General features: G+C 39.6%; 1 long non-coding RNA gene across 1 annotated transcript; it reads left to right on the plus strand.

Moving 5' to 3' along the window:
* Positions 1–29,905: 29,905 nt before the first annotated feature.
* Positions 29,906–41,074, plus strand: LOC116964779. The gene is made up of 3 exons (XR_004408949.2): positions 29,906–30,143; positions 38,002–38,365; positions 40,741–41,074. It is a non-coding gene; the product is annotated as an uncharacterized LOC116964779 (long non-coding RNA).
* The last annotated feature ends 25,481 nt before the right edge of the window (positions 41,075–66,555 follow it).

Consider the following 66,555-nt stretch of genomic DNA (forward strand, 5'->3'; position numbering starts at 1 on the left):
ATAATCAATAGATTCAGTTCCTGTAGCAAAGATATAGGAAAACTTTTTTACCTGTGTGTATCTTTTAGATTTTAATTTTCAGAAAAAGAGATCAATAACAATTATTCTCTCTTGCACAAATGACACATCTTAAAGCCTAGGCTGGCTCCTGCAGAAAATCTGGAATATGAATGATTTGATGAAGTTGAGATTTCCTGTTCATTTTTTAACAAAATTTTGACATTCTTATAGGCACAATACCTTATTTGACTTCGTGTTGTTTATAGATACAAGAAAATGTCATACACTTTCTTTAGTTCTTGGGAAATAGAAACATTCTTTTTAAAATGTTCTTTCCAGTGGTTACATCTCTCACCAAACAGTACTTTTTGCACAAGCCAAATGCACGATATAATCATTTGACAAAATCATTTGACAAAAAGCATGATGATTTGAAATGCCATTAGTTACTGAAGCTGCTGTAGCAGGCTGGTAACTGCAATACTTGTTCTTAGGCAACTGTTGGGAGACAGAATGTTCTTCCAAAAGCACCTTCTTGGTCATACAGGGCTGTGAGTGTGGGACATGAAGGATGGGTGGAACAAAGTCTATGTTGGGAAAGCAGAAGCCTCTACTACAGGCTACAGCTGCACTAATCACTGCACTTGGAGTGCTAAATTATTCCAGGAGACATGCTGAACCCACTTAACACTCATGTCAGAACACTGTGTTACACCAGCCACTGTCTCACTTGTGACAGTCTCCGGTCACATTTTTGGCTTGTATGGTCAGAACAGGAGTTTCTGAGAAAAGGCTCTCTATACATAGAACGTACAAGGAGTTAATCTGAAAGAGCTCTATTAAAACAGTGCAATGGGCATTGATGGTAATTTCACCTGATCCAGCCCCCATGTGATGTGACATAACGCTGGTTTAAATAATTACATGGGTTTCCACACAAAAAAACAATTTAACTAAACACACAGCATTGCACCTTCTGTTACCCTGGCACAGTTCTGCGTAGAGGTGATTCTATCCCGCCCAACCTGAAACAATAACCATGGCCTGCTGTTTGGTATATGGGAGGAACGTATTTACAAAGCAAAGCTCACGACTGGCAGGCCTGGATCTGCAGCTTTCAAGATCCCACTAGCCATGCAAGTCCTTCATCCAGAAAAAATCTTGTATTTTCTCTCTAGGCACAGGTAAATGACCTTGGAAGTGCTGTAGCGGTAGGTCATATTAAGTCAGTACTAGGTCTTTTTCCTTGTTTGCTCTTGAAACATTTTGTGTGATGATTCTGAGCATGTATGATACTACTGTTCCCCTACACTGTCAGAGACAGCAGGAGAGAAACTGGGTACGGATAACATGCAAGGGAAAAGAAAACATGGCAAAATCTGCCTAGGTTCAACACTAGCTCTGATTTTCCAGCACCCAAATCTGAAATTCATTGGTGGGAAATCGAGCAAAGCAAACTAGCCTACTGACAACATTTTCCAAAGGATAGGTAAATTAAAGCTATAAGCTTCACACAGCTCTAGGTCCAGCTTATCTAATTCTAGCAAATGCAGCTTCATGCTGCATTTTTTCCTCTGAAAGTCAATGTTACTATTTCCTGGTGGTTTATTTCTTTCTTGTGTACTACAGAGACATGACAGTGAAAGCTCAGTTTCAGCGTGCATGCATAACATTTGAGTTATCTCATTCCAACAGCGGGCCTCGTTCTGCATCATGTTGTTCATAGGAGGCAACAGGAAGAACATTACAATGTTAAATTGTGAAGACTTACAGCAATGGTTTTCCATGATAACCTTACATTTACGCTAATCAGAAGCTACTTGAAATATCGTGCTGATGTTATAGTACCACCACACATAATCCAGAAACTATTCACCATATTTCTCCCCATGTTCATCTTACAACTTGGTAGGCACGTTGGCTGGAGTTGACTGAACAGATTTTGCACAGGTGGCAAAGACTTTTCCCTCTAGACTCACCACAGTTGCTTCCCTTCCTTGATGAACCTTTTCCTTTAAGTGACCCTGGGAAGCAGCAGGAATCCTCCTGCAAAAGATGAAGATCCATGTCAGCATGACACTGCTGGGGATTCACAGTACATCTACACAGATAACTCGGTCCTGCTGGTTCCTTGTGATCCCTTTGGATCAGGCTTTAGAGCTGCCCACCGACTAACTTACCTCTAGGTGCCCTGACTCAAGCTGAAGCTCCTGAGTGGCTGGAATTGGCTCCTCACTACTTTACCTCTCTGCCATTTTCCGTGCCCTAGACATTCTCCACTCCTCTCTGGAACAAATACTTGAATCACAGTTTCCCAGACATCAGGGAGTGCCTTAGCCACTACCAAATAGGTTGGCAATGCTTCGTTATCTGCTTCAGTGACTCTTTTGCTATGTAGAGCAGGTTGAAATGCTGTAGCAGGAAGAGAGCCTGTCTCTCAGTCCAGGACAGCCAGTTACCAGGTGCTTGGGGCATTGAGCTGGTAAGAGGTTCCTGATCTGGCTGAGAAGAATCTGCTGATTATTCTGAAATCCTCTCACAGCACATCAGATGTGCAACTCCATGAGAAAGTGCACATCTGAGAAGCCCCTGGGGGAAGAAATACAGAAGTGCCTCAGCCCTGCTCCATCCATTGGCATCCCATTTCTTAGCTATTCCCTCGTACACTTTTCTAGAAATCTAATTCTCTGCACAGGTTCTTGAGGAAACTTGTCTTTAGCAAAGACATGTAACAAGCCAGATTCTATGATGATGACCCCAAATATGTTTTTGCAAATGTTGCTGATAAGCTGTCTTATCTTCTTTCTGTGCTGCTCATTGCAAAAGGGAGGGGAGTTCCCTTTGGTTTTAAGAAAATGCCTCTCTGATTTGCAAGTTAAGCTATTAAAAAATAAAACTAAAATAAAGCTTGACACATTGTGTCTGGCAAAAATCCTTAACTACGTCATGAGTTTGCAGTAATTTGATCAGAAGCAGGTTATAAATTCTTGCAGTAAAACTGCTATTATATGGACAGAATATTGCCTAAAAATGACACTGTTTACTTGTTATTACTGGGAAATGACAAATCCTGTGGTCTGGTCTTAGTCCTTTGAACATTTCTTAGGGAAAATCTGTAAAATTTATTAACTTATTAAGTATAATAACAACAATAATATTATAATGCAGTGAAGGTTATTTTGTGTAACTTCAAAATTCCTGCAGAAGGCTTAACATTTGGTGTCTTAATAAGGATATATTTTCACAGAAACAATTAGCAGTTTTGTGGTGTCTGATGCAGTAACTGCTACAGCAGTAAGGGTCTTTTTGCCATGTTTTTTCAATGCAGAAGGTAGCATGTAGAGCCACCACCTTGGTTGGGGTCAATCTCGGGGTGTTGGCTGAATAGCTTAGAGCAGCTCAGCTGTGACAAGTGGGCAAGCAGTGTGACAGTCTCCATGCTAATGTGTCTGCAGGAATTTGCACAGGGGAAACAGGGCACTGGTGAGAGTAGCAAAATAAATCAAAGTGTGAAAGCAACTGCAGTCAAATGTCACACCCAAGCAGTCAGTGACTTGGCATGCTGTTTGGAAATAGGTTGGGTTACCTGTCAACGTGGCATTTTCTTTCTGGTGCTAGAGAATGATGTTATCTGAGGATAAAACCTAAGGAGCACAGATGGTTGTTATACAGACTTGATCCTTTAAACCCTTATCGTAGCAAATTATTCCATTGACGTAAATGGGACCACTTCTATGAAAAAGATCTGTTATGTTCTCAAATTCTTTTATTATCGAAGTGATCTATTAAGCACGGTTTTGTTGCTCTGTGTGTGTGTATCCATGCATCTTTAGACAAAATAACATTATTGGGGCAGCAAACTCTGTCATAGCCTAACAGTCACCGGGATCAAACTAATTTTTTAAGACTGTAGGATATAAACTTTCACTTGGAAACATTATCTCTGCACTTTCTAAATGAAGAGATATAAATTCTGATTTGGCTTTGGTATTTCCTTTGCTTGGGAACCACCAGCCTGGAGTCCTATGCCTGTTTAAGGACTAATGCTTTCCCTTGGTTTTTACGTAGGCATTGAAGACTTGTGGTTGTGGAGCAAGAAGAGTTTAAATTGTAAACAGGAGTAAAACAAGGAAAATTGATAAAAATTTAGAATGGAGCCTTATTTATTTTTACCTATTCCAAATTATTTTATGTATTATGATGCAAATCTGTTAGCATTTCCTGAAATATTGTTTCAGGGTAAATCATTTTTACAGCTGCTATTTCTATTGTCAGGCAAGCCTCTATGCTCTGTGAAACTCTGTTGAGCAGAGGGCTGCACAGTTCATGTCGCTTCCCTTACCCCATGCACTCTCTTAGGAAATGGTCCCACTGGCTTCAGGAACATAGAAATCAAAATAAGAGTAAGTTGACTTCAGATAGAAATCTTGCAGACAATAAGTTGACTCAATCACTTTATAATGTACCTTGCTATGTCACTGCACAGTTTTGGCAAGGCAGCTTTATGCAACTTTGTTAGAAAACACTTCCCTTCTCACTTCTGTTTGTCTGATTCACTGCTACTTTAGAACTGAAGCCGAACTCTTGGAAGTCCATTTAATCTAAGATAGGATTAAGAAAAAATATTGAATCCCTGCCCTTCTTCAGTTTTGAGCAAAAGTAGTACAATTCTTACAGTTTAGCTCCGAGTCGGAACTTTCCTCAAATTTCAGTGTTTGTATTATTTTGGACCATCATTTAGACCTTCTCATTTATAGTCTACTGAATTATTTTTATTTTAATGATACATTTTCCTCAGAAAAACCTGCAATGTTGGAGTTGGAGCTATCCCCTGCTTGGGGGTTTGAAGCCCTGGAATACAGGCTCACCTTTAATGCCTAACTCCTGCTGATGTATTACACAGACACATCCTATGATTTTTGAAAATTGGATTCCCTCTAATTAGAAACACATTATGAATTCTCTGAAAGAAAAAAAAAAATAATCGTAGCATTGCTAACTTTTATTATAGCTGTCACTGTCACACCATGGATTCAGCTAGCTGAAATACGTTATGAATAACATTTTGTTTGAATTCTAGCATTTGTAATTGAGTAACTATGAGTGTTTTGTCATTATTTTACCAGAGATGGATTGCAGTAAATCTGCCTGCAATGCTTCTGGCTCATATTTTCCTTAAAAACAGAACTAGTATGATGACCTGTAAATATTTTGCTTACTGTGGTGCTACTTACTCCAGCATTCTCCATTAGTGGAAACATATTTCTTCATTAAATGCTGAAAAGAATATTGGTATTAGTCCTAGGTTCTCAAATACAAAGGCTGTAAGGAAAAAAGATGGAACCATTTTCACAAATAACAGACCAGCCCAGAGCTCTTCTTGAAAAACAATGTAAGGAGACTTTATACATCTGTCCATGTAAGAAAACAGGCTATTCATTTGTTTTTATATTTTTCTTCACAAAAACATCTTTGCCTCTGCTATAATGGGGCATTCATCACTGCCCTTTATCTAAAGAAGCCTAATCCACAGAAATTGTTTGGAGCCAATTTTCTGGAGTTCCATCTGAATCCCAGTATGTGTCCATGTAACTCAGTAACTTGTCTGCTGATGGAGAGGGGTGTATGTCTAAATGGATGGGCCTAACACCATAAATTCTAATACAAGTGACAATGAACCACAGTGCAAGCTAATTCTGATACTCTTTTCTGAAGCTGCAATTTAATTCACTCATAAATGAGCTTGGTACAAGTATTAATTTGAAGTTGTTTTTATTTCTCATCTGCTGGCTAAAGCTTGCAAACAATAGGGTAAAGGTCTTGCTATACTGCTACAAATGAGTAAACAATCTTTTCTGCCAAGGAGACTACAGTGTAAACACAAAGACAGGGAATAATTTTTGACTAATTCATTCTGCATATGGATACTTGGAAACTACAGATGCTACACAACAATCTCTATCTACAAATATTTCCCAAAGGAAAAGAGAACTTCATTTGCACCTAATTCATAACAAATCATTGGCATGGGCTGCTGTTAGCCTACATTAGAGAAACATTGTGGACAGGGTGAGGGGTAGGCAGCCTGGCTCAGCATTAAGAGCACAATCCCCATGTTGAGGGCAAAGCGAGGCAAGTTCAGAAGCTGGGAAGAGGACATGAAGAGGATACAGGAGAGAATGAAAGCCTTGATCTGTCAGAAAGCAGCTGCGAGAGCTTCCCTAAGTGCACCTGCTGTTCTCTGATGAGGTTGCAAGCTTATCTGCACCATGGCCACCTAAGCCAGTTATTTGTTCATTTAGAGCTAAGAAGGAGCTAAAGGAGAACTGAATTGAAGCTTGGATTGAAGCCTGACATGTAGACTTAAAAGCCAAGTTGTTTCCTTCCCTTCTTTTCCCTTACTGTGCCTCACATAGTGGCACTGCAATAGGAGCAGCGTGGCACACAGGTCCCAGTTCTGGCTCTCTAACAGCGAGTGATCATATCTCTGATGCTCATGATTGCCTGACTCTTTTTCTTTAGCTCCGGATCTCCCTCCTGCACTGTTATCATTACCCATGTGTCTCCTGCAGCCTGGGGGTGGCAGGAATGCAGGGAAAACAAGGCTGTAAAATGAACTCTCTCTCTTTCTCTGTATTTATACTGGTTTACAGCTCATGCTATGAGCAGGCATATGGTGTTAATCTGAACTATCCAACGCATTAGTGGGAGGGAAGCAGCACCCAGACGGATTATTACTACATTTTACCTGGTAGATACCACCATATTTATTGATGTGAAAACTTCTTCCCTTCATGTCAGCCACTGAAATGTCCCTCTGTGAAGTTCTCTTGAATTTAGGCATAAGTCTATTAAAATATTTTGTTAAACTCAGTAAATTTCACTGTGGCTAGAGTTGACATTCTTTATTCAGGGAAAGTTATCACTAAGGTCAATAGAATTTTAAAGTAATGAATGATGTGTTTATTGTATTTGGCTAGTTGAACATACACTACATTTTTATGATTAAGTTCTGTGGGCTATATCTAAATATGTATACATATGTATGTGTATGCATACATGTGTATATATATGTATGCATATGTGTACATATGCATATATATGTATATTTGATTTTGATCTCCAAAATCTCTATTTTATATCAAATATTTCTAAAGAGAACACTCAAAATCAATTAATACTGACACATCAAAATATTAAAAAGCAGGGCCAAAGTAAAGAAAAGTATTACTTGAATTAACTTTCAGATAATCCTGAAATGTGTAAGAATGTCGAGCCAAATCTGGAAAGCATTTATAAAAAAAGGAGATATTTGAAAAAAAAAAAAAAATCAAGGTTTCCTTATTTGTCTTTTAAAAATATTCTTTTGAATTAGATTTTCTACAATTTTAATCAAATAACTAGAGCCAATATAAATATGAATAAAAAGGGTCAAAGACAATTTAAAAACCATCCCTTGGAAGGGCAAAAGCTTTCTGTTTGGTTTTACTTTCACAGAGAAAAACTACATTCAGTTCAGTCAAGCACTGCATTTTCAAAAATTTTGTGGTTCTGGCTTAATTCCACAAAAGAGAAAAACTTCAAAGTTAGGGATCAAGCCTCCAATAGCTGGTCACAATGTGACACAGTTGGGTAGAATTAAGGATGGTAACCCGTTGTGATAGACAGTGGGGAGGAGGTGATCTCTGACCCTGGATTTCCTTTCTTTTGCTGATTGAATCATAACAAATCCCAAACATAGTTAGGTTAATTTCTTTTACTACAATGATAATGTCTTCGCATTTTAGTTTGGAATCAAATAAATTTTAGAATCTTTGCACATGTGTATTGGTAATAAAATATTTTATACCTCTAAGATACTACAAAAGCTGACTCCCCTTTTCTGGTGACCTGTTCTGTGCTCTTTGTGTCTACAGGTCCTTGCAAGCAGCCTTTTTTTTTTTACATTGACCAAGACGGGAACATGATCATAATATCCAGTGACATGCAATACATTAGTATGTTGTTCTACCTCTAATGGGATCGGTATACGAGAAAAAGCAAAGTCCACACATGGAAACATCTTTCATAAATCCATTGATAGAGCTTGGAAAAGTGGGCAATGTTTTGGGCTCAGAGCCAGTGACATTTAGTGCAATTTTCTGTAGCAAGGCAAGTCAATGGATATGCAGAAAAGACTGTGTGGGAAAAAGAAAAAATCACACATGTTGCTACATCTTATAGGTTAAAAATTTTCCATCTCCATCTGTTCCTTAAAGGGAAAATTGGATTTTGTGAGAATATTTTTTCCACAAAAAAGTATCTGCTTTCTGTAGAAAATTAGAGCTATTCATCAGAAAGCCAAACACCTGCAAGCCAAATATTTCTGGCTGAAAGTATTGATTTGGAGTGCTGCTGCCACACCTCTTGGGAGGATGGCAGTTTGGTGCTTCATTCCCACGCTCTTTGTGAGGGGGCTCCCAACCGCCACGTCGCTACTGTCTGGCGCGGCTGAGCTCAAGTAGGGACAGGAGCTCACGTAGCCAAATGGCTGCAGCACGCGACAGCAACGCTGCCTGTGAAGCAGAATTTGGATGTGAGCTGATTTCTCCCTCCACTCCTGCGGCAAGGCTAGGGCCTGAGTGAGAGCAAGCCGGGCTGCTCAGGGAGCTTGGGCTGAAAAGGAGCTCCAGGATCAGACTGAGCAGGACACTGGTTCTGATAGCTTCAGGCACCTAACGCTACCATTTGCAGGGCTAGAGAAGTGTTTGTGATTGGGAGGTTTCAGGTGGAACCTTTGTTATTTAACCATTATAAAAAGAAATCTCTTCAGTTTTTCCATTTAAAAATAAATCAATAAGCTCAAATAGTTTTGGGAAAGTAATGGGCCTGGCCCGACTCTGCTCTGTTAAACTCAGAGGTATTAATTGGGCAGATTACCTAGAACCAAAGCTTGGTAATGCATGAGTTTTCAGTGAAGTGTTCTATCTAACAACTATTATTCTTTCAGAATTTTATTTTAGTTTTGGTCAAATTTTTAAAATAAAAAATGTTGGCAAAATACAAAATAATCAGGAAAAGTATCATTTTTATTCAACCCAAAATATTTAGTTAAGCTTCAAAGGAATGGCTTCATTTTCAGTCTTGGGCTGCTTCACACATTTTAAAGCTTTTCTCTTTTTAAATTTAGGCCAATTCTAAAATGGACAGCAAAAAAGCTTTGTTTTGAAAGTTTTTGGAAGTGTTTTGGCACTTCTAGAATGAAACACTCCATTTTGAAAATATTAAAATGAAGTGTTTTGACATTTTAATTTTTTCCTCTGCATTGTTTCATCTGGGACTATTTGCTAAATTCCATTCAAATTCAAGAAGAGTCACACTCCTCTTGAAATTCATTTGTGTGGTATTTGTCAGAAAGCAGTGATTCATTAAGCTCTGCATCGGTTCAACCTTAAATAATGGGAGAGAATGCTTAATAGGGAATTGATCGTATGGAGCTACATTTCTCATGCACCTTATAATTACTACCCTAACGGAGAGCACCCAGCTGCATGGAGCTGCTGCAGGAAGGAGGCAGCCTTCACCCATCTGGGAGATGGCAGACAGACCCCACCACCCTGAGCTGGTGCTGCTTCCTCCTCTCCATCAAACAGGACAGTCTTCCTCCTCCTTGAGCGCCTAGTTAAATCTTGTGGCTTGCATCAGTATTTCTGTAGCCTTTTGCTAAGCTCTGCCTTTCTGCCACTGCCTATATCACTGCTCCTGCCATTGAAGGAAGAATCTTTGCTGTTCATGTTAGTATATGTGGCTATTGCCCTTCTTATGTTTTATTGCCCTTCTTTCTTTCCTTTTTCCCATTAAGAAAGATTGGATTGAGTATACTCCAACTAGTTAAAGTATTTCTAAAAGCCACTCACCTGCATTAGAAGTAAACAGCTGGCATACCATTTTTTTTTTTTTTTTCTTTTCTGGCTGCTCAGCTTCAGCAGGGCTATTCACAGCTTGCACTTTACTAAGGTCGTTGGTATCACCATTACACATTTCCTGTATTACATGAGGATCAGGTTCCAGCAGTTAACAAGTCAAAAAATATTCCTGGGCCTGGGAGATAAACTAAGTAGGTAAGTGCATTCCACATGTCCGCTTTATTTCTGGAATTGCTGCCTTTATACATGTGAAAAATAATTGTGATCAAAGATAGGTCTGAAACTTGGTACCCTAAATCACACAGAAACACTTTTGCAGTCTGTTCCAGTCCACCTAGGCTGAAGTATGATGGGACCTCAGCTGCTGGCCATTGCTCAGTGCCTGGACTCTAAATAGTCTCTGGACTAAAATTTTCACTACTGTAATTGGGAACAGCTCCAATAAAATCAGTATCTCCACATTTACTCTCTTGAAATTCAAAGCCAGATTTGGCCCACTGTGTGGACAGAGTCCAGCTGAAAGCTAGGGGCCAGAATCTGCTCTGACTTATGGGAGAGTAGATGAGATTTAACTCTATTGAGGTTAATCAGGCTCAATCCTCATGTGTCTCACACTGATATAACTGTTCTGACCTCAGTGGAATTTATCCTAATTTATGCCACTGTAACTGAGATTGCAGTGTGCATTGTTTAAATTCTGTTGGGTGCGCCTTCTTCCAAGATGGAAACTATGTGCAAACTGTAACAGCCACTTTCCTAACATTGAAGCTTGCAATATCTGAAATTTTTGGTGGGGCAGGGGTGTGGAGAAAATTATATAAAGCCAACTTTGTGTTTAGTGCTACCTTGTATACTTTAAGTCCTGCAGTGTACTGTTAAATTATCAGTGCCTAATTAGGGGACTAGAAAATTCCTATTCTCTCATCCTAATACAGAGAATCTGTTCCACGACCACACAAAAGGAGGGAGGAGGTCACTTTAGGAAATTCAAAATGGCAATGGGGTGACTCTGTGCATGCCGTTTTTCATTTTTGGGCTTTCCTGCTAATTGATTTTTCTTGCCTCTGCAGCTTCTGTTTTTTCCAGCTTTATATATTACATTTCTGAAGCATATGATGAATGGGATGCTGTGCAGCTGAAAGATCACACGTCTCAAATGGCTCACTTGGCGTTCTCATACTGAACTGACTGGCTGAGTTGCAGCTCTCTGACAAGGGGAATGGTTGCTTTCTCTCTCAGAAGAACACTGTAAGTCTTAAATGCAATATAAAGAAGCCTTCACCTAGGAAGATATTACACACATATATATATATGAGTGTGACTATATATATATACACACACATATATATGTTTGTATATATATATTTTTGGAGTAAAAAGCAACTCTGTCTTCATTTGCTTGCACTGGAAATGTTCAGTTTGTCAGGCTGACTTTTTCCCAGTGAAATTTCGCAGTGAAATTTGGCCAGGAGTCCCAGCACACCGTAAGAAATCAAGCTGTGATCACATTAGGCATGAATGGGTAGGGCAAGGTTATAGCATGTAACACTATGCCGCAGTGACCTGCTACAGAGTTAGAGGCTGGGAGGTGTGAGCCTGGGTCAGATAACTATTGCAAGTGAAGCACGGAGCAAAACTCAAAGCTGCTTTGGCTGTTTACTCTTTCAAGAGGCATTTAGTGAGAATTTTTTATTTTGAAAAGTTTAGCTGCAGGGCTTATAGCCAACCTTCCAGAATCACACCAGAACATTTCTTAGTTTTACTTACAAGTACACTCATGGTATATTCCTATTTATTCTACGGTGATTCAAGAGCTTTTCTAAAATGTCATGTACAAAGTGACTGCTGAAAACAGGCTGTCAAAGACAGAGATGTTCAGCTGCAGTGAAATAAAGCACTGTATCACCCAACCATTAAGAGGAGTAGGTTGGTGGATCTCTCCTGTGATCAGGTCTTGAGTTGTTCTACTCACCAAGTTAGGAATTCTCTTAAAGAAGAAAAAAGAGAGATGCCAGGGAATTGTTTACACCATCTGTGAACTTTGTTCCCCAAATCTTTGTTTCTTGAAATACTGAATTAAATGCAGATAGAAAAAACAAAGATATTTTTGATTTTAAGGCTTATTCATTTGTCTTTGCTTTTTTTTTATAATTTTTAATTTCACTTACTAGAGCCAGTAACCCAAGAGGGTAGCACCATTTCACTGTAGCGCTGAAGGGAATTTGGCTCAGTGTTGTAAGGCAGGCTAGGGAAGAGTCTGGTCTTAAAATAGACACAAGGCGCAGTACGTGAATCAGCTTCCAGGATCACACTGAAGCACAGTGTGAACTTTGCTTTGTGGAGTGGCATACTTGAAGAGCACAATGAAAACTTTCAAAACTACCAGAACCAGGGCTGCAAAAGATCTGCAGCGTCCCACCTTTTTACAGTGACAAATACGTTCTAATGAAGATCATGTGCCTGCACCAGCTTTGCCTCAGTCTAAGACTACACAGCTTTGTGTGGAATCACTTGTGAGTTAGCTTTCTGGGAGGAGAGGGCAACCCAGCTTTCTCACACCTCAGTTGAGAAATATTTTGATTTTTGTTGAAGATACCACTGAAGGCAGTAGAAAAATAACTTTTGGTATTTCTAAGTTCTGGCTCACACATCATAGGTAAGGTCTTAGTATAATTAGGATTTAGGTGTTTAAAAGGTCAGTGCTGCAGCCTTTGCTTAATAATATAATCCAGAGCTGTACGCTGGGCATAGGTATCAGGTCAGTGGCAGCAGCACACTGACCATGAAAGTGCCTCAGTTCAGCATACTCGGTAGGGAGCTGTGCATTTTCCCAACAGAAATACCACCTCTTCGTAGGATGCAGAGCAGCAAGGAATCACTGAATGCCAGTTCTTGCAAGAACTTCTAGATTAGCAGGAGTTTGGAGCACTTCCTGCATCCTAGAAAGCTTACGATGCTGAGGACCTAAGAGGTCATTTAAGGACTGCCCCAACATAGGCCCAGCCACATCAGCTTCATTTCCGAGTGACATTAGTCCATCCTGTTCTTAAAACCTCTGAGACAGAGCACCTCCATAGCTTCCCAGAAAGCAAGCTGTGTCTGAACTGGTTCTTACCACTAGAAAACTTTTCCTAATGTCCAGTTGAGCCTTTCTTGCTGACAATTTCCTTCTTTTCTACTAAGAACATTTCTTCATTTTTATAGCAGCCTTTTCTGTGTGTGCAGATTGTTATCCCAGTCATCTCTTCTGCACTCTAATTGTCTCTATTTATTCAATTTTACCTTTCAAGTTTTATTTTACAGATTTTTGGTTATTCTCAGAGCTCTTATCTAATAGCACTCTGTCCTGTCACTTAACTTTCTTGGAAGTCACATGCTCATCACTGGACCCAATACTTAAGCTAAAGCCTTATCAATGCCCAGTACCTTGACATATGGCTGATTTATGGTTCTTTCAGTCCCTCTGGAAGGGCTGCTTTCACCAGGGATGCCAGTGTCTGCTTTCATCATTTAATTAAAAGCAAAGAGGATGAACTGATGCTAAGAGAAGCCAGACATTCACCTGGAATAAATTGATGCAATGTCTTAACGTCTATTAACTATACTGATTTACCTTATCTAAGCATGGTGAGCCTACCAGGTTTACAAATGCCCTGGCATTAAAACATCCAAACCACCAGATCTGTTTCACTACAAGCGCTGCTTCTGCCAACTGTATCTGTGTCTATATCTAAACCTGCTTCACTGTTGTGATGGACATAAAGCCCTGGTGTATGAATTATTCATGCTTGCATAACTAATACCAATTGTTTAACCAGAAGTTATTGCTTCATGAAGTATTAAAATCATATTACATCCAAATACTGCTGTACTTTTTGGTTTATGGATACTAGTGTTTAAAACTCAGTAATCAAAATATTATAATTAGGTATTCCAAGTCTATGAAAATGTACCAGCAGTGCATTATATTCAAGGTGTCATCCACTCTGATCAACTCTAAAAGAGTAAACCATGTTTCACTGATTTGAGTCATCACAAAATGATCATAAAGTTATCCCAATTAACAATGCAATTAAGATTTAGAGGTTGCATAATTTATTTCACATGTATAACAACTGAAATTTATCTAATGAAACCTGAGTAAATAGTGCTAACTAGCGGTATTTTCAGAAGCAAAAATATTTCAACAATCAAATTCGGATAGCATCTTATCTTTTTTCTTTCTTACCATTCTTTGCTGGATTGTTATTCTGCTCCCACATTTTCAGATTTCCTCATCTTCTTTTTGGTTGTACCTGAATGTAGGAGAAAAGAATGAGATTTTTATAGCTGAAAATCTTTAGTTGATAAATCATATTATTCCATTCCAAAACTGTTCTTATTTTATCCAGCATGCCCCTCAGACTTGCTGCTGCATGTTTTTATCTACACCTTGGTCATATATTAATTTAATTCATTGTACAGCAGCAATAGCATAGTGTATTCATGGAATTGAAAGATTTAAGTTTTTGAGACTGATTCCTATAGTCACATTTACAAGAGAGTACCTTAGTTGCAGGCTCAGCTGAAGTCTTTCAAACTGGAATGGATCAAGGAATAATTATTCTTATTACAATATGATTTACTAAAATCAGGCAACACCCTTTTCTGTTACTATTATGTAACATTTATATAGCAGTAGCATCAAGAAGTACAGCTCTACTGTTTTAACGATTATACTGTATTGTTTAGGCATATAGTAAATCCCGTATCTTGGTATAGTGATGAGAAAAGACAGCCTGGATAGATGATTATTCACAAAGGGGTTTAAAATAATAAATATAACAATAAAGGGTTTAAAATTTGGTCCCTATCTGAAAGATGACAAGCTAGAGCATTCCATGTTATCAACACAAACTGATATGAAATTGCATTGATTACTATACATACTACATAGTCTCTCCTACTGCTATACCCAAAGTCCTTCAGTAGAATCAATCTTCTGGACACTGTTACTACACCTGCTGTTTGCACTGGCTTTGTTAATAACATACAATGCAAGAAAACAATACTGCAGGTGTCTTTCAGTGTTATCATTTATTCATCTGCGTGTAACTTCTGAAGCTCACACCTCACTGTGGTGAGTGGTCATCTGAGGAAAGACTGGCAAAACAGATTTATATTTTTGTTGTTGAAAGGGACCTTTATGTTTAAATAGAGACAGCTTACAGGACTGGGCTATCATAGCAGCAGCTCATGACCTGCATTATGTTACATTGACAATGTCTTGGCGAATGAGAGACTGACAAATTGTTTTGCAATAAAAGCATAAACTATACAGAATATTGTGGAATGCAGAGATATAAGGAGACACCCCTTCAGTCTCCAAGGACATGCATTTTTTTATTGCTTACAATATTTTTTTTCTAATTTCAGTGCTGATGCAGTGTTTCATTTGGGGAAGTGCTTTCTCTTCCTTCTGCGCCATACAAAGCACCCAGCAATACCCTGAGACCAACGCCACTTGTGCTTGTAAAGTGAAGTAGAGAAAATGAAGACTGCTGTCTTACAGAGGTTAGAAGCTTTCTTAGGGACTAACTTCAAAGACTGAAAGATTCATCCAGAAAAAAGAACTGCATGATAGGTATTGAAAGAGATAATGACAAGGAAGATTCGGATTAGATTTCAGGTAAAGGTCTCCAGAAGTGAAGATGGATATATTTTATCAGGGAAGTTGTGGAATGCCCATCATGGTCTTAACAAAGAAAATAAAATTAAAAATAATACAGTGTTCCACAAAACACAATCATCATTAAGCTAAAAGCAAAGACAACATGTTAGATGTGACTCTTTGCTGAGGATGCACCAGACCCTTCCAATTCTGCTTTCGGGGTCAGATTTTGAACTGGTGCTGAATTCCTTGCATTTGGGTGGACTGTCCGTTGGTACTGATTAGCATTTCCTTCCCTTTGGTCGGAATGAGGCTTTAACTACTTGACAGTCCTGATACTCAGCAATACACCGTCAATCTTGTGTTTATTAAAATTTCAAAGTAAAGTCTTTCATATACACTTAGAGATAGATTACAAAAGAAAAAATTTATTAGATGGTGCCAAGTTTCAAAGTTCAGCTGTTCTGGAATGATGTGTTTAAAAAAAGTGAGTGTGTGGCACCAGTCTACTGTGCAGAGAAAGATGATTTTCAACTTCAGTCTTCCAAAAACAAGTAGGGAACAGGAAAAATGGCTTTTCTTTAGCTTGTTACAAGCAGTAATTAAATAAGCTTTCCACTGAGATAGAATGTGAAAAACTCTGATTCCAAAGAGAAAAAAAAAATCTAGATTTGTATAAATTAGTGAAAAGGGAAATAAAGATGAAAGTAGTCTTATAAGTTTACTAGTCTTATAAGTTACAATATAAACCACAGTAACACACTACTATTCTTTTTGTCTTATTTTTATACACTAGTAAAGCCTTATTACCTATTTCTGTGGCCCACTCTTTCATGGGTTCTTTGGTATTCCCTGCTGCAATAAGCAGTCATCTGAAATACCTGTGGGACTGGCCTCTCCCAAGACATCCACAGTGGGTTATTCCCTAACTACTGATTTCTACTATTTTAATGGCACAAAGAATTCTGTGTTTTGACATGGAAACCCTTATTACTCTAAAAATGAATTACAGTATTCATCCAATCATAAATTGACATTATGAAAGCAGGTCTTTGCTGATCTGGTGACTATAGACTTGCTCGATATTATTCTGGTAACACAATTTGACTAGATACATGTTTTGACATCTGGGAAACAGGGACATCGATGAACCCAATGTCAAAATAAGAAAAACTGGCTGCAGGAGGACATCCAGAGAATTAATAGGTGGATTGTAAAAATACCCTTTCCCAAAGGGCAAAGTCAATAAACAAGACGACTGAAAAAATGGAAAGAAAAGACAAACCGATTCTTATATTTCTTTCTTATAAAAATAACAAAGAGATACTGAGGGGAATTTCAGAGCTCAGTAGATACAGGCTGAGGATTAGTTAGTTTAAACCTGAATTGTTAACATTCAATATTCATATTTCTGTTTCTGCCACAACTTTCAAGAATAACTATGTTGCTAATGTGTAATACCTCATTATTGAGCATCCTTTACCTTGTTCACACTTTTGGTTGTCTTCTTAATTTCCACCATAAACTTTTTCCAAAATGCCATCCTCAGGAGGACTAGCATTTGTAGACATTTTTTGTTGTGGACATTTCAATTGCAGAAGCCAAGACCTTTTCTTACCTCCCTCACGAGCCTTTGTAAACACTTCTGCTTTCACATTTATAAAGTGTATCTATATATAATCTCCCAAATCTCCAAGATAAAAAAAAAAAATCTGGTTGTGGAATCAGCCCAAAACATACCCATTCGTGTATTTTATCCATTCCAAACTGAGCATTTGTGCGTATGATAGATCGGCCACTTTCCTTTGTCACTGAATGATAATAGGTCATAGGTAAAGGACTTACGACAGAGATTAAGGCAGAACTGTGTTAAATAATGCAGTGCCAACAGTTCAGTATTAGCACAGTCAACAAACTCTTCCAAGTAAATGATAACATTTACATATTTTGCCACCTACTGACATCACGTGTCCCTTTGCACTGACTATTTCTAAAGCCAGTCAGAAAGACTTTATTATTCTGATGGTTTTGAGCAATCTGTGAAGTCCCCGAGCAGCAGATTTTGGAAGTTGGGAGACTTGTGAACCTAGTATCATTAAATACTTGCTGTTCTCTTATATCCTTCTGTAGGCATCTACTGTTGGATGTAGGATACATACTGGCAAAACAGACCTTTGGCTTGCTCCAGAATGGCCATTCCTATTGTTCTATGAAAAAAACTCTACAAACAAAACGCAATCAAACAGTCATCCAGAACACTAAATAACAAGAAATAAGTTTGTTAGCAAGAAACAATACTGAAATCAAAATACTGAAAATCAACAAAAAGGGAAAAAGAAGTTTTTGTCAAAGTGACTTGGCTCCATTTTCCTTATTTCTTGGCTAGAACATTTCCATTGATAGAGTTGCTAAGTGCATTCTATTTACAAATATAAACACTTGATTTTGATCAGCAAAAATGCATCAGCACACTTGAACAGTGTCAATGATGACATAATTACACTCACAATTTCCTCTCTGTAATGATTTTTAAATGTCAGCAGTCATTTTTTGTCTAATTGTAGCCTGCATGTCAGCACTTCCTCTTAAAACAGCATGTTCCTCTCTGCTGGAATTTCACACCTCTCCACTCACTCACTCACTTCACTAGTGAAGATAATGAAGATGATCTAGGGCTCCGGGATATTTTCACTCCTGTGCTGTTTTACCATTTAACATCAAGCAGGCAGAATGAGGACTTTTTTTTTTTTTTTTTTTTTAAGTACAGAGTTTGATCAGTTAGGCTTTAAATAATTATTTGATTTTAATGAACCAATCAAAGCAGTCTTCGTTTTTCTGGTCCCCTGCTGGTTCTTTGCTAATACTGTTTAAAAGCATGGGCTCATGATAAAAATATTCTCACGCTATACTGTATATATATGCTGTCTATACTGTAAGCTTACGCACTAGAGGAGAAAGGTTACCCTGCAATGCCAGACAGTTTCTTGATCAGTTCAGTGTTTAACATGGTGCAAAACCAGGTGACCCTTTTTCTGCAAAGGCAAGTTGTTTAGAGATGTTATCACTACCATCTCATGCTATGACCTAGAAAGTGACTTTTGAAATGTTATTTTGTATGGTTCCAAGCCTCCAGAGCCCACAGCATAACAAATAGGTGCATCTGGAGTTCATCTCAGTGCTCTCTTCCTCTTTCCATAGATCACAGCCCACATCATCAAGTGTATCACTTGTGCAGTGAACTGGAAGCTCTGCATCGAGGTTAGCAGCAAACATTTTCCACTCATCTGAACATACACTGGAATTGGAGGCAGGGGCCAAAGAGGCCTCCTTCAATCCAATTTGCTTACAACTCATCTTCAGCTCTATGATGATGCTTAACTCTAGGGTTTAGGAGATAAAGCTTGTAATTTACTGGCCCATTTACTATCAAAATAGGTGAAGAGCCATAAAGAATGCACACTGTGAAATCAAATAATGAACTAATGTTGAGATGTCTAATAAAAAAAGAATATGATTGAGTATCTATGATTACAAATACACACACCCAGACAGAGATGTACATGCCTGAAGGAGTTCTCAAAAGATAGATGAATGAATTGAATAAATAATGTGTATGTGGGAGTATGTTTTCTAAGGCCCATGGCAACACTTATGTGTCTCTGTGACACTACTAACACATGTGACACACACACAACATATATGTACACATAGCCACACAGGTGATCGTGCATATATTCATACAACACAAATGCTGACCTGGTTCTCTTTGAGGTTTATGCTGCATTTTGTGCCCTACACTTTGAATTTTCCTTTTTGACTTAGTGCTTCAGAAATCTTCTGGAGCTGATGGAAAGTGCAAGACATTTTTTAAGTTGCATCCTACATATCTGTGAGATGTATATGAGTGAGTAGAGACAATCTGAAAAGAGATGCTTCCAGGTCACCCCACTGCAGCAGGATGTCTCCAAGGACCATTTAATTAAGGAAACAAAGCAAACCAAAGAAACCAACTGCCTAGCAATCAGAGAAAAACAAAAAATCTTTGAATACTTCTAGAATAGCAGTGCTGAAGCCAGAGGAAGACCTGCCATGGGGAACACAGTGGGTGCAGCTAGCTTGCCTGTGTCCACCCGTGAGAGTACAGGAGTCAAGAACCAGAAATACTAAAAGCTGAAAGACTGTGCAAGGCAAGAACCTAGAATACAAAGAGACACTGATCTAGAACTTTCCTTCTCCCCTACCCTTTCCTTTCCCATTTTTATACCAAAGAGAAAAGTAGGAGATATTAAAATGAAATCTAAACTGGAATAGGGAAGTTGGCTATATGGAAACCTTACCACAAAACTTCCTTTTCCTATGAGCAGGCTCCACTTCTATTCGCTGCACTACAAAACAGATCAACACCTCCTTGCCACACTGCTCAGCTAAAGCTAAATTGAGAAAAGGGAAGGCAAGGAAAGAGCCATTCCTGGAGTCTTCTGCAGTTCCAGGTGGCTCACTGGAGGCAGTGAAAAGGATCTTTTTAAGGTTAATAAGGTAAAGTGGCCACTTTGAAAAGCAGGTCCATCTGGTTCCATAGAAAAAAACAAAAAATGATGTTTACATATCAGTTAGACTCTGGGTATATCTTCAGAGGATAATGTAAACTCCACATGAAGATACCTGAGCTAATTCTCAATTACCCTGGATAGGAGTTTTTGAGATTATTGCTGAGTTTTGGTATTTTGGTTTGAACCTCAAAGTTTTTAATGAACTACAAAAGGCAAAATGCCTTTCATTCCCACCTCCTCCCCCTCAACACACACACGTTTGAACATGAGGCAATTTGCAAAAGGCAAGGGGAAATGGAGTTTTCCATTTCAATGAACCAAAAGTATTGGATTATTGATGTTACACATAGGAATTGTTTATGTTTTACAACATTACAGTCAAGCATTCCTATAGCTTCAGCCAAATAAATAAATGCTGCTGAGAGAATAACATGCTCATTTCGTGTCTAATGGTGGTAGTTTCAGCCTGTAGGGGTACAGAAACGTTCCCCGTACCCACTGAAACAGGTTTAAATAAAACTGTTATGGACTGTGTCATTTGGTAGATTATTCATGACTCAGTTACTGCATACAGGACATTGACTTCTGCTGCATCTGAAGGTGCCTGACATCTCTTAAAATCATGCCAAAAGTATTTCAAGTTGGCCTCTCAGAAAACGATGCACATTAAATTATAGACCACATCTGAAAACTTCAGTTGATTTGCTTCATATGAACTTGAATTGAACCTCAACCTTACAAAACAGGGCAGATTAAAACGTAAAGACAGCTGAATGGTAACCATGACAACAGTATTTCCCCAAAAACATAAGTATAGCCAACAGTTATAGATATCATGAGGGATAACACATTATTTTGTATACTTATTAGTATCAGTTCACGCTATGTACATTACTTCTCATCAGCAAAACTGTACATTATACAGGTCTTTCCAGATACCCTATTAATTTATCTTTGATGGTTTTTTTTCTCCTCTTACAATATTCATGCAAAATGAAGTTGTTCAAAATGTTCCAAGTTTTAGATTTGGGTACAATAGGGTCTCAAAGTATTGTCTCAGTTTTAAAAGTCTTTCTTCTGGTAAAATTTGGTGCTGTAACTATAGGTTGTGTTCCACTGAGCCATAATATTACTTATAAGATTTTCACATTTTTTTAAAAATTGTGACAAAAGGAGTGACATTTTTCATTGCTTTATTTTAGCAAGAGGGCTACAATTTTTTTGAATAGTTTGCTATATTAAATGAGACTTTATTCTATCTAGATGCCTGTTCTTTTTCAGTCCTTAGACTAAGGGACCATTCTTTAGTTTGGGCCCCTGTCGGCACTGAACTAAAATGCTTTATATCTCATTTTTATAATGCACTGTACCCCAACCAGGGTGCATTTTTAATCCCCTTTTCTCTAAGTTGAGAAATACAGACCTTTCGATCACTTTGGACAGAAATATGTTTAGTTTATTTTGAAATACCCTGCCAAGGGGCATTTTCTTAAATTAAGATTTTTCTAATCTTTAATTAGTATCACAAGTACTTTTGCTGCCTGCACATTCCTACAGTGAAATGTTGTATAGAGCAGCTCACTGAATTCTGCATGTCCTGTGGGACTATGTGAGCTATACACTCCCCTTTCACGCAGTGAACAAAAGCCAAATTCTTGCTTGCCTTTTTATTTTTTTTTTTGAGGTCTGAAATGCTAAAGCTATAGGTGCAATACTGAGGGCTGAATACTGATGATCAGGCCTTCTTGGGTGGTATCACAGTAAGGCTTGATGTAGCTCTAGAATTCATCTGCCATCTTTTCTTTTGGTATTGCATTGCTTTTCCAGCCTCTTCTATATTTACTTAATAGCACAGATACAGTGTTTACTATTTCTTTGGAGATCAAATGAATTGCAAATACTATGTCCTTTCCCCTAGCAAGACTATAGCATAAATAATTCAGGTACTACCAATCGGAAGCACTACATGCACATATATATAATTCTTATGTATTATTATGTGTGTGTATATATATATTTATATGTAGAAAAAATACAGTCCGCTGACAGTGCACCTTAGTCCATTAACTAGTCTGATGTATGTATTTTGGGATCAGCCTGCTAGTATATACCACATTTAAGTGATGACTAAGGCAGCCGTAGAGCTCAAAAATCTCTACTTTTGTCCTAGTAATGCCTATTATTCTTAGCGCATCTGTTACAACGTATGTTAAAGTTTCTCTGACTTGATCTGCTGTCATACCTTTTAACCCACTGTACACTTTGGGAACTAGACCTGGCTTGCATCTGGCCTGTCCTCAACAGCTGTGCTTGCAGTCTCAGAATAGTGATTTAAGTAAGGCTTACCCATCCTGCAGGGAGAAACCTTAAATGTGGTCTGCTGCATAATTTGTCTTGACTTTCCCTGCCTAGAGAACCTGGCTGGCTTCTCCCAGGCTAAAGCCAGAGCGCAAACTAACACATAAGTAGTGTGGGTAAAAAGGGTATCAGGATTTGACTGTAAACTGCTGCCCAAATTAGCAAAATTGTATAGATGCTATTATAACCAATTGCCTAAGGTTGTTAAGAGACCTCCAAAACTTGAATTTGTGCAACATTCCTGGTCTTAAAAACAGGGCTCTATTTCTTGCCTTTTCAAAATAAACAGCTTGATGAAGGAAACTTTCCTTGCCCATTCCATTTGCCTATTCCAGGGTACATGTAGTTTAGGTTGGATTAATTCTTAGATAAAGGACTGCCATATAGGCAGCAGTTGTTAGGTGTATGAGTGACAGATGAAGTGATGGCAGCATCTGCCTTCTATTGATTTTTCTTTCAGTCTAAATTATCCTTTCCTTAGTGTGTGGAACCCTGTTCTATTTTGGGGACAGCAGGAATATATAACCCAGTAAATCCTATCTCCATCTGGGTTACCCCCTCCTTTCTTGATCTGGCACTTATTGCATGAATGTTACTATAACGTTACCACGAGACAGTGCTAAGGGCACAAATGCACCTCATTAATTGTTCTAGCAATGAGAAATTCAAAAGCAGCGACACACCGGAGGTTTTAACGGACAGAAGAATCACAGCACGAGCAATAAAAACCTGCCAAGCTGTCCTCTTGGTGTGATCCTCCCTCTGGCTTTTCATTCAGCCTGGGCACTGGCCTGGGGCTCTCTCTGGACATGTACTACTGCAATGGCAACAGTTTGTGCCTGCTGCTGGCACCACGGACCCTGCAATCAGCTTCTGTAACAAAAGCCCACTCAAGCCACTGGGCAGAAGTCCAGCCTGAGCATCACTACATCTTTGGGTGTCACCAACACTAATTGAAATGGCAAGCAAGGCTCTTTCATAGCTATCTAGTGCCATCATACTCCTTCCATCTTAAATGCAATTGGCCCAAGAAAGCGTGACGTTAAAACCAATGTTAGATGGGATTTGTGTTGCTATGATGCTGTAAAATGTTTAGAGAAATGGGATGTGTAGAAACAGGAGCACATGCTAAGGCACCCTCTCTCCTCCCAAGCAAGACAACAGTGCCACATGGCACAGAAAAAAAACTAAGAGTCATCATCCCAATTGTGGAAGGTATCGCCATGTCTGGCTCTGTGCCTGTGCTGGTCTGGGCATGGTGCCACACTGATGTGTCTAGGATCCACACTAGCCGGGTTAGTGCAAAATCCAAGCTCTGTGCAGTAAGGTTTAAATTCTGGTTTGTAGAGAATAGGGAGAAGAGAGGCTCCATATTTTACAGTCCTATGTGAAAAGTTACTGCTTCCCCAAATACTTAGGGTCCTTACGAGACAAGCAACAAACTGACTTATTTCTCCAATAAATTGGGAAAACACATCCTTTACTGCTGCAGAGGTTCCTAAATGAAGCACAGCTGGATGGCTGCCAGCAAAGCCTTAGTATAGTAGTTGGCTAGGGAACAAGGATGCCCTGGCAACCACGCGTTAGCAAGGATGCTGCATAATCTTTAACAAACTGTTGTGAGCTAAGGCTGAGTGTGAAGGGGGGCAGGGAGGGCTTGCTTCCTAGAGATTTACATAGGAGCTGCTGCAGAGGAAATGGTGAGCACGCTCCATTGATGGAGAGCAACGCTGGAGCGATGGAGCCTTAGATGTTTAAGGCTCTTTAGCCTTAAACAATTTTGCAGGTGTACTTACTGTCTTGTATCTGCTTGAAGCTACCAAATGCAACAAGGTGCCTCACCATCACAGGATGGAAGATCTAAGGGAATGTCATGCAGGCTCGTTTTGAAAATAACAAAAATTATGTCTTACAGAGAGAAAGGAGGAAAAAGTAGGTTATGAACCGTAATTGCTTTAGACTGCACCAACATCTGTTTGATCCCCGATTTAGTTTTGTAACTTCAGTCTCTTCCTTTGTGTAAGTAAGTGTGCATCAGTGCACTGGTAGTTAAGGAATCATTATAGGTTTATCACAGGTACTGATGCTTTCTCTTGCTCTCCTAAAAAACTAGATCAGGTTATTTCTTGTATGTTGATGAAGCAAGATAAGTTCTCTTCCGAAAACCGCTACACATCATTTGATGACCCCACCCTAGAGTAAAGGTTATAATGCTTTCATAAACCTAAACTTCTGAGGAAGACAATAGGAGACAGACCAGTGTCTTAAATAAACCTGAAGAATACCATTGGTGTTGCAGCTATTGACTGAGCTCTTCTGAGCATGTTCATTAATTCTGCATACTGATGGGAGCCCAAAACCTACACCAGCTCTTTGTGAGGTCCAGGAAAGGTCTGGTGACTTCCACTACCCTGCACAGTCATTCAGCTGGAGGTTCCTCCGCCAAACTTTTGTGCAATAGGAACAACCACTGCTGAAGAGCAGATGTGCTTCATGTCACAAGAAACTCCAGTTCATTAGGCAGTGGAATAAAATCATCAGCAGATCTCATGTATTTCACAAAGATGGTGTAAATCTTATATCATAGTATTAGTTAATATTTATGAAGTATTTTAAATTCCCAGAGGAATCATTATAAAGTTGCTATAGACAGTATTATAACTGACAGGAACAATATGGTCTTCTATAATCTCCACAAATGCTAATACTGTTTCATTTTTTTGCTAGCACTTATGTGCTGTATAGATTTTTTTGTGTATTGTTCTGTGTCCTCTGATCTACAGGAACTTTATAATGATATGGAACACAGACGTTTTGGGATTGGTTTTTACTCTTTTTTTTCAAGCGGACTTCTATGGTGGGTTTGATAACAGTGTGTATGTGTGTTTGAATTAAACACTTTAACGCTAGGGGTTGGTTTGACATGGAACTCAACTGCTGTTGTTTTCGTAAGGAGAAAAGGCCTGCTGGATTTAAGAGTGTTTGAATATATCCGGTTAACTGAACCATTTCCTCAAGGAAGTATTCATTCAGTCAGTGTCCTGAAGGGTTAAGAAAACAAAACCCCATAGTTTTACTGAGTTGTTATGTATGTTGCCAAGGGAACTGTAGCTGGAATGTTTAAATGTGTTGTTTCTCCCCAAACCCACAGGAGTGGAGCTTGAGTGTCTTGGTGTGCCCTAATCCTTGCAATTAGCTTCTATGTGGCGGGGGGCTTATAGGGCTGAATCAATCAGACTACATACTCATTAGAGACAGTAGGTAACATTCCCACCATGATGGGTGGAGTGAGTTTATCATCACACTCATTACTTGTGAATCACAACCAAAAGCAGAAAAGGAAGTGTATTAAAAGCCTCACATTGCTTCTCCCTGAACCCCATGGACTTTTAGTAATACACATTATAGAAATGAATGATGTCCAAGGAGCTCTCCTCAAGTAAGACAAATCATGAGGTTGATTGATCTTGACTCAAATCTTTAGTATCTGTATTTTCTTGCCTCACATGTTATTTAACTTAGCCTCACTGGTATAAAACTGAAGGAAGTTCCATTGAAACTGATTGTTTCAACAGAGGAGGCAAATATTGTAGCCTTGTTTCCATTTTAATTGTTCAGCTCTTGCACTGAGAACAGATCAGTCTGCAGAAAGTCTAATCGGCACTCCTCCTTGCCAGATCAATTGCTGTAAGAAAAATATGTATCTATATGTATGTATCTGTAGAGGCCAGCTGTGACATAGATCTTTCAAGAAGCTGCAAAAAACAGTAAGGTCCAAACCCTCCCAAAGCCTTCTAGGGTGCCATCACTCTCAAATGTTGTGCCTATCCTATCACTATGCTTTTTTCATGAGCAGCTGGCAGCACCCCAGTTGAGTCAAAACTAGCTGAGCAGCACCCAGGCCCTAGTTGAGTCAAACTTTTTTCCAAGCATAAACAGGCACACACTGTGACTGATTTATGTATTTCTTCTGGCATGTGGGAGGATCTACATTCAGGGAAATGCTTTCAGTTTCGTGCTTGTACCTCCTCCTATCACTCAACATAAGGTTTTTAATACAGTCCAAGACAATTCTGTCTTAATGTAATTTGAGCCAATTCTTGTTCCAAATGACATCCAAAACACAGATTACCTACTTTGCAGCTGCCCTTCAAGCACTTGAAAGCACCATGCTTTCCCAAGACATAGTTTCGAAACACCTGATGATTCCTGTTGCCTTCTATGGCTCCTAGGCAGGACCCACATCTTGAGCTACAGCTCCTGAGACAGTCAGTGCTGGGTTAGATTACACACATTCTATCCGTGAAAGTCCTGTGTATACATCCTACTGTGAAGTTTCCTTTTTGTTCCTACCTTAGTATGAAACTACTGACCTTTCTTTCTGCATCTGGATAAAACAGTAAGCTTACTCTTCAGCATGTCCTGGGGTCCTCATCCTCCAGTTGTCCAAACTGGGAGTCATCTGAACTGCAAAACAAGGAGGGAGACTGATTCACACTCAGGCCTTCTACAGGCAACGATCTCAAAACTTCTTTCAAGCTCTTAGATTCATAAAAGGTATGAAACCAGACTCGTATGATCAATGATAGTAAAATCCTGGGGATTCGACACATCCTTCAGTGGTCAGAAACCAAGTGTCCTATTTCCACGATGGTCTGAAAAAGAGGATGGTGCTGAAGCTAGGCTGGGCATGCTGTGATAAATCTGATGAATAAAATAAAAGAAGAAAGAAATACAGGCCAGATCTCGATCAATGATTTATGTGGCTCTTTTACTCCATGTCTTTTCATACTGTGGCACATTGAAGGGCAACTCAAAAAGCATTAATTTTTTTGTTTATTCTATTATCTATTTTTGTGTTTCATAAAACTCCTGCACAGGTTAGTTTGACCAGGCACTTCTGCACACTTCTGAAAGCGTAATGTAGGGCTGGACTGAGGTGCATGTGCACAAGCTAAGCATGCCTTGCCTTCAATCTCCTCGGCTCAGGTTTGTACTCAGCTTTATCTCAGTTTATATTTAAAACGGTCTCTTAGAAGTCTCTTTAGATATCTAAAGTCTTCTAAACTGAACACAAAACAAAAGCTCTGGTATGTGCTAAGTCTGCTGTGTAAAAGACAACCTATAGAAAGCAGGAGGAAAATATAACCAAAGCCCTGCACTCCTCAGAAGAGTTAATTCTGCAATGGGTGCTAAACTCTAGAGCCATAACAATACATGGAGCACTCCTTACATCTTTCTTTTTCTGGCTATTTGCAGCCACAAGGTAAGGATGCGCAAAACTCTGCCTTTTTCCTTTTATTAGGTGCAGGAAACTCCCTTCTTTTGGCAGTGCTTCTTTTTGTCATTCACAAAGTTTGTTTTTCTCTCGAGATTTTTGGGAGCTTTTTATTTCCTGTCAGAGTGTGGAGGAGAAAGCTGTTTGCGTCTGTAAGTTATGCGCCCCTTACAGTGCCCCTTAGTTACACAGCACAAGGAAAAGAGAAACAGAATCCATGGCATCGTGCAGAAATGCTGCACTATATAGTTTGCCCTGGTTAAACATTCCCAGAAAGGAAATAACACAACACTGTGGAGGCTTTTGAATGTCTTTTGGCCATTGTGCTGCAGAGGATGCATTTAGGTTTAAACTGAAACAGTGCGGGATTCTGGGCAAATACATTTTCAGATCTGAGCTACATAGATTAGAATTATTTCCTGTTTGTATTACTACAACACTATCTCCTCCATACTTGAAATAAGTGGAAACTGGAGCCTTGAAAAGCAACACGTAACAGCTGTGGGAGAATTTCAGTGTGATTTAGCCACGTGCCCCAATCTTCACCCACCTCTTTTGATCTTTGTCCAAACAACTTAAAGTATGCCTTCAAAACAATGCTGAAAGTCTTGTACGTACAGATTTTTTTGTAGTATGGAATTCTGTAATTTTTTGCCTTGTGTTACAGATATTCAGGGAGATACCATACTGGAAATGAAAAAATGGTAATTTAATCACATTTTTCAAACCCTGTAAGAGGCAAGGGTTGCATTTTTGGATCAAGTTTGGGATGGTCTCACTTTCTTCTCAGCACTCGTCTTTAATTCACATTATCTTGCTCTAAAATGTTTTGGTGAGGGAAGCTGAGCACCGAATCTAGTCAGCTCCTTACAGCTGCTGGGGTTTTCTGAATTATACCTCAGTGCATTCATGGCTAGTGGTCCCTAATCTAATGACAGAATGGATCAAACTATGGCATCTAAATAGCATCTTACATGAAGTTTAAATGTGTACCTGTAGTTTGTGACTTGTGTCAGATGCTTTTTCTTTGCTTCTAATATTTGAACCTTGCCCATTCCTACGCATATGCTTTAAAGATGCATCTTCGAGATGTTTTTTAGTTATGCTTCTCCTCAAAGCATCATGCAATGGAATTACATGGTAGCAGAGAAAATGCACCCTTAGCAAATGTACTATTAGTTAACAGAAAAGCCCTTTTCTGATTTTAAAATAATATTATTGTAAACTATTAATTATGGTTTATCTGCTGTTCTGCCAATTAATAATTTACTTTCTGTTATGTTCAATTAATTTGTTACTGGAAATACACAGACGCAAGAACTCATACAAGTCAAACCTCTCAGCACAGTCAGGTCTTGGGGATGCTGGCATACATCTCCCTTTTCTGCCAAGCTGTAACTATGTAGAACAACCACCGCAGAAGAACCCATGTCCTTTGGTTAGCCCCTGCATTTTTACACTAGGATTTGTTCAGCTGATATAAAATGGTAACTCAGGCAGTCCAAGTCAACACTACAGGGGGCCTCTATAAGGGGAAACACAGACCCCAAACATGCTCCCCAGAGCCCCCTCAGTCAGGTTCAAAGAATGAAGCTTTAACCATCCCTAAGATGAAACCCTCACCAACTTTTAGAGAGGCCACCCTCTGCTCACAAAACATAGTCCCTCCGCTGCAGGCATTCAGGATCCTTTGAAATGGAAAATTTATGCTGTACTGAAATAGTTCATACTACAAGAAACAACTAGTGCCATATTCTGCTGGCATTCAGAGCGCAATTAAATCTGAACCTCACGTGAGTACTCCATTTGGGGTGGGAAGGTGTGTGTGGGGGCACACGACACGACAGGCAGCTCACCCCCATATAGTCTTTGTTAATGCAGCAGGTTATACTGCTTATCTCTTTCCCCCCTCTCCCTCCCTGGCCCCCATAGTGAAAACCCCTTTCTCCCTCCCCACATTTACGTGGGGCACAGAGGCATGCGGGTGATTATATAACTTATAGGTCAATTCGTTGTTTGGGCAGGAGCGCTGCAAGAATGTGGTATGTTGGCTGAAGCTGTTTGTTTGCTTAAGTTCTCAGAGTTCAATGAGGTCATTTTCTCATCTTCCCTGTGTTTTCTGTATTTTCCACAGACCTGCCAGCCTCAAACAACACCCTCTTTCTTCGCATTAGAAATGGAAACACGTCCTCTGCAGGAATTTTCCACTTAATAGCTCCTGCTTTCCTACCGGGGGCCTCAGTGCACCACTACTGCAATGCTGTATTTCTTTCCACTGCAGTTTGACATTTTGCAGCCAGAACAACGAGCAGCATTCACTCCATCCTGATTTTTGAAAAACATCTCTCTATAGGCACACAGAACGCACCCAGTGCAGCAGTCACCAGGGGGAAATGGCAAAGGTATTTAAACATCATTATATGTCACTAAGGATATGACATTGTCTAGTACTAATGGTCTTTTATATAGTTGCTTTTCCTTACGCCCCCGTTCCTCCCCCATTCCAACCCTTTACATACACACACAAGCAGACACCAAAGCCTCTGCCCTGCTCTCCCATTACCAGCCGGTCCCATGTTCTACACTTGATTTTAATTGTTTGCCTTTGTGAGTTATTTCCTTTGCATAATATTTGCAAACTGTGTATCAGGTCCTGACACTGTGAGGAGCAGAAATGCAGACTGAGGATAATCTGAGCAGTAAACAAGGAGCCTGCTTTAAAATGCATGGAGTGACCTGTCTGAAAACAGCAATATTTGCAAACTGTTTACTGCTGAGATGCAATGATGTCGTCTAAAATGCAGCAGCCTGGAGATTGGAGCAAAATGGGATCTCAGACACTCGGTCAAGCACAACCTGTAATTTTTTTATTTGTTGTTTGGGTTGTGCTTTTTTAATTAGAGCTGTATTATAAATTTTTAAAAGATAATTTCTAAAAATCTTTTTGCTGTGTCTATGAAGCATTTTTAATTCTTTTACAAGAAGATAAATGTATGGAAATAAACATTGTTTACTGCTAGAAGGAAGGTTTCCCCTGTCTGCGCAGTGGTAGAGTCTCAGACAGCAAGGTCCCAGTAGGTCAGACTGGCACATTGAATTGCGTATCAAATGAAACTGGTATTCTGGAAAAAGGGTGGAAAGAGGAAGAGGGGTGTTAGTAAGGAGGTTGCTCAGGCCAGAAGGGTCGGCCACTGAAAAACAACAAGGGAAAAAATAGGATTGATGATTTGCAGGACACCTAGGGTATTTCTTTCAGGGAGTATTACTTCCACTTTTAACCAGGAACAAGAGGTAGTAGAAAAAAAAGCGGCAGGGGCTGACAGCTTTGTGCTGATCAAAGGGACATAGCATTGAATGCCTTCCTTTGCTAGCTATTTATTAGAAAGAGAGAAGGGCTCCTTTGCCATTCTACTTGGGAGAGAAGGGATTAAAGATCAAAAAAAGAGGGAGACTGGCCTGACTTCTTTGTTCAGAAAATATTTTTGTGTGTGTGTGTGTGTGTCATGCTGTCCACTATAAGACAAAAACTCCCTTTCTTTTTTATAGCATTGCTGCCTTTCTTTTCTCAATGAGCAAAATTTCTGGTGATGAACAATTCCAGTAGCATCTTTTTTTTTTTCCTTAATGTAAGGAAGGCCCCGTTTGGGAAACTTAGTAAACTGTCTTTTAGCCTGATTAACCTAGGAAATAAAGTTTAAATGCACTGCTGGGATTCTATTAGGATCATCAGTTCATATAGATAACAGCAAAAGGTGTTAAAATGCACTTCACTGGTGCAAGTGATCTCATGTTGTAAAAATGATTATCCCCAGCAGAACAGAGAGGGATTAAGGGGCCATGTCTACATCTGGGAAACTCCGTAAGTGTTTTATTAGCAGTAATACATGTATTAATCACACACACAAAAAAGGCCAGTCAGGATGGTGGCAAATGGCACAGTGCTTTAAACCTACTCCCTTAAGTCAGTGAAATGTGATCATCTTTATTCCTAGAATTGCAATAAAGCTGTTAAGTAGTCTGAAATTGGGAAAAGCCTGCTTGTATGATTGTGGATCATTGTGGATTACCTGTCATGTAAAAAGAAAGACTATTATCAAAATTAGACACTCCCATTGCAGAGACTTTGAAGAAGCGTAGGAGAAATTTGGTGTTCTAGCTCTACATCAGTTGAACTACACTGCATATGAGTTTGATCACAGTGGCCTAACTGCTCATTTATATCTTCATTTCTGTTAAGTGCATCAAAAAGAGAAAGTCTAACCACATCTCATGCTTTTGCTCCTTCCTCCACTCCTTAGTTCAGGTTGCCTGTTCCTAGCAGGAATGAGAGTAAGGGTAAATGTCCATGCAAGAAAGTTTGAGGTAGACACTCATAAAAATAAATGCTGTTGACCAGACACGTGCATAACTCAGCAGATGCATACCACAGGGTTTGACATGAGCAGCATTTTCCACACTTCCATTCCATTTCCATTTGCAGCCTCTAAATTTTGTTTCAGCTTGAGATCAGCCACAAGTATCAAAATGGAACCTTGCCAAATACGCGGTAATTTTAAAGAAAGGTTTTTTATACAGTCTGTTACCAGCATTAGGCTAGCAAAACAAATACCCTGTGACAATCATTAGGGTCATTTTTGATTTCCAACCTTCAGCGCCACTGAAACAAATCAAAGTCCTTTTGTGGAGATTAAGAATGCAACTCTTGGAAAAAAAAGTCCTCGTATCTGTGCTGTAGTCTCCTTTCAGATATGCTATGTTTTTTGACAATCACCATAATAAAGTAGCATATAGGAAAGTCTTGGTAAAAACTACTTTAGCACCGTCATATTGAGACAAATTATTGACTTTATTGCTAAAAATATTATAGTTATACACGTTCAAATCCTGTCAAGCAGTTGCCTCTTTTCATTCCTGAAAACACTTCTCTTTCAGTGGATATTTGGAATATTGTATATGTCTATCACCACAGCAGTGACATTTGTTATTTTGCTCATCAAAATGCCACCTGCCTATCAAATATCTAGGATAAGTAGGACTGGGAAACTTCCTTGAATCACGCACAGGCTTTTTTCTGCCAGCAGATGTATTACAAGAGGCACTTACATCAGTGTGGAATAGCAACAGAAGTCAGCTTTCCTGACTGAAAAGCTAAAGGAATTAACATTTGCCTTAAAAGGATATTTTAGTAATTGCTTCACAACATTAAGGGGATGGATGGACTATTAAACCAGTCAGTTCCTGACAACGCAGGATTGTTCTCATTGTAACTAGTGTTTGCAAAGGACTTTGAAGATAAAGAGGACTCTGTAAACATTAAGCATTGTAAGTACTATAGTATTTTGAGCATGTTTAGCTATGACACTTGGCTGCCCTAAAAGCCTGAAGAAAAACTTAACTCGGGGCCTAGTATGTAGCCAGGTGACATAACAGACATGAAACAGGGATGCTAGATAAGTGGAAAGCAAATTCTAAACAGGGAGGCAAAGTAGAAACAAAAAGCCAAGCCTATAAAAATACAGTGAGGTTTTTAGAAGTGACACCATTATGACAAATGATCAACACTCTTTCAAATATACTGTATTCCTCCACCCATTCCTGAGTAGATCTTAAGTACCCTTCACCGCCTTGGAGTCAGATTTCATGCCAAAATGTCTGTGTTACTAGTTTTGCAAGTGCTACCACTAATTGAAACCACATAATGTTGCAGATCTGAAATATGGCAGGCAGGGCATCCCTGCTGAAAAGCTACCCAGCAGGACAAACCCTTTGTTCTCTTTTAAAATTAACTAATTCAAGAGAAATGTTGTCTAAATCATTATTTCTAAATGTATGCAGAATTTCCTCTGCACCCCTCCCACCTCCCACTATAATTTTCCTGGTTAGCTATCAAAGGACTTAGCTATTCTTGTAAACGGCAAAAATGGTTTTAATATGCACACTTGTCATGTTTAGGTGTATAAATTTTGCTTTTGCAAGGATCTTACATGGCACATATTGTGATCACCTGTGGGTAGGGTAGTTAATTAACAGAGTCCAGGTCCTATTTCATTTCATTTATACCAGAGTAATTTAAATTAGGAGAATGGTCACAGACACACTCGGTAATTTAACTCCCTCCTTTCAAAGCTGTTTTAGTAATTATATTTTAGTTGAATGTTTTCATGAAGCTTTTACACTTCTTGTTTTCCTTAACCATGCAAGCTCTCCCTTCCCAGTTCCCCTGTTTATCCTTCTGGGTACTGCTAGCTGCATTCCTTTAAGAAATTAGAAAGGATGCAGCTGTCATTATTTTGTCAATCATAACATCTAAGGCATGAAAAAGTCTTAGGAAGGCAAGGAGTCATAGAATTTCTGTTGAGAAAACAGGTTGTTCCCCAATACTTTCAGCAGTATTTTCACTAAACCTAAAAGAAAAGAGTAAAATATGGACTTCTATTGTCAAGGCTTGGATTTCCAAGTGGATCACAGTGATGTGTGTACATAAACATCACTTGATACCTGCTTTGGAAACCCTCAAAAGCCACCCTCAGCACTTTTTGGGGAATAACTAATTATATAGGTTTGTTCTGAGCCCCATCATAATTAAAAAATTTTATGCTATAGTAACCCTTCAGCTGTCTACGTTAACACCAGTGGAATAAATAATATGGCTGTGGTCCAGACCAAAAGTGTCCAAATCAAAGCATGTTCCTTGTCACAGTAAATGCAAAAGCTGCCAATAGCATGTAACTGGTAGCATACAAATAAATTGTTCACTTGCAGCTTGACAATGAAGGCCTTGCTCACCGTGTGCCCCTTTTAAATCAGTCCTTTTGGACAGTGACTTTTACATTTAGGAAGACTTTCAGGGACGTAAGGATTTACAGAATCCTATTTTTGTTTTCTCTCTGAATAGATATGAGAAAAATAAGTTAATTGTACTGTCAAGATTCCAGAAAAAGATTGTGCAGTTTTGCTGTTGAAATTTTGATTGCATTTTGTAGACAAATAAGTTAGTGCTTGCTTTTCAGTGCTCTAAAAGAGCTGGCCTTTACTGATGCTATTAGTATTCCCAGTTAACCATATTCACACCATACATCCATTACAATTTAAAATTAAAAGACCTCATAAATTCTTACCAATTTCTTTTCATCTTCTACAGATTATACATCAAAGATCAAACTTTTAATATTTATTCATGCTGGAAAATATTTTTTTGTATGTCTGTTTTCTTGATTAGAAATTCTTATTTAAGTATCTTGAATAATTTGGTATTTATGAAAAATTCCTGACCACTGCTTATCTTGTTTGTATGTATGGAAGCACAAATCACAACAGTTACATCGCTTAACTTAAACAGCTGGTGTTGGTCTAATTACTTATTTTCTTGAGTCCGTGGCTTTTGAAGACACAGATTTCCAGTCACTAGTTAGTCTCCAAATAGTGGGAAACCTTTTGTGAAATACGGGACTTTAGAGAAGGAGGGAGTGATTTCCTTTAGAATAGGAAAAGTGTCTGTGGATTTTGTTTGAAGATACAGTGTATGATTAATTATTCCCTATTCACTGAAAAACAGTAACTATCATTAAGTGAAATGAAAGCACACCAGGGTAGAATGCAACCTGGATGAAAAAAAGAACTGATCTTAGGAAATCCAAGCATCAACCTTTTTTTCTGGGTGGTGAAAAGCAAAGTGTATTAGGCTTAAATTTCCAGTGAAGAAGCCAGATATTTTGTTGCTTTCTATCTGCTATACAGAAGATAGGTCCTGAGCCCTGCCAAGGGTTGCATGTTGCTTGTCTAGGCTAATGAATGAGTTATCAAAATACAAGATTTATGACAGCAGTCAAGGAATTAATGAGTAGAATTATGAGGGCTGAGGAAGCCTTTGCAAATCCCCAAAATAGAGAGAAATCTCTGCTTGAATCATCTTCTGCTGTGAATTGGTATGGCATCTGCTTCTACAAGTCTAAAAGTGGAATGAATAGACAAAGATTTTCAGATGTACAAGCTATGCTTAATCACCAAATAAAAACAAATAGGAACTCCGCAACAACCCTCTGTGAGATCACGCACAAATTAGCTACACATTCAACTTTTAAAGCAACAATTTCCTTGCTTCTATTTATGGGAAAACTGTAGTATATATACCAGCCACAGAACTTCCTGCATCACATGACACAGATGATTTTCTAATTGACTCACCCTCTATATTGCCTCATGCATGGTCTCTTAGGAGCTTTTTTTCACTGCAGAGCTCATTGAAGCTCACTGTAAAGCTCTTCTCAAGAACATTTCCTGGCCAACTTTTGGGTGTGAAGAACAAATAAATTAGCAGAACATTTAATGGTGCCTAAGAAAAATGTTATGTCTGTGAGACTTTGTATATTAATCCTATCTATACCTATCTGTTTACTATATTTTCACTACAAAGGTGTCAGAAGAGCTGGAGAATATTTCTACTTTTATGTAGAGTTTATCATACTGAAATTATCCTAGTAGACATAGGCAAGTTATGAGTGTTGTCAGAGGCTGTTAAGTGTGCTTACTGGGTAAGCAGAATAGAGCAGTCAAGTTGTGGTTAAAGATAATTCACGTAAAGCACCAGACAATGAGAATTTATTTGTGAGAGTAGGAGAAACTTGCCCATAGACTCAGAGTATATCCCTAACTTTTTTCCTTTCCTTCTTTCCTCTTTCACCAAAACTCCCTCTTGGTTCTTGGAACTGAGAGAGTAGCAACCCAAATTCTACTTTTCATCTGCTCCTTAGTGTGCCTTTTTCTCATTCAGCCAGGCATAAAGTATTGCACTTTGCTGCGTAAAGGATGAAGTGGTCTAGGAGTAGGATTCAAAGGTATTAGACATCTAAACAATGAAATTAGGATAACAGCAGGATTTTTTAAAGGTGAAAGCAGAAGGTACTCAATGTGAATTGTAAGCCCTTCTTCTTTTTTATGTGCCCACAAGAAGGAAACAACCAAAAATCCTGCTGTATTTCCTCTTGAGGGTCACAGGCCCAACAGACATTTCCAGAGGAGCAGAGCTGAATCATTCAGGTTAAGAGGAACCTAGAATAGTAATGGAAAGCAGTGGTGGAGCTTTTACTATTTCCGAAGAGACACCAGGCCATTGGAGTTTATATCGCTTACTGCAGAACAAGATGTATCTCCTAGCACTTGTGGTAGAACCCCTCCAGCACATCTCAACAAAATTGCATCTGAGGCCCCCAGATACCATTGTGCTAGTGACCCACATTTATGTACTAGATATTAATAAAGTAAGGCTGCAGAAAACTCACACCAGCAGCAATTAGTCTGTTAATTCATATAATGCTCTTTGAGTTGCTGCATGAACTATCTCTGCCAAATTTGTTCAGATTGGTTAACACCATGCTATGGGTCTCTCCTAATGAAGCTATTCTATTTTGGATGGAGCTCTACCGTAGCCATTGAGAAGAACATTTTGACATTTACCCAGTGTGTGAATCAATTGGGTGCCTGACTCCTTATCAGCATCAATACCAATACATAGCCAGGCATGTAATACAGAGTCCTGGCCAGATTCCCTAACACTCAGAACCACCCATAGCGTGGGGGTTAAAAGTTTCTCAGAAAATAAAAGGCTTAAAGAGAATTCTCTTACAACATGGGAGAGTGATGTGGACGTTCCTAGATTTTGTCATTGGTGACAAAGAAGAGAACTTTTTCCAATTTCTTGCATGTATAAATCACGTCTCTCTGCATTTCCACTACTTGGCTTTAAACAAACACAAACATAATACAAATTGATGCCTGAAAGGGGAAGAATATGCTTTTTAAAAGACTGAGTGAAAACAAATGTCAGTTTTGGGTCAACTGAAACATTTCATTCCACCCAAAAACAATTGTTCACACAAGTCTAAATAAAAGGTGCTAGAACCAAGCCATAAAAGCTATTGCCAGAAGCAGAGCTGAATTTGAGTTACTCAGTGCTCTGAGACTGCCTAGCTAGCTGGTATTCAGTCACTAGAGAAGAAAAAAGTATATTTTCAGTTGGTGGATATGAAAAATGTAGTACCCTCTTACCCTTTTTTTCCCCACCTCCACTGCAGGTGGCTTCTCCATCATATAGCGTCCCACCCTCCTTTCTGCTTTGAGCCACAATTAGCACATATTTTCATAATCAAAATAAGCCTCTCCCTCTGTCCTCCCAGCTGTGCTTCCCACCCAAATTCCCATTATGAATCAAGACAAGTACATGTGTTTAAAATAACAAAAAATATGTCTTTCTTCCCTCCCCAGCTTTGCTGCCTTTTTCCACCCATCGCCTCAGCTTCCCTGAAATATTTCCTGGAGGGCTGCAGAGTTTCTGCTGAGTTGAAGGCACCTCAACCTTCAAATTTCTGCTTCAGTGTTTTCAGAGCAACACGTAACCAGGGCATTAAGAAATAATGTCAGGAGTCTCTGTCACAGTTGTTTAAGACAGATGAAATAGGCGCAAAAGGACAAGACAAGCTGGATGGAGGCCCAGAGGGAGAACAGAGAGCTGGAAGCCATACTCATCTTCATGAATCTACAGAGGTTTACACTGCAGAGCTTAGCTTACTGACAAATAGGCCACTGCAGGAGCACTCCTGGTTTGAACATTAGCTAGCGCAGAGAGAGGGTAAGTATGGAGGGGAGGAAGAATATCCTAGCTGGGCAGATTTGCATATGGTGTGCTAGATGGATTAAAAAACACATGCTGAGGAAACATATCCATGCAGAAGTCCCTCCACTATCCCGGCAGAAAATGAGAGGCTTTCCATGGGTTGACATGGCATATACAGCAACTTTTTCCTGATGTGGAAGAATGTAGGTTGGTTGGAAATATCAAAACATTTTCTTCATGGTGAGAGTGATAGTTCATGTTCAAGATGCTTCTCCATGCCCTAGAGCAGTTCTTCTGGAATACAACTGAGTTAGCACCTATTGAATACCTTAAGACAGTCCAGAACAAGGGTATTTGTAGTTACAAGTTATCAATAGAAATGCCAGAAACATTTGAATGATGTATGTTTTCTGAGAGAGGTTTCTGTGCTGTTTCTGTTCAGTGTTGCACGATTTTCAAGTTGAACAATGTAGTACCACCTCTTAAAATCTGACCGAGGCTTTTTCAAACCAAAGCCTGCTTCATGCTTCTCAACCTTCAATATCTAAGCTTTATATTCAGGCTTCAGCTCACTTCTCCATGTGATCAGCTGAAAGTGAGTTTTCAACCTTATTTCCCTTTTAATGGCAACTGGGGTAGCTACCATAAAGATGAATGATGTTCTAGCCCCATTAGTTGCAAGGTCCAAAACTGGCCTTGCTTGGGTGCTTCTCTAAGATCTTTCCCACAATGAAAAACACTGAGGACATTCTCATTTCAAGTGACATCTCAACCAACAACAGCCGTGACCTGCAAGAAGTTGCAAGGGTACTGGTTGCTTTAAATGATCTTGGCAGACTAATGCAGAAAAAAGTTACTTTGTACTCACCTGACCCAGAGGATTGCATTAACAAGCACTGGGCCATGGACACTGGCTCAGTTTGCCACTGGCTGAAAGGGCATACTTTGTACAAAATTGTTAGAGTTTCATATTCTAGAGTTCTCTTTTCCCAGTGTCTTACCTCCATACACATAATTTCAGGCCTTGCTGGTGAACTTTTCAGTGTGCCACATATGAGCCCTGTTAGCAGAGCAGCACAGGTCCTAAACCCTGCCAAGCGGTCTGATCCCTCAGGGTGAGCGGCCAGAGCAAGGGCCAGCTCACAGCTGCTGGGCACATGCCGAAATCAGACCCTGAGCCCTTGGGTTGGGCACCCACCTGGCTTCCTCTGCCCGCTGCACATGCCTGAATTGAGCACATGCACTCCAGGCAGGTGCAGCAGCCTTTCCTTTTTTAAAAACCAGGGCCTTGCTCAAAATGATTTTCTGTCACTAGGAAGTATTCAGCTCAGCTCTTACCATTAATTACAAGTATCCATAAGGGCCTTATCCAGCAAGCCAGAGGGGACATTTAAAGGACATAGGACTACCCTAGTATGTATATCACTATTCCATTGCCTATTTTCATTGCTCTATGGATACTGTGGACGATTTATATTTATTTGTTCAAGATTCTACAGGCTGCAGAGGTGAAAGTAGTAAGCTTGCCATAGGTAGGCACCACCTCTGTACACTGAACAATTCATGACCTGTCTCCCAATTTTCCATTATGTGATCTCACAGCCCATCCACCAGCTTTAATGCTTCCACATCTACCAGAGAGTTCATTAGGACAAGGACTGTTTGATCCTTAAAAAAAGTGCAGTGGATGGTGTCTTTGCTAGGGATTTGCATTTCTTGCATACGCTGGGTTCATGCTCCAGGGAGCGAATCCTGAGAATGTAGTTGTTCCCTTGAGGGCTCAGTCTCCTTCTCAATTGATGGAGGTAGTCTAGCAGCTTTTGCTGGAGAGCAACATGCAGGTGTCTCCCCTGGCAGAGCTCTCCCAGGCACAGGCCACAGCCAGTTTCAGAGCCAACCACTATGGATTTACGCTTCCATCTAAAAACATCTTATCTGCTCATTAACAGAGGCCAGAACAGCTCTTCAACCCATAGCATGGCTGTTTTTTGCCTTCATTCCCCATACAAGTTAAAACATACTTTTCTTATTCCCAAAACACGGACTGCCTCACCGTAACTCTCTGCTCTTGGAGGATGCTCTGGCTCTGGGAGGTCGCCTGCCTTTCAGCTCAGGTTAGTCACTACCCTGCCTGTGCACGTTGGGCAGCTTGGAGTTGGCAGCTGCGAGCAGGGGCAGCCGGGCAAGTGGCACGTGGCCAGTGCGTAGGAAGCAAGATGAATGCAGAGGGGGAAGGGATTGCGGGCTCTGTATCAGTACAGGTACCATATGCTCAGGGCCAGCCCCGAGTGGCATAGATGGGATGGAGCAAGGCAGTTAACAGATCCTTTATTGCAGCCAATATTCTGTACTATTTGTACTGGAGTCGAACAGATCTTGTTCTCCTACAGCTCCTTTGGAAGGAAGCCCTGTCCTGACCCTCCTATGTCAGCCACGAGATGATGCCCTTGAACTAGGATGAGCATCTGCGCAAACTGTCTTCACCCTGATTTTGATGCTGTGAAGAGCCTTTGGCGATGGTAGTGACCCAGCAAAGGGCACGATAAGGGATCATGTGATTCAGAATACATGATTAGGATTTTCTGGGAGCAGGGATCTGCAAGTACTACTGCCTTTCCACCAGCCTTCAGGAACATCAGAGTACGAAAATTTAGGTAAAAATTTTTGATAATCCTGTAGACAGAGTGAACTGCATCAAATGACCATGACGAAAATCACACCTGTTTATGCCATATTTACACCTGCTGACACTTCTTGGAGAAAACAATTATTTTTTTTTTCCTTAAGAGTACAGTTTTCCTACATAGAATTAATTCTAGACACAGATTGTACCTTGGGAAGATAGAGTTTAAGGTAATACTTTTTTATTATTATTATTTGGTTGTTAATTTATTATTTGGGCAATGCTGAAAACATGCTAAATGCTGTACAAGCTTGACCAGGAAAAAAAAAAAAAAAAAAAAAAAAAGGTAAATTGAATAAATCATTTACAGAGAACAGACTGGTGCAGACTTTCTGCTGGGGTAATCAGGCAGAGGAGAAAGGATTAATGTCTCTGCATTATTAAGCTTTGGTGTGCTTGTCATAACCTTCCACCAGCTTTTGCGTTCACTCACTAAAACCTGGCTACCAGATGGCATTATTTGGCTTTGCCTATGCTTCTGAGACACCCTAGTATCATTCTGTACTCTATCCAGAACCCCTTGGTGTGTTGTTATACAGTAAGAAGAGTGAGTCTGGCACCTTTCATTAGCAAACCATGCAATAAATAGCATGAGATCCCTAGAAACAAGCTGGTGCTGTTTTAATGCTCATTTAAGTCTGGTAAATATCTGGCCAATCTTCTCCAGATTTTAATTTATATCATAATTTCATATTTCTATTTTAATTTCTGATAACTTGTTTTCTTTTTACCTTCCTGCATCAGAGAAAGCAGGCATAAAAGCTTCAATTAATTAATTTCTCTCCCATTAGTTTTCTGTCTTTACAATTCTAATGCCAGCATTGATTTGAGTTAACCCCTAAAGTTACTAGTATAAATAAAAAGCAAATTGGCCCAAGTATATTTCCCATCGTCTTCCAAGAATTTCCTGTGGTGTTTTTTGGTACTCTGCCTCACCCCAATGATGCCTGTCACTACTTTTGGCTTTTAACACACATTGTACAAAAATATTCAGCAAAACTAATTTCTGAAAACAGAATTTTCCCCCCATTAAATCTTTATGAAGCAACTCATGAGGTTAAGAAGTTATGGCATTTCATAACCAGTTGAGCAATCATCCTCACATAGTACTGATAGCTAAATTTTAGTTCTATTTATATTCTTATATTTTCTATTCTGTTAAGTTTGGGGCAGCTCTTTATAGCGCTGACTGCTGCTGTGAGCTATGTCTTTGATCTCCCAACTAGCTGAAGTTCCTGTGGTGGCTACCTCCAGCCTCAGGCAATGCAGAGCTGTGTTTTGTAGTCTACAGAATTGGTTTTAACAGTTCTGGGGAACAATCACATTTATTAAAAGTTCCAGAAACTCCTTTAAAACAAGCAGCTAGTAAGCCCTGAACTATGATGTTTTACCTGCCAAAACTGGGATAAAAATCCCTAGTTGGAAAAAAAAAAAAAAAAAAAAAAAAAAAAAAATGTTTGGCCCTTCAGCCTCAGTTCTTTTAAGGAAGCCACTACAGACCCTGCAAGATATGTGTCTCAGTGTAAGATTAAGTGAAGGACACCTTTAGACCTGATGTTCTCCAAGTGCTTAGACTACACAGTGAATCCTGAGCTGCTTCTGGCTGTGGCCATGTAGACAGACCCTGGGCCCCCACTGCCTCTCCAGCTCTTCCCAGTAATGATCGCTCCTTTTGGAGTCAAACCAAGACTTTTGCAAATATTGGTTACACTGACAAAGTGTGTGCATGGGACATGAACTCTGCATTAGGAAAATCCCTCAGCAGGTTCTATTTATGATTATTTCATGATTGCTTATTATTGCCTAATATTAAAGGTATAAAAGGAAAAACTGTGGTTGTTTGCCTATGTATGCGAGGAAGAACCTTGACATCTTGCTGCTATTATTTGTGCTGTCCCTTGCAGTAAACCTCTTCAGTCAGGTTTTGGTACAAGCTGCAGAGCCCGTGCACTTCCACACACATTTGCCTCTGAGCTGAATTCCATTTTATGTAACTAAAGCTCAAGGACCTCAAAGTATGGTTACAAAAGTAGGGTTACAAAATTTTAAGACTCCACAGTTCCCTTTGGCAGTGACTCCACATAACGGCTTTTGTTCTGTCAAGCTTGAAAGGACTTGCAGTTAAATTACATATAGATACCTGAACACCAAGCAGTGAACTACTGAGTATCTGCAGCCATTTAGTTACAGTCTTTCAATAACACAGTTGCTTGCCCATTTAGTTAAGCAATGTATCTAAGCAAAATACATATCTGCAACAATAACATATTCTACATATTAAACTACATTTGCCACGTAGTTGTGAATTCTTTTAGTGATATTAGAGAAACTCCAGTGACAGGAAGAGTAGAAATAAACAAACATTTTTAGCTTGGTCACATGTTCTCAGTATTTCTATAGGACTCGGTTCTGTCACAAAGACATCATCTGTGCTTGAACGTTTGCTTATTTTTCTTTGTAATTGAAAGTGGAATTTATCACAAAGGTAAATACCCTCCTGAAATATACCACACTACAACACCATTTCTTGTAGGGAGGAATCACAGATGTTGTCTTTTTTCTCTCTCATCAGATAGGTCAGTGACACCTTTTCTTTTTTTCCCAGTGAATTTTTTCCCAAATTCTTAATCTGTTGCACTTTTTAGGTAATTTAGACGAATTTCTTACTGATGCCAGGTAGGAATAACCCAGTGATAAAGGATGTCAGATATTTATGTTGATACACTAGCCATAGGAGAGGCTTCCTGCAGCTTTCATCTGTTAGCTGCTTCTCAAGTCTGCAAGGTAAGGTCTGCAGTTACAGACCTGTTTACCACATGTATATTTGCCTAATCCCTTGTCTTGCTTGAAATTGCAGTGTGCTTTAGGCAACAGAGCCTGGCAGGAAGACCAGTGTTCACCGTTGAAACCAAAAGACTCATTTGTTGCATCTGAAGACCTTGCACTAGAGAAGTGGCTTCTGGTTGCATTATTTGTGTGACAGAGAAGTAGTTTGCATCTGTTTATAGATTTTGTGATTTGCACAATTAATATCAATCAATAAATCTGCCATGTAGGATATCTCAGGAAACTGTCAGAGTTGTATTAACTGCATTCTCTAAAATCAGCGACCTTAGCAAAGACCTAATGAGACACTCCTGTTGATGAGCATCATTCACACAGACAGGGAGGAAGCTGTTTGGTCAGGCCCTGGGCTGAACCCCATATGTGCTACAAACTGTAGCACAACAGCTCTCACGCTTTTCCTCTCTTTAGAAACCTCGATGCCATTGCCTTTTAGTCCCCTTATATGATTTACAGTGGGTAGAGTCTCTCATTGTGCTGTCTTTGCAACACAGCTCTCTTTAGAGATGCAAAAGCCTGCTTTGCAAAAAACACATATACAAACCTCTCATTTAGAGCTATATAAAAGGGCTGAGAAAATCTTCTCTTAGTGAATTTAATGGGGGCTTTACCACTGACGTCAATGAGGCCAATTTCCCACTCTTTTTTCAAGCAAGACTGAAACACTGAGATCAGGTGACTAGCAGAAATTATGCCAGAATTACAACCGCCAAGACAGAAACACAGTAGGCTGCCATGTAAATCTTTGGTGTAACAGGTTCAATAAGTGTCAGTGCATTTTTATGAGTATTCATTTATTTATATGTCACCATTTTGACACAGAGCTTACATGTCCTAGGGAAGTGCTGCAAAGCTCCCACACCTTGTTATATAGATGCATGTAAATTTTCCATACATAGTAAATACAGTCAGAAAGATTTATTTTAAAAATTGCCTTTCCAACCTCTTCTAATGTTAGCTCTAAGCAAACATGTCAACAAGAGTGTCACAACCACACGTGGAGAAACAAGTTGTGGGTAGCATTTAAACCACCTGTCCAGGGATCTACTTTGGGCCTGTGAGATGTGCCAGCAATGGAAAGGTCAGAATGAAGATGCTGGCAAATGGAAAGGCAGTGTCATATCTTAGCAACTGTGCTAATATATTGACCCTTTGGCTCCCCTGTCAATCTGAGTCCTGGGAATGCTGCTTGGGTTGGGAATTGCAGACAGCAGCAGTACAGGTCCCTTCTGCAAGCTGACTTGTGGATGAGGGTCTGGTTAGCCGTTTGTGCTGCTGGGGGGTAATTGGGGCCCTCTGGTGAAGTCAAAGGAGCAAGGTGTGCTCAGCTTTTGGAGCAGAAAACATGGGGGCAGAAAGAGCTGGAAGAGGACACCTGCTCCAACAACTCTGGTGGTATCACAAAGCCAGCAGCACTCAGGTGCCCTTGGGGAATGCATAGACCCCACACAGAGCCAGGAGTCTGCACAAGCAAGATGGCCAAGTACCTGGCCTAGGGACCCCACATTCAGGCAGCAAACAAGAGAGAAATCACAGAATATTGTGAGTTCTGAGAACGTTCTGATCTAATTTCTCATTTCTAATCTGGTGAGGAGTGGCATGTGCTAGCACACACCAGGACAAATTAATAGGCTAACACTTTCCCAGTTAACTTCTAGGGGAAGGCTCTTCCTAAAGAGTCCTGGACTGCCTTAAAAGTCAGGATAATTGTCCGTGACACGATGACTTTGCAGTAAAAATTGATGAGTAAATCAGAGAAAGAGATATCACACTTGTCACATGCATCAGAAAATATCAGAAGTCCTTCTCCATAACCAGACCTTCCCCAATGTTGAAACAAAAGAAACGACCAGAAATTTCTGACTAAATATATTTCCATGCATTAGTCTGCATTGTCAAAGCATAAAAATTTCTGAAGAAGTCCAGATTCAACAGGTTTTAAATGTGAATATTACTGTGGTGCAGATCACTTCAAAGAAAGAAAATGAGAAAACAGTGGCTCAAGAAATGTGACTTTTTTTTTTTTTTTTCAATTTAAAATAGACAAATGCAACAGTTCTGTTTCCAAAGACAGTAGTATCTTAAGGATAATACATAACATCTTTGGAATGGAATAACCTTAGACAAGCGAGAACCCACCCATAGAGCATCTAAAAATATCATAGCAAAGAGATAGGGCATTTTTTTTTTAAAGTTGCCTTTATCTCTCTCCAAATAGCTGTGCAAATGCATAGCCCAACCTAGCAACTTTGCAAACATTGACACTTGTGAATAGTTGATAAATTCTGCAAAAGCCAATGTCTCTCCTAGCTCCGCGCTAAATAGAGACTGGAATTTATCAGATTAATAGTTACAGTTTGGCTGTCTAATGCTGAACGCCAGAGACTTTTTTAATGGAAAAAAAAAATTGTAAGATGGTCCCTTTTAAACATTTTCATATTTCTGAAAAGAACTTTCACACTGTTTCTGCAGCTCATGAAATCATTATTTCTGGAGGAGTTATCATCACCTAGCTCACCAGCTGGCCAGCCCTTCAGTATTGGCTTGCCTTTAAAAGAAGGCATCAAAATCAGTGAAGAAAGTGGCAATGATTGTTAGCAGAATTTCCCAATTTAAATACAAGGAATGAATCAGAATACAGAGTTTGACAAAACAGTGGTGATCAGGATGGATGACAGGCTGGCTGCCTTTCTTTCAATGCTTATCCTGAAGCTTCTATGTCAGTTAGTGAAGCTGAAAACCCTTTGGGACCTAGGACGCATCTTGCTAATGTCTGTAAAGTCCTTGTCACATTTTCAGCTCTGTGTTACTATTAAAGCTAAGTTGCAGATTCCAATGCTGTACAGCAAATGAAATGCTTATTAAAAGGAACAGTACTGTGAAGCTCAAACACAATGCCTATCTGCTTCCTCCCATTTAGACAGTGTGTCCTTGTGCCTTGTTTGTACAGCATAGAGAATCCCTCATCTGCAGGTGAACAGTCACTGCAATTCCCCACACTGCAAATGAAAACATTTTACTGCATGTTCTTCGAAGGAAACAGGCAGAGAGGCCCTATAAATTTTTTATACTATACTGAGAGATAGACAAAGATATGCAGTATGAATTTATTTTTGTTAACAGTTAGAGAAATAATGCTAGTTATTTTAACTCGCCCTTGGAGTTACTGCTATGAAGGAATGTGCTAAATGCATAGCATTTCTCATGTGTCTATTTGAATATGAAGATTCAACAGCATGAGGCTACATCTGTTCTAAAAAAAAAGATCAGTGCTTGGCATCTTGGTGTGCACTGTGCTACAATTCATCAGATTCCTTACAATGTAGCTAAGATCTACATTTTTAATATTGGCTAGCGGTGCCTCCATTTTTGGGTTGTTAGCCTAAATTGCCTTACAGATGTTGGATGTTATAGGAGTGAGTACTCTGTGCTGCTTTGAAAAGCCTTAGATGAAAAATCCAATATTATTTTGGGAGGCACTCCAGAATTATCAATTGCCTAAATACATGAATATTTCAAGCGCTCCTGAAGATAATAGTGCTTGAAAAACCTCATGCAATAATATTCTGAGATGTTGTAGAGCTTACTTCCCATTATATCTGTTTCAGCATTGATTAAATATTATTTGCTACTCCTTCCAGAGCTCATGAGAGTCTCTGCAAGACCTTAAAATATCTTGAATTTGGAATTGCTCAGTCAAGTCAGAAAGCCTACTGCTTAGTTTAAGTATATAGCAAGTGCAAATTTTTTTTTGAAGGCAAAACAAGCAGCACACTATTTTTTCCACGGGTTCAAAATTTGCAAGTCATTCCAGTACCTTCAGGTAATGAGGCTGGAATAGTCTGAACAAGTGCAATAAGTAGTGGTTAGCACCATGCAGAATTAAATTAGAGAATACACAGAAATGGCTTCATTAGAACTTGAAAACCTCAGTTAATAAATAAACTCTTCAAGAGCTCCAATTTAACACAAAAAAGGAAACAAAACAGGGAAGCAGGTGCGGATAATTATGTTGAGCAATACTTTTCCTAACTGGCTTCACTTTTGGGTTGCAAGGGATGCCACAACCAGCCAGTGCAACATCTGAGACTTGCACTGTCCAGCTACATTCATTTCACCCAGCACTAGCTATCTAAAAATGGTGCGTCTAAGCGGGTTGTTTGTTCTGCCTCCCTACTCACTGCAAACAGACGGATACACCCAGAGATGTCTAAGAGAGGGTGCAATCAGTAGCCCTTTGGAGGTGCTACAGTTATGTGAGGATAAATCTCTCCCTAGATTCACTAAAAAAACGGAGTATAATTCAACTTCTACACAAGCAGCCACTTTGGAAGATATGCATTTCTATTACTGTCTTACTGTTTTATTAGGTCAATCCTGCACGTGGACGTTTGTATCTGGTAGAATTTGTGTTGCTGAATTCACCCCCAAATGCACAATGCCTATCACTTTTAGAAGTCATTTGTGTTCAACTGTTTTTAAAACAGAAGTTTCAAAGCTGCATCACAGAGAATTTGGGCAAAACAAAATTTTAAACAGGCACATGTAAGGATCTGCTTCATAAATGCTTAAATATGTAAAAAGTACTGTGTGACTTCTCTGATGAATAACAACTGAGCAGCACAGCTTGACTTTCAAATATTCATAATCAATTCATTAAATAAGGAATGAATGGAAGAAAATTATGATCACAGATATTCCACAAACAGAAAGGAAAGCTAAATGACAATTTTGATGTGTCCTCTGAATATTTTCATGAGAAAACTATATTAATATTTAATGCATGTATTACCTTTTCCAGTCAGCTCTAATTTAAGTGAATTTCATTCTCTGTGAAATGTCTGCTAATAGAATACTAATGCTACTAATAGTTTCTTGCCATACTTGGGGAGACAGGAGTTAATATTACTAATCTCTGCATCTAAAGATGTTATTCTTAACACTGAATTAGAGAATGTTGTAACCCTGTAAATTTATAAACTAGCACAATAGAAATGGAAGCAGTGTGTCAGAGTGAGCTATTTAATCTATCTACATAAATACGTAATCTCACAGATGGCAAACAACCCCAGATTTGAGAAACAGACTGTGAGCAATACTGATAGTAGAGAAAAGCATGTCCCTAAAATGGCAAAAGCTGGGGTGTCTAACAGCAAAGTCAATACACCACGTTTCTAATTAGCCTGAGTTGCCAAAGACTTGCCTTGAACTGCTAGCTAATTTTCCCAGGTCTGTGACCCACCCTGAGGTGGAAGGTGCTGTTCCCTCCCTTTGTGCACGCCTGGGGCTTGTCTGTGGGGGCTACTGAGTGACCCCTGCCAAGGGTCTCCAGCTGGGTGAGCAGGGGAACCTTCCCCAAGGTGGGCAGTTCCTGGACACCCAGCCCTCCTGCGTTCAGGGCTGGTACTCCTCAGCCTGCCTGACACCCAGGCTTTCCAGGAGGACTGATGGTAGAACTGGCCCTCAGGGGCTTCACTGTCTTCAGCCATGTGATTCAAGAGCAGACACTTGCCACCTTGAATTGTTTTAGCTCAGTCCAGATCAACACTACCTAATAATTAGGCAACATGCTAGTAACTACACCTTTGGAAAACTAAAAGCAAACTGCATGCAGGATTCTGTGCAATCCCTTGATGTGAGGAAACATTTTATTCTATTTCATATGACAACTTTGCAGCTGATTATTTTCCTTCCAAGAGAAAAAAGGAAATAAAAAACATTTACAGAGGTACCAAACAGTTCATGAAGAAATGAAGGGCAAAGCCACACGCTCACGTGCTAATATAATATATAAAATTAAAGGAACTGAAGGCTTAATGAGTGCACTAAAGAAAGGTTATTTTAAGTGCCTGATGCTAATGATTTCTCAGCTTTCTGATACCTATGGAAATGAGTGACTTTAAACAAACTTGCACTGAAACGTTTTTTAAAGAAGTTTAAAAACGAACTTCTATATAATGCAATGAGTGATGGTCCTAGGACAACAAATCTGTGAAGGTATATGTAACTAGAGGAAGAAATGCCATCCGAAAGGGAAAAAGAAAGAGCATAAAGAAATGTACAACCAGGCTTGCTGAACCAGTGCACACAATACTTCACTGAACTGAAAGTGTCACTTCTTAACCCTCACTAAATTTCTTTACTAAATCTGGTTTACCAAACAGGATAAGCTGAACAAATTTCATATAGATTAAAAAAAAAAAAAAAAAAAAAAAAAAGGATCTACTTTCTACTGGGGTTGAAATGAACCACCTCAATTAATTCCTTACCCACAACACCTCTGTCTAATGCTAGCGAAGCTTTAGAGAGAGACAGACCAATGCTTTAGCAGACAGCAAAACCCGTTTCTTAAGACATTTCTTCTCACACTAGCAAAAATGCTGCTAGTTTTTCTTTCAACATATATTTAAAATCAACCTTTTGTTCTTCCTCATGCAACTCCTGCTTCCAAAGCCATCTCCCTGGGAGTGAGATCAGGTGTTACTGCTGTGTGAGGGCAAGGAAGAAAGGCAGGCGCCTGGGGAGCCAGGCAGGGCTCTGGCATGGGGCTCAGCAACGCCTGTCGCCGGTAGCATGTGGCAAGGCTGGGAGCTGGGCATCCCCAGAGGGGCACCCCAAGCTGGTGTGGGTGGGCAGCTCCCTCCTTGGGCAGCACTGAGTGCCCACAAACCCGCTGAGGAGCAGCATGTCCTAGCTCCCGCTGGCAGGTTCAGCCCCTGAACTGGAAAGGAAAAATCACAGTCTGGCTGACCAATACTGAAAAGCTGCCAGAATCTGCTCGAAAGCACCAAAGGGGTGTGTTATGCACTATGTGATCTACCATTCTCCCATCCTTGTGCATTTCAGGGGATATGTGGATGCAGGATGGTGCTAAATCCAGACTTCTTCCTGGGGGAGGATGTGCTGGGAAACCAATAACCCCACCTCAGAGGCAGGCAGAAACGTTGCCTACAACCTGAATACTGGAGGGTTTGGGCATTTTCTTACTTTTTATCTCACTGTAATGCTATTCAGACATGGGAGTGTAATAAGTCAATGCAGTGAGGCTTAATCCTGGTGTCTGTGTATCTGACAGGCTGACAGCGCTAAGCCTTCTTTTTAGCTGCTGTGTGCAACTGATCTTAAATCTGGAGAACTACAGAGTTATGGACTGAGTCACTTTTGTTTACATCAGGTTAGATTTACAGGAGGCACATGTACAAATTCTAGAGAACGTTAAGAGATCCTCAACGTGTTCCCTGTCTTCCTCAAACTAAATACCAGCAAATTCCTCTAGAACTGAGAGTTGTTTTCATAGCATTGCCCTCTTTCAGTACACCCACTTTACCTAGATCAGGTCATATCCAGATATGAATAATGTACTGAGAAAGTAGGTTACTAAACAGGCATTTTGTTGTACCAAGCTACCTTAAGGAATCACAATCTTTCCATGCATCATATTGCATGTGAGGGATTAACAGTAATGGCTGCAATGAGAGCTAAGGATTTGTCATATTCAAAGATGTAGAAGAGGAGAGACTGTCTGCATAATGGTGTGGTGGATGACACTGAGCACTTTATTCATAGTTCTAGGACATTGCCCATATGAGCTAAGGTTTTTTTCTCCCCTCTTTCTGGAGCTACACGAAGTGCTCTGCTGAGAGCAGGAAAACAAATTAGGTCATTGACCTTTCCCATGACCTTGACACAAATTCCAGTTTGCATTGACCAGCAGAGTGCCTACTTGAACAGGACCTGTCCTGTCTTCTTTCTCGCCATGCCTTACTCATTTCAAAGTGGCAGAGTCAGAATAGAAAACCAAAGTTTAGATAAGGAGGATTTTTTTTTTTAATAACAAAACCCTCTTGGGCCCTCCCTGCCTTCATAATTTAAAGAATTCTTTCTAATTCTGATTTCTTTCTAAATCTGATATTTAGCAATGTTGACAAATCTAAGATATTGTAAATCCTTCAGATCATATTGTTAAGCTAAGTCACTTTTACAAATTAAGCTGAAAAAAAACAGATGCCCTAACCTGTAAGGCTGATAGGTAATGGCAGCTGTGCTTGCATTTAAACACAAAGTGCATTTCATTTCATCTTGTGCTGCATTCTCTAGTCAGAGAGCACCCAAACATTTTTACAGCAAGAATTGTATCTTAACAGTTTATTTTATGGGCCACCTTGTGTGATGGGAGACCAACACAGAACACTCCCTGTTTGTTAACTACCAGTAGTCCAGCAACTACAGTTGTTTGCATCAAGTTCCTTTATAATCAAAAAAAGTATGTAGGTGTATGTCTTCTAAAGTAGATGTGTGTGTAAGCAAGTGTTCAATTACAGCCAGAGCTTTGTAATCATTTAGACTGGGGCCTGCAAGATCCAGGTCACTGGCAGCTAGGCAGGCAGCAGAAGGATTTACTTTCTATAGCTCTTGACGAACTGGGTGTAAGATTTCTGCAACTGGAAAATCTCCTACACACTCCCTGACTAGCTCTAGTTGGAGGCTCAGAATAAATAAACGTGTAGAGGGGTTTTCCCAGGAGTAGGTATTAGACTAGTGCTAATGCAGGGATAAAACCCATTTAGCTGCACTCCTCCACTACCGAATCCATACTTTTGTAGGTTTGCCCAGACTTCATGCCAGTGATTGCTCCTTCACCAGGAAGGGAGCTTGAAAGGAACTGGGAGTGTGGTATAGGGTCATTAACTGATGAGAAGAAAAATTTTGTAACTAATCATAATGCAGTTTAATCAGCAGAAGTGAGGAGGAGGGTCCAGGCCCATGTGCATGGCCACATCTTTCAACACACTTTAGGCTACTAGTTGATTTTGGATCACAATTTGAATGTGTGTGATGACCAAGAAAAAAAAAAATGTTTTCCAAAGCATTCATCTCAAGCCTAATTTGGTCTCCTGTAAGTCAATAATGAATTCTTGGATTTCTGTCAACTGAAGCAAATTTAAGCCAATGCTAAACAGTTTTGAAAAACTCACCCAAAAATCTTATCCAGCCATTCAATTCCCATTAAGGATCTGCCTGTATAAATTCACAGGCAATGCAGATATGCACTTCCAACATGCAATTGCTCTCTCTGCACAAACAAGACAGAGTGGTTTGCATGCAGTTAGCAAAATGGACACATCCCTTATCCTTTTACAAATAGGCATTTGATTTCTTTGCATGAGGAATTCAAGTGTGTGCTCAGCACATGTATGAGCTATTGCCCACATATTTTTGCAGAGGGGAAGAGGGCTGGAATAAAACATTTTTTATTGTTAGGTAACTTCTCTTGTTTATGAAGACATCTTTCTTCTTCAGCTATGCAACCCTAAAGATGAAAGAAGGCTATAGTCCACAGAAAAGCTTTGTGCTTTGTTTAAGATTATCTTGAAAGTTACTCAGTATTTTGTTGCTCTAAATAATTATGCCAGCTGCAAACCATAAAGATTAAATATATGATCCTAGCCTGAGCAGAAGGCTAATCTCCCACCAAGGGAGATGAGCCAAAGACTACATCAACTGAATTAGGGATTTCACTATTGCTCCTCAGTTTTATAAGGAAGGTGTTCATATACAATCCTGGCAGAAAGACAGACATCTGAGGAAGGATGATACATGCATGCTGTCATGGGAATTTTGGATGAACTGCATGATTTACCCACTTTTTATAACAGGAATGGAAACTTGATTAGAAGAATGTTGGAAAACAGACAAGAAACTTTTTAGAGAAGCGTTGATGACTTTTTCAAATTACTTCAGTAGAAATCATCCCAGCTATTAATACTCAATAACTGAGTAAGAGCTCTTTAGAAATAAATAGAGAAAACCGGAGGCAATTGTGTAGAAATTACTTGTCTGTCTGTCAGGTGTCCCTGGGCACCTGTGCACTTCTTGGTGACCAACATCCAATTTCTTATCTGTGAGTTTACCCTAACAATTTCACACCAGAGGGGAACTGCATTTCTAGCTCAGTGTTTGAGTGGCTGCTTTCTCCTTGGCCCTGAGATGGGGCTTGTCGTCAGGAGAGCTCTGCAAGCCGGCTGTGTCCCAGTGGCTCTTTGGACAAACCACAGGAGAGCTCTGGTTTTTGGCTCTCAACCCGTTTTTCAATATGCAGCCAAAGTTTGCTGCCAATCAACTAGAGCACTTTCCTCAGCCTTCTTCATCTGCCATCACTGTATCATGTATGCTTTGTAAACATTTTCAATCATCATAGCTATAAAAAAGTGAAGCTTTATGGTAACAAAATACTTATTTGTCTCAAGTGCTTGTCTGTAATTCAGTTAAGTGATGCTGCACTTTCTTGTGGTCCCTCATTGCCTAGAGGGCACTTTGTATTGATTAAATCATTGTATAGGTCTCAGTAACAAACAACCACATAAAACACAGACTGGAAGAGGAAAAACCTTCCTCAGGTGGAAAAACACATTTATCAGAGTAATGAAACTTTTGATTCAGAGAATCATTTAGAAGAAATACAAAAAGAAAGGAATTCAGTGCTTAAATAGAAACCTTCATGGAGAGGATAGGGAAATACTCAGTTTGTTGTTCTCTGTACTTTTCTGAAAAAACTGACCAGTCCCTTCACAGAATACAAAATATTGTTCTGTGTCACTGTGTCAAGTCCCAGTGAACATGTGTAATATTTGCAACACTTACCTAAATTCCAAAATCATGTTTTTGTCCCAGTAGTACTTATTAACAAATATTTACTCAATTCAATTTATTTATTTTCAGAAAAAGTGAATTATAGGTAAATAATAATCAACCTTTATGTGATAAATGGCAAAAAGTGATCCAATCAAACTATTATGTGTGTATATTTAATCAGTGATCTGAGAAATAGGACCTATCATTTGTAACTGCTATGACTCAAAGTAAAATACTCAGAGATACCTTTGAATACTTTAAATGGGCAAGAATTAAGACATTTCATCCATTCTAGATCCAATATAAAGAAAACTCTTTTAATCCCATAGAATTTTTTCCCACAGAACAAATTTTCTAATGTGCTTAGGGCAGTCATGTAAGAAAAAGTTAATGAAAAAAAATATGTAAGGAGTCTTAGCAAAATATGTGGACACCATCACCAAAGTTCCCTTCAGGTTCCCTCCTCCCAGAGGGACCAAACCGCATGCCTGATCACTGGGCTCCCCACAGCGAGCGTGGGAGCGCTGGCATCTCCGATGGGATGCGGGATGCCAGGCAGGGAGCCGCCTTGCGCAACCAGAAGGAAGCTGTATAGACAAAGCCTGGGGAAACAATCTTATGTTACTGCCTTTCATGTACAAGTTTACAGGCCAGTGCTCTCCACTAAAAAGCAGTGGAAATTTCAGCTTTCCCTTCTTTGATGGTGATTTCTTGAAGCCAGCTGTGACAGATGAATAAAAATATTCCTTAGATCACATTGGTGTCCTCTTCTAGTATCACTGTCACCCTGTAACTTCCCAGCTTTTGCAACTTGGTATAAAATGTAAATCAGAAGAGGATATTGTGAGTTCCTCTCACCCATGAGGGAAGATTATGATTGGCTTTTACCTGACAACGTTAGCTTCTAGGTATCTTTATTTTTTGCCCTTCAAAAGTAGAAATTGTGCTGGAAGGAACAGGCTTCAGGAAATTCAGGAACCATGCAAATTTTCTGCTAAAAACATCGTCATGCATGATGGCAATGTGTGGGTCTTAAACCTAAGCTTTGAGGTCTCTTGATTGGAACCCCAATATAGAGCAACTCCCAAACCAAGTGCTGACTCTCAAGCGAGAAGTAAAGCCTCTCTTTTTTATTCAGCCTCCTTTTAGCTTGCCAGTGTTTGCACTCACTAGTGAGTAGCCTCAAAGCAGTCATAACCAAGGGACTTTCTAAGTATTTCTCACTGGAAATAACATTCTGTGCTGATTTACAGCTCTCACACTATTAACCACCCGACTGGCACAAACTGAGAAATGGTATTCAGAATTGCTTTTAGACGATGTCTAGGTTACCAGTTCTTACGCACTAATGAGATGGATGTCATTTTTGTGCAGCACAGAGTTGCAGACAAGAAAAGCTAATTTTTATGGCCATACCATTTTCTTACTGACATTCATGTGCAACACTTATCATATGGTAATATTCATGAAGGACCACAGAACAAGCAAAGTAAGACCTACAGTTTGAATGATGTTGGAAATAACTCTATAGATGGTTTCCCAAGAACAGCAATCTAGCACTAATTGCTTCAGCTGTGCAAGAGGAAATACAGCCTTGATTTAAGGCCTGGAATTCTCTTTTTCAGAAGATGCATGGGCCTGGCAACATATTTGTGTTCCTAACTGTAAGCATGCGAATAATCCCATTAGAGAGATTTTGTGACTGGTTTTATGCTTTAAGTTGAAATCACAGTGAGTGTTTAGAGGATCTGTGCCTAAGGCAGGCGTCAATATTGAAAGAAAAAAGCTGGTTAATACACATCAGCTTCTTTTTAAGAAAAAAAAAAATAACGATACCATTTTCTATCTTATCTTTAGCTTGAAATTGCAGGAACTGAAAATTCAATTTTGTTTTTAATAAATAATTCATTGCTCTTCTGAAGTTTTATACTTTTTCTGTGAAATCACTAGAACTGGGAATTTATCCCCATGCATTTTATGTCTTTTTTCACAGAGGCCTAATGAGGAGGAATAAATGCTGTAAAACAAATTGTTAAATTTAAAAATTTAATTTCAGTAGCAGACTTTGCCTCTTTGTTATCCATTTACAGATATCTAAGTCATACTCAATTATATCTATAGCACACACTTTAAATGAATCAATTAGATTCCTGAAATAAAAGCTACCTTTGTAAGAGTTCCAGAATTTTTGAACGCATTGCTTCTAATCAAGCTACTAGCAATAAACATAATATTTATATTAAAATATTACATAGAACTTAATACTACAGCACTAAAGTGCTTGAAATAATTTATGGCAGATAAACAGCACTTCAGGCATTTTCTTTGGCAATTTTTAATAAACCATGAACTCCAGGATCACTACAAGTCCTCACAGCTGATGTACAATAGTACATAGTGTTGTAGCTCATCCCCAAGAGAATAAGAAGGTTTCCCCATTCCATCTCTCTTGGGCTGAACATTTTACCACAGATGAGAGAGGAACAGTTTAAGTAAACAACTTTCAATTTACAGCTGTTCAGCAGTGCAATCCAGAGCATAGGGGTATGAATCACTGATACTGACCCACATGGGTGCTATCTGGTGTAGGTTTAGTGCGGAGTCAACAACCAGCAGCTTGCCTGTCACCATACATTCAATGTGTTTTCCACATTTTAAGACTATAAGCTTTATAATTTGAGGCTAAGAATCATAACCAAGATTAACACTTCACTCCAAAGGGCGTAGTACAGGTGCGTAAATTCAAGACACTAGACACACAGCTTCTCTGGTGACATTTTCTGTTCATACTTAAAATTCGGATACTGTGCAGTACAAGAAATGCCAGTTTCTTTACAGCGTTTGACTCCTATCCTATGTAGGATTCACAGACTAGGTAATTACATTTTGCTAGGTGCAGAGTGTAGTGGTGGTGGCTGCTGAAAACAGCATGTGATACTAAAAAATATATCAGTCTCAGCGGGGAGCTGCAGCTTGTTTCCTAAAGCCCAGAACAAAAAGTATCTACATGTAATGTCTTTCAGAAAATTTTCTTCATTCACATCTTTCAAAAGAGATAATCACAGTGTGGAAGGCATAAAGGGAGAGTACTAACTTAGGTAACTTTGTAGTTTCAACAACCCTAGGAAAAGAAGCAGGAATCCTATTGTAAACAAATGCCAAGAGAAGCTGCAAATTTGCATCTTTATCGTGCAAATCCATGACCTTCCTGGATTCCAGTCCTAAGCAATCAAGCTTTCATTGAAAGCAACCATTTCTCTCACCTCCACATAAAATAAGTCCAGCCTCTAGAACAAAAAGAACACTGAGAATAACGTGATCAAATATCCCAGAGTGACTATGTTAGAACACACGATCTGTCTACATTACAAATCCTTGCTTTCTGTCATGAATAAAATGCTACCAGGATCTGTTAAATACTCAGACCCCTCCCTTGCGTTCACAGACACTGATGAAAACTGGAAGTCAAACTATTCACTGAAATTAGTGTCTTCAGTCCTTGCAAAAGGATTTTGAAAGCTTACATCAATTGCTGTATTGCCATCTGGGAATGACACAGCCCTGCCTCCTCAGCCTATATCCTACAGACTCTACTCATTTTTAAAGCAAGTGTTCCTGAACTGCCTGTAATCTGCACAGGGGTGGGGTTGTAGTAGGTTACAGCAGCACCCTGCTCACAGCCTGTTAATGAAGTTTCCACTGTAAGACAGCTTCTTACTTTCAATCAATAGGATTAGCTGTGCTTTTTTCCTGCCAAGAGTAAGTCAAATGTGGGCTTCTGAAACTGAGGAGCCATGGCTGTTGGGGTGGTATCCCTGGACTCAGGCTGCTGCTCTGAAGCATCCTTTGGAGGAGTCTCCTTTTCTCTAGTGGGTGCACAGAAGGCCTCAAAGGATGATCAGTGCTTCATTCGAGGTGTCACAAACCTATCCATACGAGTTATGCTGGATAATTGGATCTTGGCTTTGACTGATGGGAAAGCTGTCAACAAAAGGCCTAAAGCAGAAGACAGCTGATGGCACAGGACTGGGAGATGCCATCCCTCCATTACCTGGGAGCAACATTACTTAACTTTTACCAAGGGCCATTCAGTAGTTTTACTGAGATCCACTAATTTTGAGAGATGTGCTGAGCTCTGTGCAACATGCCTGCCCCAGTACAGCCATCCCAGTCCATTTCAGGATGCTGTTTCTATGCTGTGAACCATAACAGCTTGCTGTCACTGCTCCCCGAGGGAATGGGAAGAAGGGCAGCTCTTCTGCAGGAGCACTGGAAGCTTCTCCTGCTCAAAGACTTTTGTGAGCTCCAGGCAAGGTTTGCTCCTAGGCCAAGCACAGAGGAGGATGCATCCCTTAGAGGCTAAAACTGCTCATCATCTTAAGAATAAAATGTGTCCTGGCACTTCCTTTTGTAATCAGCTGTCTTTTATATATTTTTATGTCTTGGTATATTTGAGTGAATATGGCCAAAAGGCTGGATTTATGGTTGATATTCACAAGTAATCCTGCTGAAGAAACTCAGAGGTTGTAAGGCTGACAAACAATATTAAAACACCTCTAGAGAGAGGTAGTTGCTGCTTATCTCCAATTTCTCTAAGGTTTTCTAATTTGTGAAACAGGTGACAGCACCAGTAACTTACTCTTTCATAAATAAGAAGTGCCCTAGATTTACTTTAAGACATCGGTCTCCAGAATTTCTGGGGTAGATAAGTCCAAGAAGGAATTGCATTTGTTTCTCTCAGAGAACTTCCTAGGTAATTCTTTTCTTCCTTGGTACGTACTGTACTTGCATCTGGTAAGCATTTCTAAATGCCAGTATAATAGAGAGCAGACATGTGGGAAGGAAGATGAACATGGCTGCTGAAGACACAGATGTGATTTTAAAAGCCATGGGGAAGATGTCACAACTCTAATCATCCTCTGGTCCAAAGGGAATCCAATCCATGTGTGAAAAATTAGTATCTGTTTAAATGATCTTCACCACATAGATCCAGAAGTGTTAGCAGAGGAGCCTGTGAATCTTGACATGCCTTCTGTGATAGAGACAGGTCATCTTTTTGCCTACTCAGAACACCAAAGCAGGTTCTTCACACAATGCGTAATATAAGATACTTAAAGTTTACAAGGATTCTGGTATGAGAACAATCCATCAAGGGCTGTGAAACATATTGGTGATGCTTGTGTCTCAAACTTCCTGATCTGCTTGTTTCTGGAGGCTGGAAGTGTGCATCACTGAAGTGTGCCTGCCCTGTTCTCTCTCAGTGAGATTATTGACCACTGCCAGAAATAGAAAATAGGCTAGAGAAACTCTAGGTCTTGTTCAGTACAATTAATATGATGTCATTATTAAAAAAAAAAAAAAAAAAAAAAGATGACTTGAATGTGATTTTTAGAGGCACCAACAATCAAAACCCTGTCTGAAGTCAATGGCAACTGTAGATAGTCAAATATTCCAAAAAATCAGACTTTAAATATTTTATTTATTGAGACTAACAACCAATTTTGAAATTAACAACCAGTCTGAATATTACCATTTTAAATGGCACAGCATTCTCCTTTCCAGGAAAACCTTAGGAACATCCTGTAATTTGTGTTCATATGAAAGCTGAGAAAATGTCAGCTTAAGTAGCACTGCCAGCTCTTGTGATTTTATCATAAACCTGATAATATTTAATGTTTTCTTTAAGGTCTCATCATATATCCAGGATTTTAGAATCTCAGATTACACATTTGAAAAGGTAAGGTTCTAGTTCTCATTGCTGCAGAGAAAGCTTGAAAATCTGAATTTTAGTCTCCATAATCAGAAGACTACCATGTCTACAATCTTTATGTTAAAAAATATGAAAGACTGTAAGCCAATCTCATATTTTTTGGGAACCTGACTCAGAATTCAAATGCTTTGATTTGGCATTAATGCTTAACTTCAGTTTTGCAAAACAGTCTTCGTGTTAATGTCTATGTCTTCATATTTTCCATATGAAATAAGCAACCTCACACATTTTTAGGGGCTGTAGTTTTATGACTGGTCAATATGAGTTTGTGAAGACCATAAACACAAATCCTTTCTAAATATCATGAACAATTCCTTTTTCTCACACTATTTCTGGATCATGATCCACTTGTTGGATTTGTACGCTTAAAGTGAGAGAGGCAAATACTTATGTTTAGAGCACATTCCTATTCAAATCATGCTGAAGTTGATGGGCCTTTAAAAGCTCTGATGGACTTTGGTATCAGTACTGTGCTGAGAGCTCTTACATTAGGTTCAGAGCAACATACATCTTCAGCTTCTCTGACTCCCACCCAAGAGCAAATGTTTAGTTTCTTCCAGATATAAACATAAACTGTGGTTGGTTCTTGCTGCTGGCAGAAATGAGAAAAACAGATTTAGAAAGGAGAGTATTGAGATTTAAACCTTGCTGGCTAATGGCCATCTCAGGTCTTACTGCAGCTGCCCTGACTTGTTTTCAGCTCTTACTACATGGCTCCCTTCTCATCTGCCTGTGGGCAAACGGCAACGTCCTCGAAGTGCGCCCACCTTCCTGACAGGTCTCTGGTCTGGCCGAGAGGGCAGGCAGAGCCAGGCATTGAATACATGTCATGAGCCCCTGTCCGAGACCACACTTGCCTGATCCCCTGGTGTTGGATTCACTCATAGTCTTCCCCAAGTCTGCCTTCCTTGGATTTTTATCTACCAGGATTGGCAGGTATAAAGAGACAAGTACTAGGGTATCTGTCAGACACCTGTGTGAGTTCAGAGTGCAGTTATTAGGGCTGCAGCTAATAGACGGTTGGATCCCCTTGCAATGCTCTGCAAAGCGTTTCCCCTGCCTCCTCATCTGCAGAGCTTCTGCAGAAGCCTTTTTTCCCCAGAGCTCCCTAGGTGTCCCCTGCTTTCCAGAGTCTTTCTATGATGTTCATGATACTCATATTTCTGGGAGAGAGAAAAAAAGTTTCTGTACTACTCCTTGCTCTTTTGAGATAAGAAATAAGTATAACCAATCTGACATTTGCTTAAGGCTACAGCAGAAGGGAAGACATGAACACAGTCCTCTGAGGACAGGAGTGGAAGTGGAGCCTGGTGACCCTCGAGTACCTCATTTTCCTGAAGAATTGTCCCTGGTAAAGACTCTGTGTGTTGCTATCTCTGCTGAAAGCAGGTGACTTAGCATGGTTGTATCACAAAGCGAGTTGGTCATAAAGAGAGATCAACCAGCTACATCTATACCCTTTGCATGTAACAGAACAACAGCCTCCAAAGGATGATGAAAATAGAGGACTGAAAATAAGCCTGAGGGTTGTTTTGTGTTTCACAGCTTGCTCTGTGACCAGAGTTACCTCTGCTTGGTGCTTCTTTTGGAAGCATAGTAACACGAAGCAGTCCCTGATCATCGGAGGCTGCCAGCCCCCTCTAGTTCTGAGCCAAGAGAGAGGCCCCCTGGGAGCCAGCCAGGCAGAGCTGGGACCTTGCTGCCCTTCCTCATGTGCCCGTGGGAGCACCATCACGGCCATCGCTCTAGAGCCTGAAGAGTCTTCATCCCAAATACAGATTCATTAAATAAAAACCATGCAAAATTATTCTCTCAGCAACATACAATTTTCTCCTGCCTTCCATTTCCATACAGGAAGATTTCAATAGGTACTGATGACATTTTCTGTCAGATTAAAAAAAGAGAAAAAAATGACAAGCATGACTGAATTATAGAATATTTCTTTTTTGATAACTGCTTATTGGTACATAAAGAGTTGATTTCATCTAAAATACAGACCTATGTTATCCCCAGCAGAAAGTTAATCTCTCATTTAGTATTTGCTTTTTTTTTTTTTTTTTTTTTTTTTTTTTTACAGAACAAATGAATACTCTGTACTAAACTATCTTGTTTTAGGGTGACTATAAGGCAAGAGTGCAGTCCACACATACTTTTGGTGTTAGGTCACCAAAAATTTGAGGTGGTGGAGAAGGAAAAGGCTGGAGGGACCTCCTGATCCCTGAGCACTCCTAGATACCAGTAGTTCCTGACAAAGCCTAAATGGAGCTTAGTAGTGAAGAACAGAAGTAAGCCTCTGTAAACAGTTTACTTTAAAGGTAATTAATATTTAAGAAAAAAAAAACAAAACAAACAAAAAAAAAAAACCCAAAACAAACAAACAAACAAAAAAAAAAAAAAAAAAGAAAAAAACAACCAAAAATACTCCAGTATCTGATAATGTCAGCGCTGTGCTTTGAGGTGCATAATACATAGTAACCAAAAGGTTGTATCTTGCACCCTAAGTAGCTAGAACTGAAATGAAGTGGGTCTGAAAAGAAAGGTTATATGATAAAATAGTTGAGAAATACCATTATAGACACCATGTGGCACTTGCATGCCTTCAAGAACCTTTGATTTACCAGTTCCAGCTGCTAATGGTAAAGTACGAATTTGTTCTGTCCTTAATATAAAGTTAATAAGGACCCAATATCACTTCATGCCTGCCCATTCTTGAATCTACATGGGGTTTAGTCATCTTCGGGTGAGGGGAGAAATCGCACAGCCTAATATGCAACTCTGCCAAAACCCTGTGATGAGCCCATTGCTATGAACCAGCTAATGAGGTAATTCTAGAAGCCCAAGTTTGTTTCCGTAGCTACATAACATTACACAAACATTTTGGTTGCAATTTTGTGGCAATGGTTTCGCAGTTATTTGATTAAAATGCAGTGCCATGCTGCTTGGAGTCTGGGAGTGTCTGATATCAGTGAAAGCTCTTTAGAAGTGCTACAATTTAAAATTACAGCTTACCCTGTTTGAAGGGATATTTTTAGTCTATTTATTCAGAGTACAAATATAGTTCTATACATCACTGGTTTAATGTCTCTCTCTTGAGCTGGTCCGAAAGACACTTTACCCAGCACCAGACAAAGGTCAACAAATGGGTATCTTTTCTTTCCTTTGTTTTGTTTGGGGTTTTTTTGGTTTTTTTTTGTTTTTGTTTTTTTTTTTTTTTTCATAAAGCAATATTAAGTGCTTTAGAAAGCAAAATATCTTGTCAGCAAAGGCTGCACGTCTAACCCCTTTACTGCAGTGACCTACTTATATGAAATTCTCCTATTGAAAAGGGTTTTTTCTAAGATCTAGAATTTCAAACAAAAACGTATCTAAAATTAGGTGGAAAATGTTTAAGGGATCCCTGAGCAAAGATAATCGAAAGAATAAAAGGTGAGAGAAGGGAAATGGTGATGAATCACCCTGCAGTCAGGAGGAGTGATGTAGTGCATATTTCTATGAATGGCCATTCTCTAGCTTTATTATCAACAGCTTCATGAGTTATTTATTTCTGATTATTTGTTTGGGTGTCAGGGGGATGTTTGTGCCTGCAAACCCCTGGAAACCGAAGTTTTATGTACATACAAAAGGCACAGTGGTGACAGTGCAAGCAGCCACATCTCTGCTCAGCTGTTGCCCTTGACCTAAAGGGACCCTCCCTTCCACATGACAACCCAACAACACATATTTGGTTTCTGTGTTCATGTAGATCTGGGCCTTTCTTGATCTGGATTTGCTAGTTGTGTTGAACTGTGAGAAGTTCTTCAAAGAGCCATAGGATTGGGTTGATTTCAGGTTTGATCTGTGCTGGAGGCAAAGGAAGGGGGGGGGGGGGGGGGGGGGGGGGGGGGGGGGGGGGGGGGGGGGGGGGGGGGGGGGGGGGGGGGGGGGGGGGGGAGGGGCCAGCGCAGGGAAGAGGTAGAATTTCTTCTGATAAATGGCCTTTCCTAAACATGTTGGAGCCTACCTCAGTCTTACTGTAACTTGCAGACCTGAGCAAGTAGAAAAAGACCACAAAGATTAAGTGGGCTCTGCAGTTCACATCTCAGTGGATTTCCCACCAGAAAAACAAAAAAAAACAAACAAAGAAAAACACCACACCAAAAAAAACCAGCAGAGTCACTTCTGTGTGGTGTTTCTCAGCATCTCATTTGGGAGGCACAAAAGTCTGGAATCTTTCATATCATAGACTGTGGATTGAAATGTGTGTGTGGGAAGAAATGCATATAATGTCCCTTTGTTGAGATAGAGGTGACAGTTAAGTTCTTTGAGTTGAATGTCAACAGGTAGAGGAGCTTGGCAATCCAGATTCTGAGGAAAGAAAGTGAGATTTTTGCATGTGCAGAAAAAGACCTGTGACCAGGAGGCACAACACAGACACCCAGATATACCTCATTGGACAATCCTAAGAAATTCATGTTGTTTCTATGGACACACACTTATCAAAGTTCATAACAGCTATTCAGGCACAACCTCCTTTTAACATCTTTTTAAGACTTAATTTTAGAGATGGTCTTTTTATTACTAGCTTACAACAGATAAGCAATTTGGCTGAGATGGAGCCAGGTTTAAGTGTTGAATATTGTTCTGATTTTTTTTTTTTTTCCAGTTTTGACTACATATTAACAAAATTCTCCCCCAAAATCATGCACCAGAGAAACAGGAGAGACTTTGTAAGGTATTACAGTCCTGTTCCCAGTTCGCTGTAAGTCTGGGCATGTGCCATGATCCTTGTATGTCCCAGTTCTTCACTTAAAGTGGTGAATCTCTTTGTCTCATCTATGCAGTCTGAGGCTACATTCTTAACATTTAATGTATCACTGAGATGCTGGTGTGACTAAATAGTAGAATTACAAAAAAAAAAAAAAAAAAAAATATTAGTTTAATCCTTACTTCATCACCTGACCCAGCTTTTATTCTTTTATTTACTCTCTCCATTTCAGAAAACAGAGATTTATACTTTCTCAGGACTATTAAAATGCAAGGAATGATCTGAAGAAATATTCTTCTCCCCAGGCTGCAGCACAGAGGCTGTCGATTGCTGGCTCTGCACTCGCCTGGTGTGTGGAATACATATCGACGTCAAGGGGAGTTCCTCCCACAGAACAAAGGTGGAATGTGCAAGCGGGAATGGCGCGGGGCACCACCAAAAAAAAGGGGGCTGCTCCTGTTCAGTAGATGAAGGGTAAATACAGCCTCCATTGCAGCCAGAAGAATGGTGTGATGTAAGCGGTTTTCCTGTTGATTTTTATCTCGCTCTAAAGAATCCATTAAAAAAAAAATGCAGAGCATAAAATAAAAATACTGGGGAAGTTGTTTCACACTCCCATCAGATAGACAGGAGTCCCAAGCACAGGACACTCATTTCTCTGTTGCTTGTATGGCTTTGCGTCCCCTGAGAACTCTAAATGGAATTCACAGTATCTGCAGGCTGCAGTGGGACTCCCCTAAACACTGCAGTTCTCACAACACAAAACCTGTGAGCTTCAGTGGATAGACAGCCCTTTCTGAATTCTGCTCATGGAAGCTGGGTGGGTTTTACTGTGTTCTCAGCCACCAGCTGTCCTTTTTAATTTCTTTGTGAATTATTACAGACATAATAAGAAATACATACTTTAACCTGGACTTTTACAAACCTGCGTGAAACAGATTGCTTAGTGAGAAAAGTAAAACTTGTTAGCTCTTTCCCCAAGTAACTTTTGTATTTTTTAATTGCTACTAGGTTAAACACAAATTATTAATGATTTTTTTATATATATAATTTGAAGTCTTGGGACAACACACAGTAGTCTGCATCCTACTCCCCCATGAAACATGCCATTTCTTATTTACAGAGCAGAAATATAATAGACAGACACCAATGTGACCACTGCCTAACATATCACCTACCCCACAGCAAGAATTGCACCTGGAAAGTGTTTATTAGCCAGAAAGACAGCTCTCCCTAAGATATTTTAGGATGTGACTCATGATAATGACTAATAGAAAGTTACTTTACTCATAAATCTGCTCTGTCCCTAATCCATCTGTTATTCTTGTTCTTACAAAAGGCAGAACAATTTGGCAGAATGTTTTTACACAGTTATAATGCATTTACATGATTGACTCTCCACTGCTGCTGGAAAAGCAAGCCATTATAGCATCAGAATATACTGTAGGAATTCCTTTTTGGATAACATTTTTGCAATGACAGTTCCAGGTGAGCCATCTAGAGGCAAAAGCAAGATTTTCTTAAGAATACTT

The sequence above is a fragment of the Tyto alba genome, unplaced genomic scaffold, assembly GCF_018691265.1.
Source record: "Tyto alba isolate M040663 unplaced genomic scaffold, T.alba_DEE_v4.0 Super-Scaffold_10, whole genome shotgun sequence".
Lineage (NCBI taxonomy): Eukaryota > Metazoa > Chordata > Aves > Strigiformes > Tytonidae > Tyto > Tyto alba.